Raw genomic sequence first — 52,182 nt, forward strand, 5'->3', positions numbered from 1 at the left:
TCGTGATACTATCCGATTAATCTTAATTAGGCTCTAAATCACACAAATTACCAATCTATTAGTCTAATCTAGGCAGAATCACTCTAATTAAACAAACATCCAACCAAATCCAAGCTAAATAGCTTGATTTCAGTTATGGACAGAGGCTTGGAGCCTCACGTTACCTTTGTTCCAAGAAATTTTCGGATCATCGAGCTCAAATTCGATAAAACTAGGGTCTAAGCTCTTAATTATCGTACTAATTATGAGAGCCTAGGCTTGATTTGGGAATTTTAGGTTAGTAGTTTGGCAGAGTCTCATCACATGAGAATAGCCAAAAACCCTTAATTTTGGAAATGACCCTCTATTTATAGGGGAAGTGGAGTCGGGGTCAATTTGCAAATATCGGCAGTAAATGGACGAAAATGCAATTAAATTTCGAATTTTTAAGAGATTTGGACGGGTTCAGCTATCTAAAGCTATTCGTTTGGACAATTGGCCCGCGGGCGTTGTTACTAACAACGCGGTGCGGTTAGTAACTGCGCCTCTGTTTAGGGATGCAAGATTTAACCGCGCCCCCATCCTAAAATTCCACCTCAATGGGTGCTTACTTGAATCAATTGAACTGAGCTGATTTGGTTGGGTAAGAATAACGTATATGCACTCAAATTTTCAAAAACATTATATTTACACCCTTTTTGGGATTTTTAAAGCACGTTTGAGATTTTTGGGCTTGGAAAGCATTTCACAATTAGAAATCACCCTGACATGAATATTTTCATTACATGAGAATATCGATTTTTCCGTTTCGAACTCCTGTAATATTGAATAAAATATATAAATCAAAGGGTTCTAATTAGAGAAAATTTTACCATGCCTTTTTACTTTAAAAATATGAGCAATTGGATTTTAAAAAAGTCTCTAGAGAGTAAGCATTACGTTTCAAAATCCATTTTACAGGCGCGTTCCTGGAGAAAGAGATATTGCCAATTAATTCATACAATTTTGCATAGGGTTAATGACCTAGAAAAACATGACATTTTCACTTTTTCCTAAATATAATACGACCTTTGGGAAATAGCACATAAATGCACGACTTCTACAGTTTTTATAACTATAGCACGACCTTTGGAGAGTAGCACAGAAAGACACGACATTTACACTTTTTGTTAAATATAGCACGACTTTTAAAAAATAACACAAAAAGACACGACTTTCAAGTTTGGCTGCGTCCTAGCCCGTTAAAAAAGAAGATAGTGCCTAAAGGCAGTGCCATTCTATTTTATTTTCTAAAGGCTATACTATATCTAGGAAAAAATGTAAAGGTTGTGCTTTTTTGTGCTACTCTTCAAAGGTTGTACTTTATTTTAAAAAAAAATGCAAAGGTTGTGCCTTTTATTCTATTTTCCAAATGTCGGGTTATATGTAGGGTTTTAGAGTCGTGCTTTTCTAAGTGATTAACCCTTTTGCAAATAGGCACGAATAGTCAAATTTAAGTACTTATCACTTGATGACTTATCTGTTTATTCTTGACATTCCATCTTCTCACAAGCGACCCTCAGGTGCTTGGTTGGTTCTCTGGTTTGATGCGCTCCCCGAATGATAATACTAGCCCCGTAGCTCGGGCCGGACCGAGGTGCTTACAAGGCCCAAATCTAGTCATTTAAATTTAGAGGTGCTACAATCGTCTACTACATGTGAAAAGATTAGGATCTAAAAAATATACATTGACAATTAAAATGAGAATACAAGATCTTGGGATACTATAAACACGAAGGAGTAATGAAATTGATGACAAGATTACTGTGATTGTAGGATTATTTATTAATTCTTTTAATTTTCATGATAAGGTTAATACATGGAATATAATTTATCAATTTTTTCCAGATACGCATTGTTATCAAAATCGGACAGGACCGGTCGGTTCGACCGGTCGGACCGAGAACCGGCATCATGTCCGGTCTGGTTCGCCTGAAAACCCAAAATGCACATTTGAACTGCCGGACCCATAGAATCGGCCTGTTTTGAGCAAAATTCCATTGAACCGGCCGGCTCTATGAGTTTTATGGGTTTACTATTTATTGCAAAAATTATTTGATTGTGTAAGGATTTGAACTCATGACCTTTTACTTCTTATACTAATAAACTACCAACCAAACAATCAGTACTTTCTTGTTTTTTTAACTCTACTTTTAAGTACTTATTAAAATTTAATATTTATTTTGAAATAAGAAATAGTAAATATATTTATATTTTCTTACGCTATTCTCATATATCTTTGAAATCATCATACTTCTATCTTAATTATCATAATTTTTTTAATAATATGAATATTTATTTTATTTTAATTAAACGTGTGGTCCGACCCATCGAACCCCCGGTTGGACCATAAACCCATGAACCCATACCCCTTCCGGTTCATCATCCTGTCCGGTTCTGATAACACTGCTGATACATAATAATTCATTTAACCTTTCATGTTTAAGATTATTTTATTTTATATAAAAACTAATACTAATTATTTTCTATATTTTTGGAGAAATTTTTTACCTTTTATATTAGTGTCATATATATACATATGTATACTTAAGCATTGTAATCCAAAAAATATAGAGAAAACTATCAATTTAATACATGAAATTTTATTTTGCCATCACTTTGGGACGCCAAGAATTTTGCCATCAAAATATACAAGAACTTCAATTTCATTTATCAAAATGGATTGGTGTTAAATGTGACTAACGAAAATCTTACGTGGTTTAACGGCATCAGAAAAATTAATAAAAAACAATAGACCAAAATGAAGTAGTATTGGGCCAATTTTAGGATTTTGTATTTTTAATTATTAAAATAAAAAGGAAAAGGAAAATAAAAAGAAGGAAAGCGGGGAGGTCAGGTAGGGCCCGAACGCCCCCTTTGCTGACCTCCTCACAAGCTAGGTCACCAGAGGCACCAGGAAGCCTCCGGCAACCTCCCCTCGGGGGCAGGTTGCCGACGAGGGGCCCCCACCCGAGTTCCCCCTGTAGTTCTATGAGAGGGAACAGGGGTAGCTCCGGTGGGGCTCCTCGGCCGGTGACTTTACCTAACGGCGAAATCGCCAGAGGCTACTAAGGCGAGGAAGTTGGAGGCTACAGTAGCCTCCAGTGGCCTCACCTTGCAGGTAGGTCGCCGGCGAGAGAGGTCCCACCGGAGTTCCCCTTTGTTCCCTCCCTCCTCCACCACCCCCCTCCCCCCACCTCTCTCTCTCTCTTCGTATTTTTTTTTCCAATAGAAAACGATGTTGTTTTGGACTATGCGACCCAAAACGACGTTGTATAAAAATAAATCAATTTTTCTTTTAAAATAAACTGATACGTTGTTGTTTTGAGCAATGTGAATCAAAATTGCATCGTATTGGTTTATTTGTTTTAAAATATTTATTTTTATTTATAAAAAAATGGAGAGCCAAGAGCCCCCACCGGAGCTTCTTGTCTGTTCACACACATAGCATGGTGGCAAGAACATAGGATGCCAGGGAGTAGACTTTGGATTCCAAGCACGCATAGGAGGGGGGTGCACGATGCACCCACTCGCTGGGGGACGCCGTTGGGCCTCGCAGTTCCGTCAAAAATTCAAAAAGTTAAAAAAGATTTAAAAAAGGAAATTCCTATTAAGGTTTCCCTTGGAAATATGAGAGATTTTCGAGGGAATGTTTGGAAATTTCCGATGGAATTTTCCCTCGAAAAAACTAAAGAAAAAATCTGTCAAAAAGTCTAGATTTTCGACGGAATACCAAGGGATTTTTTTCCCTCTGTAATCCCAAATTTTCTTGTAGTAATAGTTCATTTTCTTATATATCCTGGTGTGATATTTATTTCTCCTTTCACGAGAAACAAATGGAGGTGTGCTTGTTGATTTACAAGATTAGGATTTACATGTTTGTTAAACTGATGTGATGAAAGAATGAAATTGTACCCTACTATTTGTAGTACGGTATAAAGTAGTTCGAAATTCGAATGAGGATTATTTATTCTCAATTAATAGGTTAAGAACACCTTACGATAGCGGAGCCATTGATCCACATATTTTCCATTGCACCTTCGGTAAGCATGGGAGATGTGCCCCCTATATAGAGGCATTGAGGTGGTGTTGGATGTAGAGCCCTATCCTGATAGGATTTTGGAAAGCGGGATCCAATTTGAAGCGCAGGGTGCCTAAATTATCATCGTCGATGTTGATGACAGCGAAGTGGGTCTGACTTATAGACTATCTTCAACCATAGTCACTGATTTGGGTCTTGGAAATGGATCCTTTATTGTCACATAATCTCCACGTCACTCGGAGACACTCAACAAAAATAAAAACTCCCAACTTCACCATAATCTCTGTTTTTGAGTCTTCAAGTGGGGTCTCACAATTTGAATTTTTTTTAATAAAAAGAAAAAATGAGCAAAAGCAGCCGCATGGTGGGTGGGGCCTAGGGGCTGCCACGCGATAGCCACCCATTATCTCTCGTTTGAGAGAGCCCGTAGCGTGGGGCGTCTCTCCCCCGTTTCTCTAACTACGCCACGTGGCGTCAAAGATGCGGGTGGAGACTCGCGCTGTAGATAGTATTATGAGGAGTATCCAGCGGAGAATGAGCCACCACAAAAATAACCTTTGATGAACAGTTTCTGTTGAGATTTTCTTCTCATCTCGAAGGGTTCATGGACTCATCAAGCTACTTAGTGATGATGAATGATTATTCTAGACCCTTTTATTTTTGTAAAAATATAAATAAATAGCCTTTGAATGTTTAAGAAATTACATCCACGCCATTATGAATCCTTGAATTAGAATTTAAAAAAGATGAATAAAACTCGTTCTTTGTAATATTCTAAATATATCTTTCCCCTGGTATATCATCTTGTTGTTCTTTGGGCCTCTCCTGGAAGTGCTGATTAGAAGGCTCGAAAGTTTCCTCAAGCTGCCTCTGCTACTTGTATCGGACATGAACTAGGCCATGGTGGACCCGAGTTATCATGGCCTTACGACTTGGTAGTACCACGACAAGATTGATGTTTCCAATTAACAAGCGAAATAAATTTGGCGAGAGAGGATTCAAACTTTTGAGTCCTCGCATACAAGAGCAACGCATTAATTGTCACGCAAATTCTCATTTACTTGTTTGATTTTGGCATTTTTATTATTTATCAAAATATTCTATAAGTTTATTCTTTTATGTTTCCTTATCTCTCCTCCCATCATCCCTAATAGCCCTAAAGAGAACCAAAGAAAGGGATAAGGGAGCGAGGACAGGTCCCTATAATATAAGGAACCCGGACGGTCAAGAATAAGTTTCGCATTTAAGTATAAGTGGCGAAACTAGTAGCATATACTTCTATCGGTATGCACCTCTAATAAATCCAATTTGAGCCGGGTTGACCAACTAAAAAGTGAAAAACTCTTTCAGTATAAATTTTCCCTAGTATCGTACTTCTTGACATATCATTTATTTGCTTTTTCAATCCTCAGACAAATTGCATATTCACACAGGAATCTCGCAGAAGCTGTAGAGGTTGAGATCGATGACTTTGAACAATCAAATTGATAATATAAAATTATTTTTAGCAATCAAATTATAAAACTAATGGTATCGATCAGATTGCCGACACAAGTGTATGTATTATCTACAGAACTTGCCGGATCAGTTGAAAGAGTCCTTGAGCACTTTGGGTTTTTTTTTTTGATAAATAAGGTAGAAGGAGTGATATTAATGCAAAGTCGGTACATCGAGATAAGGATAACCCTTAAACATGCAAAAGGAAGGAAAATTAGATTTTTTGCCAAGCTGGCTTAAGTCGTGCGCTTGAGAGTTATCCGATCGAGGAGTCTAAGTACATTTTTAGTCCCAGAACTTAGCTAATAATATGACTATATTAGAAACAATGCTTTTAATTTTCCACGGCGAGCGATGCGGGAAGATGATAGCATCGACTAGCAATAGAGCATCAGACCTAATCCAAATCTTGCGCCATCCATGGTCAAGGGCCAATGAGATTGCCAGCAAGACTGCTTTGGCTTCAGTTTGCAGGGGAGAAGTCGTCTCTGTTTTGGCGACCATGAGTGAGAGATTGGCATGTTTGGCTTTTTCCTGGTACCAGCGAGACTGGCGCTCTCAGTAGTCCAGGCAGCATCAGTGTGAATGTATTTCCACTCATCAGAAAGGCAGATTGCTTCCTTCTTGCTCTGGCCAAAACCCGGATCGGAATCAAAGTGGGGTTGAGGCGCCTGATAAGTGCTGAATTCCACGAAGGCACGTTTGATATGGCGAAGACAATCGGATAGGTCTGCAATGTGACCTGCAAATAATACTTTATTCCTTAGCGACCAGAGATGATATAAAATGATAAAACCATATAGAGAGAAAGATAGACAATTAGACAAGAGCCGGGAAATGAAATCGGGCAGATTGACAATGAAATTGACAATGTCAGCAGGTGCCGTGCACGGGATTGCTTTAGAGCGGAAATCCCATGGTGATTCCCTCCAGGCCACACGATAAACGATGCATTCTCGGAATAGATGCGCAAAGTTATCGGAACTGGTTCGACAAAGTGGGCAAGTTGCATTGCTTTGAGAGAACTAGGGGAGGCATTCACTGACAAATCTCCATAAATGGATTTTTCAAGCAGTCATGGATCTTTAGGCTCCAAAGATTCTTTCAAATCATGTTCGGCGCAGTGTTAAATCTGTGATGTTAGTCTAAAAGGTAGAAGGATTTGACATTGTGTGAGCCTGAGGAGGTTGGAGTCCAGATGGCAAGATCTTCAGTCTCTTCTTGAGGAATATGGATTTTCAAGATATTTCTTACTGTGTCATGGTCGAAGAGATTTTGTAGCAGGGGAATGTTCCACCTTTTGGGGTGGAAGAGTATTAGGTCATGTACCTTGGTGTCCGGTTCGGCGTGAATACCTATACTCAGGGTAGGTTTAAAGAACGGGTTACTTGGAATCCATGGGTCCTGCCATACGAAGGTGGAAGCGCCATTTCCAATGGAGAATCACGTACCTGTCTGCAGTGTGTTTCTGCACCAATTAAGTCCTTTCCAAATGCTCAAAGTAGATGCCGCAGAGAATTGGAGGGGGGCAATGAAGTTTCCATATTTGGTCTTCATGACACGGGAGGCTACGCTATTAGAGTTGGAGGTGAGGGCCCAAGCTGTTTTGGAGAGTATGGCGCGATTAGAGTCTTCCGCCCTTCTGAAACCTAAACCCCCGAATGATTTAGGTTGATACAAAGAGGCCTAACTTTTTGGAGGGAAGGTATGTCCCACTTCCTTTGTGTTCCCCCACCAAAAGCAACTTGGAGCACGATCAATTTCACTGAGAGTTGATTTGGGGAGTTGGAATAAGGACATTGTGTAGATGGGGATAGAGGAGATTATAGAGTTCACTAATGTAGCCCTTCTCGCCCAAGATAGTGATTTTGCTTTCGAAGCTGAAAGTTTATTCTTGATTTTGTCGATAATGAATTGGAAAGAGTCTTTTCATTTTTTCTTCACCAGGAACGGATTGCCAAGGTAGCGAAAATCTTCTTTGAGCTTTCTCATTCCCGTTGCACTTTTGATATCTCTTCGGGATGTGGCCAACGTGTTCTTTGAGAAGTAGACTCCTGATTTTGATAAGTTAATTTCTTGCCCCGACCATGAGCAGAATTTGTCAAGAATACCCTTGATATTATTGGTGTCGGTGAGGGTTTCTCTTGAGAGAATAAACAAGTCATCAGCGAACATTAGGTGAGAGATTTTGGGGGCGCATCTACTGATTTGGATTCCCCTGATGGCTCCTTGCGCTTCAGCCTTGTAAAGAAGACGGGACAATATCTCCATGGAAATGATGAAAAGATAGGGAAAAATTGGATCACCTTGTCTTAGCCCTCTTTTAGGGGAGAAGTATCCGTGTGGCGAGCCATTTATGAGGACGGACATAGTGGAGGTGGAGATACACTAGTGTATCCAGGTGATGAATTTTTCGTGGAAACCAAATTGCCTGAGGGTTGTGAGAATGAAGCTCCACTCCAACTTGTCGAAAGCTTTCATGAAGTCGATTTTCATGGCAACCCAACCTCTTCTAGCTCTTGATGTCTAAATGATCTCTTGGGCGAGAAGGCCATTTTCATTTATCCATCTTCATTCTATAAAGGCGGAACATTGAATTTGAATAGCATATTAGATCACGATCTCATGTCTTTTCATCCTAGCCAAACTCTAGCCTGAGCTGAGCTAACCTGAGAAAGTACTATGGCTTCCGCGAGTTCACTCCCCCGAGCTCTATTTCAGATAAGTCGATGAAGATTTAGAAATAAAACACTAAAATTTGCCTCTAGTTTTCTTTTATTTTGTTCCCATAGCCGATGGCGACCACACTCCCAAACAAGTTCATCGACGACCTCTAAGATAGCCAACGAACCATTAACAATGATCGCGATCAACCTTGACCCGTTCAAGGGGTGGTGGGACTGTCGATGGCTATCCACCTATCGTCGGGCATCCTTGAGCACACCGGCCACCATAGTCATTTGAGTGTTGGCCAGCCATCGCGGCCTCACCCGTGGTCCCCCTTGCTTTATTAATAACTTTTTAATTCTATTTAAGATTTTCTTTCTTTATTTACTTTATAATGAGGGATACATATTTTGTATGACTAATTTCCACGGTTCACGTGAACAATATTTTCTATTGTAGTTGTTAATGTTGGTGTTATGTACTTAGATAATACTAAACATTTGAACTAAAACGCTAAAAAAATAACAAATTTCGTACTAACGGAGTTCAACAAGTAGACCGATTTAATACTCAGTATTTTTAGGTATTTAGACTGTACTAAAAACTTGAACTAAAATACTATAGAGTTGAAAACTTTCGATTTCACGTACTAATGAGGCACAACAAGTATATTGATTTAATACTCTTACTTGTTAAGATTGGTATTTCCATGTACTTAGACGGTACGAGCGTTTGAACTAAAAATAATAAAGAATAAAAAAATTTGGTACTTCACGTACTAACAAAGTACAAAAGATATACCGATTTAGTACTTTTAGTTGCCAAGGTTGGTATTTTATGTATCTAGACGGTAGTAAGCACTTGAACTAAAATATTACATAATTAGAAATTTTAGCTTGTGTTTGGTTTTTGAGTTGGATTAGTGATCCAACTCAATTTGATTTTGTGTAATGATTGCAAGTGTTGATAAATATATTAATGTGTGAAAATAAATATGTATGTATATATAGATGTGAAAAAAAATAGAAAATGTATTATTAAAAAATTGATTATAAAAATAATTAGGAAAAAGTATGAGTGAGAAATTATTACTAAATAGAAGAAAAAGACAAAAAAATAATAATTGTATTATTGAAATTGAGAAAAAAATATAGTTGAGTTGAGTAAAGTTAGGGTATTATTTAAAAAACAAAAGGAGCAATCACTTACGTAGTATTTTACTTAAAGCATTTAGTACTAGGGGTGATCGGTTCTGAGACCCTGTTTTTTTCACGATACCTGGACCCTACCTTGTTGGGGACAAAATTCTAAAATTTTGAAACCGGACCTTACCCTGTTGAATCCTGGAACTGCAAGCTACCCGGAACCTGTATTATATCACAGATTCGGGTATCATGTTGGAACCTGTAATTTTTTTTTGTTTCAATACTTAGTACTTTCTACAAGCGCTCCCTCTCTCTTCTCTCTTCCATGGCCGCGTCCTCTCTACCTCTTGCCCACTCCCTAAGTCATCATTCGAACTTCCTATTCACCCTCTTCCGACCTTCTGCCTCCTTCGACCTATTTCCCCGCTTGCTTCACTACTTTCCCATCTCTTCTTCAAACATCGAACCCTAGATCGTTGATGCTGCGATTTCACTTATGTATTCTTTTTAAATTTTTCAGGCAAAGTTTGTGATTCAAAGCACAGGGGCTCCGATCGAATCCCGCTATTGTCATTCGAGGCATATAAGGCTTTGATCGAAGACCCTATACTGCAAATCACAGCAACAAGGCTTTGATCACACCCTTGAGGGCTGCAATTTGAGGCACGTTAGACTTTGATTAAAGCCCATGTTGCCCATCTCCGAGAAGGAAAAAAGAAAAAGAATAGAAAGGGAGGAAGGGATGAGCCAGCAGTCAAGTCAAGCTGGCTTTGGCATGGCAGAGGAGAGGCCAATCAATGGCTGAAGAGGTGGAGGAGAGGGGAGGTCGGGTTCAAGCGGAGGTAAGGATACGGGGGAGGAGCGGATGCATTGGAGAAGGGAGAGTGGAGGGGATGGGGTCAATTTTGAAGAAAAAAATAATTGGGTCATTTTTATATTTCCTAAAATATAGAAATGGGAAGAATGGAGTGGGGTGGAGTTTTACTCCACTATAAAATGGAGCATCATTAACTTTACTTTTCTTTTCTTTTCCTTTTTAATTATTAACTATTAATCGGGTTCGAGTATCAGTTTCGGTTTCGGTTCTGGGTACTTTATATGTAGAAACCGGAACTGGAATCGATTTTTACCGGTTCCTTATTTTAATACACGGACTCTACTCTATTTTCAATACGAACTACCCGGATTCTACCTTAATGGGTAGGTTCTGATCGGTTCCGGATATATCTGATATCCGTGTACACTCCTATTATATACTTCACGTATTAACGAAATACATGTATACCGATTTAGTACTCTTATTTTTTAAGGTAGGTATGTCAATTTACTTAGACAATGTTGAGCGCTTGAACTAAAATTCGGAAGAATAAAAAGGTTTGGAACCAAATTTTTTTTAAATTTTTTTGGTGCACTTATTCTTTATTTGACATAAATTATCTATTGCTTTTGAATAATTAAATTCAAAGAATTTTTGAAAGAAAAAAAAAATATTTGCAGTTCACTTTCGGTGAGATAGGATTTGGCGTGGGCAGGGATAGGATACGGTGTAAGGGCGGTTGACACAAAGTCATCCTAGAAATTTCCTTAAAATTACTTTACTGGAAAGAAGTTTCTCAGAATTAAATAGTGATTATGGCGCATTAGGAGCGCAACCCGAGACACATAATTTTGACTAAAATTGCAATTTCGACTTTGAAAAGTGAACTAATTGAATATACAGTGAGGGCAGCACTTTCAATAGCTTTCGGCTTTACTGGAAAAATGTTTCTCATAGTGGGGTTGACATTGACTTTGAACAATTGAGTAGATGAGGAGCTCGCCTCTTAATTTTTCTTCTAGCCAAATTACCTGAGAGAGCTCTCATCTGAGAATTTTGGGCAGCATCTATGTATGGCTACTGAGTTTGAAGACTCTGTTTCCAATAAACGAAGCAGGGACAGTGCATCCAGCTCTGTTTTTCATAAGCGGTGGAGGCACGATGTCTCTGGGTCTTATTCTCCCAAAAGATGGACGTACGACGTCTTCCTGAGCTTCCGAGGTGAAGACACACGCTGGTCCTTCACCAGCCACCTCTTCCATTCCTTGGAGGAGAAAGGAGTCAATGCGTTCATAGATAACAGTCTTCCGAGAGGCGAAGACATATCATCACAGCTCATAGACACAATCAGGAGCTCCCGGATCTTGGTGGTGGTCCTCTCGAAAAACTATGCCAACTCAAGTTGGTGTCTCCAGGAACTATCTGAGATCATGGAGTGCAGGAATAAGTCCCTTGGGCAGATGGTCCTGCCTGTGTTTTACGATGTCGATCCTTCGGATGTTCGGAAGCAGACCGGTTGCTTTGGAGAAGCATTTGCTAAGTATGAAGAGGACAAAGATAAGGAGACCGTTGCTCGGTGGAGGGCTGCTCTCACTGAAGTTGGAAGTCTATCCGGCTGGGATCTGACAAACTCTGCCAGCGGGTAAGTCATCAATTCGATTGATTAGATCAGGAAATGTCTCTATATGTGTTAATTGTTCAATCATTTACTAGCCTAAAGAGTCAGTTAAGTATTATCCCATTTCTTTTTGATGTTATCATTAAAACATTGCAATGCAATTCACTGCTATATCATCTCTTTTCGTTGTCACTCCTCTATATTATATATACTGCGCATCGTAACTTTTGCTTGGATTGTTTTATTATCTTCAGCACGGAGGCGAAGATTGTGAAGAAGATTGCCCGTAGAATATGCAATGAACTTAATAACGCATATCTAGACGTTGCAAAAGACCCCATTGGCCTTAGACCTCGAATGATCCGTGTGAATGAACACGTAAATGACCCCTCTGATGATGTTCGCTTTATCGTGATTTGGGGGATGGGAGGTATCGGGAAGACGACTCTTGCTAAAGCAGTTTTCAATCAGTTCTTCCACTCTTTTGAAGCTAAATATTTTCTGGCCAACGTTAGAGAAAATTCGGAGCAGCCTAATGGTCTGGCCCATCTACAAGAGCAGCTTCTTCATGATATTATCAGGTTTCAGAAGATAGAAGTAGGAAATATTGACAGGGGAATCAATGTAATCAAGGAAAGACTGAAGAGGAGAAGGGTTTTGGTGGTTCTTATTAATGATTTTACTGTTTCTGCAGTGTTTCTGCAGAACTCATTATCACACTCACACAGGACAGAGAGAGGTGAAGGAAGAAAGGAAAACATATATTCAATATCTGCTAAAACAGAGTTTTTGAGTTCGGGAAAAAAAAAACATAGAAGGAGAGAGAGAACATAAACTGCTCTCAAACGTATAAATAAACTGCAAAACTGCTCCTGCACACATGTCTAACAATCCTTAAATATCTACAAAGTCCCTATAAACTGAGTAACTGCAACTTAAGGACTTGACTGAAAATTAATAAAACTGCTTAGCAAATAGAGAAACTACAGACGTTTAATAAAGACACACCAGCTCTGAGACAACATCCAACATACTCCTCCTTGGATCAGGTGCTGCAAACTCTAATCTTCTGCATGAAACATTTGATCTTATGTACAAGTTGGTCTACACCAGCTTTCCTTACAACTTGAAATGTTGACTTACTCATGCCTCTTCCAAAGCCTAAATTTAACAGATGTTCATCCATCTTACTGTACCAAGCTTTAGAAGTCTCTTTTAAATCATAAACTCTATTCTCCTGCTTTGGCACTTGAAAAACTTATGGTGAGCCCTCAAAATCAAACTTTGTATGGGGGTCTAAAATAGCCAACTCCTCCTTCATTGCAACCATCACTCTTTTATCAGCTTTGCATTCTTCTTCTCCTGCAACTTCTGAAAATGATACTGCATCTGCAATATTGCAACTTTGTTGCTTGTCTGCACCTTAGACTCCATCTTCAGTGGATCCAAAGAAAAAGACTTATTCTTCATTGGAATCTGAAATAACTTCCGACACTTTGAATCAGAAATCAAACATTTTTTCTCTTCAAACATCACCTTGTATCCTTTCTCTACAAGCTGACCAACACTAAGTAAGTTTTGGTCGATTTGAGGCACAAACAACACTTCAGTGATCAGCTTAGTACCACCAGGACCCTCAATCAATACATTTCCTTTCCCTTCAACAGCAATGAAATCACCATTCCCTATTCTCACTTTTGACTTTACTGATCTGTCTAACTTACAAAACAAGCTTTCATTGCCTATCATATGGTTAGTACTACCACTATCTATAAGCCAGCCATCCCTAGATGCATTTGAAGTAAAGCAGGAGACTACAAATAGATGTTCTACCTCATTTGCTGCTGTAGTCTGTGCTTCTCCAAAATGATGATACTGCTCCCTGCAAATCCTCTCTACATGCCCCATTTTGTGGCATTTTCTGCACTTTACATCAGGTCTCCTCTAGCATTTAAAATGAGGATGACCCTTCTTCCCACAGTGCTTACAAGGATCTGTATAAACATTGCCATCTCTAGCATCTGAACTTGTGCTCCCTTGGTTGTTTGCAAGATTGCCTTGCTTCACTTTGGCTTGCAATGCACCCTCTATTGGCTCTTCTCTCCTCATCATTCTCCTTTGTTCTGGTGCTTGTAAAGCACTTAGAACTTCAGCAAACTTCAGATCTGACAACTCCTTAGTATTCTCAAGAGAGGCAATTATTGCCTCATATCTCTCTGGCACTGAAACAAGTAGTTTTTGTACCAACCTGCTATCACTTAAATCAGTCCCTAACACCCTTATCTTGTTTGCTATCTCCACAAGCTTGTCTGCAAAATCTTTCACAGTCTCTCTCTCTTCCATCTGAAGCCTTTCAAATTCTCTCAACAAATTTAACACTTTCATACCTCTAATCTTCTCATCTCCTTCATATTCTTCCTTCAAGTAATCCCATATAGTTTTTGCTAACTCAAGCCTCATGACTATGGTGAAGATGGTGGGTGACACAGCAGCATAAAGACACGATTTTGCCTTTGCCTTCCTGGTCTTCTTCTCCTTGTGCAGCTTGATCTGAGCCATGGTTGGATTGTTAGGAAGGGGAGCCACCTCGTAGTCTTCTTCCGCTGCTTCCCACAAATCACAACCTTCCATAAAAGCTGTCATTTTCACAGCCCATGCTTGATAATTCTCCCCATCGAACACAGGTGGTGCCATGGCAGAGAATCCACTCGAACCTGCCTCCATCTTACCTTGAACTTCAATGGATGCAGCCAAAACACTCAATTAACCTCACAAGTCTCTCACCCACACGGGTTCCTTGAGATCAAGGAAGCTCTGATACCACTATTAATGATTTTACTGTTTCTGCAGTGTTTCTGCAGAACTCATTCTCACACTCACACAGGACAGAGAGAGGTGAAGGAAGAAAGGAAAACATATATTCAATATCTACTAAAACAGAGTTTTTGAGTACAGAAAAAAAAAACATAGAAGGAGAGAGAGAACATAAACTGCTCTCAAACGTATAAATAAACTGCAGAACTGCTCCTGCACACATGTTTAACAATCCTTAAATATCTACAAAGTCCCTATAAACTGAGTAACTGCAACTTAAGGACCTGACTGAAAATTAATAAAACTGCTTAGCAAATAGAGAAATTACAGACATTTAATAAAGACACAGCAGCTCTGAGACAACATCCAACAGTTCTTGATGATGTAGGCCATCGAGACCAGTTGAAGGCACTTGCAAGAGAGCGTGAATGGTTCGGCCCTGGCAGTAGAATCATCATAACAACTAGAGACCATGACTCGGTGAAGGAGATTAATGCGAATTGTATTTATAAGCTTCCCCCGCTAAATGATCATGAATCTGGACAACTATTTAAGCAATACGCCTTTCGAAATTGTGATCCTAGTGAAGAATTTTTTAAGCTAGCAAAAGATGTTGTAAGTTACTGTGAAGGCCTACCTTTGGCACTTGAAGTATTGGGTTCTTATTTGCTTGGACTAAGTGTGGAACATTGGAAGAGCGCACTTGACCAATTACGAAGAAATCCTCACAGAGACGTACAAAAGAAACTTGAAATAAGCTATCATGCCCTTGGGTGTACAGATGATAAGAAATTATTCCTCGACATTGCATGCTTCCTTGTTGGTTGGGATAAGAATCTTGTGGTCAAGGTATTAGAGGCTCGTGACTTATATGTTGGGCTAGGGCTTGATGTCCTCTCCAAGAGAAGCCTCGTCAAAATCGACGACTACAACAAACTGGAAATGCATGACATGATTCAGGACATGGGGAGGGAAATAGTTCGCAGAGAGTCTCCGCATGACCCGGGGAAACGGAGCAGATTATTCTCCCAGAATGACATCCTTGCCACACTTCGAACCCACTCTGTGAGTATGGAACCAACCTCGATGAGTAAACCCATGCATATAACACTTATTAGAAGAAGATTTATCGTTCGAAATTTAAGAATAATGTCAGATTTTGGAAGTTTTAGTGGTTGATTGCTGTGAATGTTAATGCTTTTGCTGAGTTTTATGTGTTGCTTGTAGATGTAGATTGAAAATATTATAAAGTTATATACAAGACAGGCTCAATATCTTTATCTATGTACATACTGGACAGATGGCTCGCGCAGGTAAAACATTTTTTTTTTTATAAATATTTATTCATTAGTCATATTACTGAAAATAACATTTTAAATGGTTTATATGGGAAAAAATCAGGAAGAATGATTTACAAAAATCAACTATCATGTTAAAAAATGTTATTTTGCCGTAAAAATCTATAAGCATATTCCCCTTGGAGTCCCTACGAACAGGTCCTTTTTCCTTTTTAAGTATTTCCCAAGTATAGGCAAGAAAATTTTTGGACCCCGGGTCTTGGGACGTGCAATGTCGGTGGTTCATGACAGTGTGAGAGGCGGTCACAGCCGGACTAATCTTTTCTCCCACAGACAATTCCTTTTCCTCCATTTCTTAATTCTCACCCTCCATTCCTCTATCTCTCTCTCTCTCTCTCTCTCTCTCTCTTAGTGAGATATTTTAACAAGTTTGATTGATCGTGCATTGCTTAGGCCTTTCTTTCTAATAAAACATAAATATTTATATATGTGTGTATATATATATATATTTAAGAAAAAAGACTTAAACTTCTGTCATCTATACGATATCTACACGACGATATCATATATTTGTGGCATCAGCACCTACGATGGGGTGAGTCCAGTCACACCAGTCTCACTTGCAATCGAGGCGAGTCAAATATATATATTGAGAATTTGGATAGTTAATACATATACATTTATATATTGGAATGTGCTTATCCACATAATATTTGTTGGGACCCATCAAGTAAACTTGTAACTACATTATAACTATATAGGAAATAAGACTGATTGCATCATGTGATCGATGTGACTATTAGAAAATACTGCTCCCATCAGAAAGAGAAATTGCGAGTTATATTGTGTAGGCAATTTTCTGTTTTATATATGGAGAGAGGAAGCAAGGAAAAAAAAAGTGAATTTTCAACTAGTCTTTTTTGACACACAATTAATTTTGTTGACATACATATATATATATATATATATATCTTTTTCTTGCTGAAATGTTACATATTTTTGTTAGTTATCGGTGTGTTCTTGTTAGGTTACGGAACAGGTTCAAGGACTCGTGTCTAATTGTCATTTGGAGTTGGCTAAGAAAGTGGATGCCAAAGCATTTGAAAGGATGAGGCTATTAAGATTGCTAAAGCTCAACTACCTACATCTTGATGGAGACTACGGACTCATTTCGAAAGAGCTACGATGGCTCTGTTGGCATGGATTTCCTTTAGACTTCATACCAGATGAACTCTACATGGAAAACCTGGCTGTTCTCGATATGCAACATAGCAAGCTTCGATCGACCTGGAAAACTAATTCCAAGGTAATTGGCCATTTTCCTTTTCAATCATTAGTACTGGTTTCCATTATAAATGTCGCGTGGAAAGCCTGACTTTACTTTATTTTTTCCGTTCTTTTTGCAGGAGATGCCTCGCTTGAAGGTGCTTAATCTTAGCTACTCTCATTTCCTGACCAACACTCCCGACTTCTCGGGTCTCTCGAAGCTCGAGGAGCTGATTATGATCGACTGCGAAGAGTTGATAGAAATTGATAGATCCATAGGTTGTCTGAAGGGACTTCTTTTGTTGAATTTGAAAGGCTGCAAGAAGCTTAAAAGTATACCGGACAGTATTTGCAAAGTGAGATCTCTACAACATCTGGACATTCGAGGCTGTTCAAACCTCATGAGGTTACCGGATGACTTTAGTATCTTGGGATGTCTGACAGAACTTCTAGCTGATGCAGCTCTTATGATGCAATCTCCTCAAACTTTCACCGACTTGAAGAACCTATCAAAGCTATTTTTATGCGGGATATCGAAGAGGGAAGCCCCCAAGGAGAATAATTGGTAGATTGCTTCTGTACGTGAACTAAGGTCATTGACCGATCTGATATTAGTGGACTGCAACATATCAGATGATGCTAATCTAGAGGGCATTGGGAACTTACAGTCCCTAAGAAGCTTCCACCTTTTTGGAAGTCATCTTCGCTCTCTCCCAGGTTCAATCATCTCTCTTTCTAATCTCCAGCATTTTAAGGTGGGTCGCTGTCCAAACCTGGAATCACTCCCAGATCTGCCCCAGAAGATAAAAACTGTAGTTGTAATTTGCTGTGAATCCTTCAAAAGAATCTCTCTGCCGAATACTCAAATTGAAACTGATATGTATTTCTGGGATTGTCCTAGACTGGCAGAGATTTCTCACTCCGGAGAGTTGAATCCTTTTTACTTGCTAAATTTTAAAGGTTGCAACGAACAGCTGTTAGCCAAGTTGAATGAGCTTATTCTAAAGGTTTGTCTCTCTCACTCTTGCTCTCTTTTTGTCGATGCACCCCGTATCATTTAGTGCATGGATTCTTTCAAGCCATTTAGTAGAAGAAAGTGTTTGAGAAGTGCATTTTAACCGATATAATCACTTCTTCACTATAACTAGAAAGCACAAATATCCTAGTAAGATGACTAGAAGACCGTTTTACAGCTGCAGTTTGAGACCTAATTGATTAATTATCTTCGGCCTCTTGAATCTAATAATTTCTGTATTACTCTATGCATATATAAAAACGTTACATGTAGTTTTTCTTTTTTGGCCATTCACACTCATGCTGTTAGAGCAAAAGAAAATTCTAGTGACTTTAACATGTAATGCGGTATTGGGTAAACTTTATCTGAAAACTCCTACCAACCCTCAGTTAAATGTGCACGTAACTGGCTGATCACATCCATATTCTATGTGCAGTCCTGGCGGGGGAGAGAGCTATTTGTATCTGGGAGCAACATTCCCGAGTGGTTTGAGTATCAGAGCACTGGCCCCTCAATATTTTTTCAGTTGCCTGCATGTCATAGTTGTAAGCTGAACAGAATCTTTGTCTCATACATTATATGCAACCAACATGCTAAGAAGTTAAATATTGGTCAAGTGAGACTGCTCAACCTAACAAGGGGAAAAAGCAAATGGTTGTTGTTAGGTTTTCTACGGAAATTTACAGATAATGTCAGCATATTTTCCATTGCACCTGAGGAAATCATGGAAGTCTATGAGGGAATTGAGGTGGTGCTGGATGTAGAGCCTCATCCTCATCTGAAGACCAGGGCAATCGGGATTCACTTGGAAGTAGAGAAGTGCCCAAGTTGTAGCGGTATTTATATTGATGATGTTGAAGCAGGTCCAAGTCATGGCGACTCTCATGACGAGTACCCACAGGAGACTGAGAATGAGCCCACCACAGAGATAATTGCTAGAGAGCAGTGGCTGTTAACATATTGCCCACTTAAAGAGTTGAGTGAGGTTTCAAACAATGTGTATTTTTATTACTGTTATTTATCATAGTCTTGTGCAACTCGATCGTGATTCTCTATATCTCCTCCCAATTTCTCTCCCCATCATCCCTGTTCACCTTCCAAGATCATTCTGTTGTTCTTGTAATTTTTTTGAATAATTGTATATTTATTAAATTTGATCAAAATTTTTTGTCAATATAATTTATTTAATTTTAAATTAAACACGGAGTACAATTTAACATAAGCACATGAATTTTCACCAATGGAGAATCCGGGTTCGCATTCGAGTTTTGATTTCTTGCTTTGGTGGAATTTTTATCAAAAGTTTGTATCATTTATTTTAAAGAGTGTCCGATGAAAATTCTAGTGGAAAATAACTTGCACTTTTCAAAATAAAAGCTTTCGTCGAAATTCTATCATAAATTAATTTGTATTGTTTTATATTCTCTTATACTCTCTCTAAATAAAGGTTTCCATTCCATGATAAATAAATTTGTATATGTTATAATAAATAATATGACAGAAAATCTATAGGAACATAATTTAGATTTTCCTATTTCTAAATAAAAGGTTCCGATGGAATTGATTTTATATATTTTTATTTTTAGAAAAATAATATTTTCTAAAGAAATTTTTTCGCTGAAGATTCCGAAGGAATTTGATTAGTGGGAGCAGGTTTACTGACGGCTGCATTTCTTAACGGATATAATTTGACAGACCATAATCTGTTGGAGAATTATGCCGACATGAATGTTTTCTTGTAGTGAGATCTAAGTCACCAATTGCCCATCTGTTCTTATCCATGGCATCATAAGATGGAGCATTGAGCAGAATGTCATTTGAACTGTCCAGTGCATGTAAGTATGGGAGCAGCGAGGAGACCAGGACGAAGAGAGCGACAAGCCAAAAGGAAAGTGCAAGAACACAGGCCTTAATTGCAGACCATGTCGGTGGTGGTTTGGGTCTATAGATCATCAGGTCCACAGCCTTTGGGGCTGTTAAGATATTTTATACCATAGTGAGGTGTAACTTGGATAAATTCTCTGCTGTGAACTGAAATTTTCGATGCATTTGGTTTTTAGCCGATAATTCATATGATGATCAGTTGCACATTAATTATTGCCTTGTTCAGTGATGCTAAGTTCATATGCTCGTAACTCGGTTTTGTTGTTGCCTGGATATTCCTTGCATTGGGATGGTTTAAATTTGTAGTCTTTTTCTATGATAAGCACAAAAAGCTGCGACTGAGAAGGCCATGTTTTCTACGAATAAGGAAATAGAGTCGGGTGGAAATGACAGTAGAGAATGATTTTGCACGTTTTGCCCCGTGATTCTCCACATTTCATTCTTTCACAACAGAGATGCACATTCTTGCCCATTATTGTCTATCGTAACCTTTTCATACGGCTTATGGTCTTGCTCAAACAAGGCACCATTGTCCTCCATCCAAGAAAACCAGCAGCTTCAAATTCAAGTGCAAGTGACTTTCGAGAAATGTTGAAAGTCCCTCTTTGAATTGTATTGCTGATCTTAATAATTTTCTTGATTTATGTTGTAGTGTGTAATTATCTTTTATTGTCACTGTAATTTTGTCCAGCTAGGTATTTGGTTCCCAGACCAAGCCTCTAATTAAAGCAACGCTCTTATGCCATAGAAAACCGGCGATTTCAGAAGCAATCAGCATCTCAAGCCTCGAGCACCTAAGACCGCTCTTCGTTGAAATGCCTAAAAATAAGCGATCTCAGTTTGCAATATTCAGGACAAATGAGCACAGAAATGGAGCTGTATCCACATAAAGATAGTTTGGATAGGTCCTTCAAGTTTGCGATGCTTAGAGAAGATTGCGTTATAGTTATTAGTATATATTATAAATATGGTTGCCTTTCCTAAAGTTTGTAGAATAGTATATATAGGAGCTCCATCTCTTGATGCTTGAACAGTCTCGAACATGGTTTTCAGAATCATGATTCGAATCGTAGAATCGTACGATTCTACGATTCTACGGAGGCATCCGATTCCGATTTCGATAGGTGAGTCGGAAAATGCATAATCGGAACTGAATCGGGCTTTGAATCGCGGAATCGTGGAATCGGGCCGATTCTGCGATTCCGGATCCAGCCCAGACAGGGGCAAAGCCCAGGCCTCATTCGGGCCGTCTGTGGGAGTCGGGCCGAACCCCAGCCCATTTCCCCCTGAGCCCAGCAGTTCCCCCTCCTCCCCCCCCTTCCTTTCCCCGTTCTTCTCTGGATCTTCTTCCTCCCCGAGTCGCGAAAACCCTAACCCTAACAGGCTAACCTCAGGCGATCGGCGATCCTCCGTGAAGATTCAGCCCAACCTCACATCTCCGGTTCCGAGTTTCTCTCCGACTTCCGAGCCATCTCCGGTTCCAAGTTTCAGTCTGACTTCGCTTCCGAATTTTCGAGTTTCAGTCCGAGACTCCGAACTTCACTCAGTCCGATTCGAATCCGAGGTTCCAAGTTTCTCTCCGGCGGTCCTTTGTGAAGATTCAGCCCAAGCTCCGACGACCTTCAAGCTGTTCTGGTTCCGACTTTCGCGATAGACTCGACTATCGAGTTTCAGAGTCTGAGGTTCCGAGCTTCAGTCGGAGCTTCAGTCCGAGCTTCAGTCCATTGCCCAAGCTTCGATCACAGAAAAGATAAAGCACCGAGCTTCAGTCCACTGCCCAAGCTTCGATCGCAGAAAAGATTGATTTGAATGAATAAGGATTGATTTTTTTTACTCGGAATGTATGCTACATATATATATATATATATATATATATATATATATATATATATGCTATTTTTTTAATTTTTTTTAATTATAGATAGAATCTTACGATTCACGATTCGAATCGCGATTCACGATTCTACGATCGCGATTCTGAAAACCTTGGTCTCGAATATCTAGAGCTTGTTATGATCTCACTTTGCAAATATTTGTAGGTGTGGGATCTTTGCATTGACAAAAGCAAGTCAAGAATAGAAACAACTTATACGTGTGTGATCACTTTCCTTTTGACAATTAAATATTGCTTGGCAAAAGTGCCTTATTTGTCCCTGTGCGATACTTATTGTGAAACCCAGGATTTTTTATACGCCCATATATATAGTCATATATGGTTAATTATATTTATATATTTATATTTATATATAGAGAGCAGCTAAGTTAAAATAAAAAAGGGTTTATTGATTTGGTTTGGGCTAAACCCACTAAGCCCATTAAGCCCACTTATTTTTCCTATCCTGAACCTTCTCCATTGCCCACTTCATTTCTTTGGGTTTTTATTTATTGATTTTTGGGGACTTTGGGAGTTCGACCTGGAAAGAGAGAGAGAGAGGAGCATGACACAGAGCTTTAGAGAGGAGGAAGAGAGGGACAGAGACCTTGAGATGGAGCTAAGGGAAGAGGGACATGGAGAGGGGCAGATCGGAGGTGAAAGGGCCGAACAGAGAGGGAGAGCTCCACCCGAGAGGAAACAGAGTAGGGAGGAAGAACGTGGGCTCGATTGAGAGCTCGGGCTGGGGTTTATGGAAGATGAAGAAGAAAGGAAGAACAGAGAGAGGAAGAGTGAGAAAGAGACAGAGGATGTGACGACAAGCTCGGAAGGGCAATGACTAATTAAAGGAGAATCGAGAGTGACGAATGGGACAGAGCAAGCGAAGGTACGACGGATGGAAGGGGGAGAGCATCGAATAGGGAAAAGCTTAGCATCTAACTAGGTCATGGGCTATGTTAGGTATGTTGCTGATTTTGCTTAGATGAGTTTCTTTCATTGATTATTTTATTCTTGATATGAAATTGGAGGAATGGGCCTTTCGAGTCGGGGATTGATGTTTATTTGAGGTGGAATTGCTAATGGTCTTGAGCCTTGTCGATTAGATCATGGAACTGCCCTGCTAGTAACTGATCTAATGTTTTCATTTCTTTTGAGTGGTGTTACGCTGTTGGTTGTTAGTTTAAGCCCTTTTGAATCGTGTTGCCTTACTTGGAGTTGGTTATGGCAGGAATTTTGCAAAGAATTGTTCGGTTACTTGAAATGTTCTTAATAAGGTTTTATTCATTAATTGGGGTTCGTACTTCCTAGCTGGTATGTGTGATATTAAAGGTGAATGATCTTAATTAAGGTTGGTTTCATGATAAGGAGGTTATGAGCATATTGAATCTAATATATGATTTTATGTTATCCATACTGATACATTATAATTTAATTTTCTAACGATATTAAATTTGATAGGAGCTAAGGAGACCGAGGCTATACGACCGAGGCTCTTCTTGTTGATTAAATTTTTGAGAGCACAGTGAGTACTTTATTCCACCATGGAATGAGGCTAAATTATAAATTAATTATATAAATGTTTATTTTAATTAAGATAGTAGAATAAAGATGATATGAGGATCTTGATTTTTTAATTGTTAAAGTTGAAGGTACATGAGTTTGGTTGATTCTGATATGATGCTAATGTTGTTTATTATTATAGTCATGGGACGATCAGGCTGCTGATCTGACGGAATATAAAATAGACGATTAGGCCATTGAACCGGCGGAATATAAAACGGACGTTAGACTCCTACTGCGGGAGAATAATAGGCGGTCCCTACTTATGAGATTTGATATCATGAGATTGTGGATGATACATGCGGGGTCATGGTACCGTCGAAATTCTGTCGCGAGGGAATGCGACCATATGCCTAGTATTTGTTGTATTGATATTGTTGTTGAGTTTAGATTATATTGAATTGATGAAGGATATCGACTTTCGAGGTTGGTGAGTAAATATATAATAAAAAATTTGTTTTATAACGAATATTGTAAGGCAAGTGATAGGTGATTGTTTGTGAATATTAATTGGATAAGTAAATAATTTTAGTATTTCATTTTATTGCGGAATTAGTACTCATTGAAATACAGCTCGCTCCCTGCATATTTCCTTTTTGCAGATGAGTTAGAGGCGCTAGTAGCGCAGGAGAGACATTTGACGTTAGGATTCTATGTATAATTGTTTATACTGACGTGATTAACAAAGAATGAAACTCTACCCTTCTATTTGTATTATCGGGTATAAAGCTGTTCTACGTGTGAGCCCCGGTTCATGTATGAGCAGGGTTCATGTGAATGGACTTATTGAGCTAATTGGTGATGATGAATAGCGCTCATTATGGACCCTTTATGTATGTAAATTATAAATATATAACCTTTGAATTTGGTGAGAGAGATTCCCAACGCTTTGAATAGTACAAGATGCCAACTTAGAATCAAGAGGATCTAGTGGTTTGATCGTCGTGGGACTTTGAAGCAATGATTCTACCATTCAAACGAACAGATGAACAAGCCTGCTGCTCAAGTTGCATTATTAAAAAACTAGTATGACAACTAATTAGAAATTGTTTATTAATTCCGATAGAGATTCCTAGGACAGTAGTCACGATCCTCTCAGACGATAAGCCTCACCTTAATCATGGGGAGCAGGCGTGCTCAAGTGACATTTGATGCTATTAATGTAACGATTAATTACTAATTGCTTATTCACACAGGGATTTCGCAGAAGCTGCTGGACGTTGAGATCGATGACTTTTAGACAATCAAATTGATAATACAAAATTACTTTTAGCAATCAAACTAGATGATGACTCACGCGATGTGCGGAATTGGAAAGAAAAACTAAATATTTTATTAATGTTTTAGTATATATTTTAAAAAGATTCCCTGCTTGAGGACAGCTACAGAGTAACTTAGCTATAACTGAAATAACGGTTTGTTCGGTGTAGGTTCTCAGTCAAGATGAAATGCCCGTACTCTGCAGTATCTTGTTTGGGGAGGGAGTAGTGAATGATGCTATGTCCATTGTTCTCTTCAATGCAGTGCAGTCGATTGACGTCAGTAATATCAATGGGCTCATCGCTCTGAAGTTGCTCGGAATCTTTCTCTACCTTTTTTCACTAGTACTGCTCTTGGAATCGCTGTAAGTTGAATTGCGTGTTTTCTTTCCACAAGTCTTCTAATTATTGCAATACGATATTCTAGGACATGGAATACGATATTTCATTGTTCGAGTGAAGTCCAGAATTATAAAAAAACGAAAATCACCAATCTCGTGTTAAAATTTCTAGATTAAAGAAGTTTCTGCTGATCTAATAACTCATATACAATCTGAGATTATTTTATGTGCTTGTTGCTGATGATCCCATTTTTCTGCCTCTGTGTGCGATTCTTCACCAAACTTTCTCAGGCCGGTCTTCTAAGTGCTTACATCATAAAGACACTCTCCTTTGGAAGGTAGGGAAGGAATATGCAGTACATTTCCTCGTCCTGCTCTCGACATGCATTACTTTATCATCTCTGATATTCACACTTCATCAAGTCCCTTACATTTTCTCGACTTTCTTGACAGACATTCAACAGATCGTGAAGTCGCTCTCATGATGCTGCTGGCATACTTGTCCTACATGTTGGCAGAGGTATTCAGAAGACAATCGAATTTCTATACATTTCGCTCGAAATTTGTTGTTCCAAATGGAATTAGATGGATCTTTTCAGAGCTTGGAGCAAAGAGGTTCAGACTCTGTGACTTGCTCTGGTCAAACAATCGATCTTGTAGGTAAATGATTGAGTTTTGTGCAGCTTTTTGATCTAAGTGGAATATTGACAATTTTCTTCTGCGGCATAGTAATGTCGCACTATACATGGCACAACGTAACTGAGAGTTCGCAGATCACAACCAAGTAAGAAACACATCTCACCAAGAAGATGTTCCTTTTAGTGAATGCTATAAGATATACTCATGACGATCTCTTCCCAAACTCCTCAATATGTATGAGAACTCCTTTGTCTGGCGGAACTTTGCAAAAGTTATGATGTCCGATCTGTTTAATGATTTACAGGCACATTCGTGACCATTTCTTTCATTTCTGAAACTTTCATATTCCTGTATGTCGGGATGGACGCTTTAGATATCAACAAGTGGAGAAATACAAAAGCGAGGTATCTTTTAACCTCTGTGTCTCCAATCTTAGAATTATATGCTACTAGCCAAGTAATTCGTTATTTTAACAACAAAAATTCTGTTTAATTGGGTTAGGTTGTGTTGTTCCACACAATTACCGATATATCTGCACTGTTCGCGAATCAATCTAAATTTATGCAGAGCACACGACTTAATAGTCCCTGTAACATTTCATTTGCTTTGATTCAGTGCGGCAACTTCAATTGCAATCAGTTCAACACTTTTAGGTTTAATGATGATCGGCAGAGCAGCCTTCGTGTTACCACTCGCAAATATATTGAATTTCATGAAAAGGAGCGATAGTGAAATGATCGTGTTCCGGCAGCAGGTAATTTTATCTGTTTGATTTCATTTTCAATTGCCTTATATTCATAGTGCATTTTCTAACTCGGTATGCCATTAAAAAAAAATCATCAGTTTATAATGTGGTGGGCAGGCTTAATGAGAGGGGCAGTTACCATTGCTTTGTCTTACGGTGAGGTAACTCGGATAATTTCTCCACTGTGCAGTGAAATTTTTTATGCATTCGGTTCTTAGCTGATAATTTGTACAATCTTTGACTGTTGCAGTTTGCCCGAACACAGAAGACATCGGCAAAGGACAGCGCACTGATGATCACTTGCACATTAATTGTTGTCTTGTTCAGTACAGTGGTAAGTTCATATGCTCGTATCTCGGTTCTGTTGTTGCCAGGATAATTGAGCTTTGCAGTCTTTTTCGATAAAGGCTTTTCTGGAGTTGATAGTCTGTTGCATTGGGGAAACTTCGAGAACTTCAAAGTCTCATTGAATTGTTTTCTATAAATTTTCTTCATTTATATTGCAGCGTGTAATTTATTCATAATTGTCATTGTTTATTTTGTTTTTCCAGGTATTTGGTTCCATAACCAAACCTCTGATTGAAGCAGTGCTGTTACGGCACAGAAAACCAGCGGTTTCAGATGCAACTGACATCCCGAGCCTAGAGGACCTGAGACTGCTCTTCGTTGAAACAGGGGATCAGGGCGACCAAGGTAACAATGAAATGCCTAAAAGGAGCAGTCTCAGTTTGCTGATAAGGTACCCAACTTGGACCGTCCATTACTTGTGGCGGAAGTTCGATGACAAGTTCATGAGACCAGTGTTTGGTGGGAGAGGTTTCGTCCCATTTGTCCCGGGATCACCAACCAGTACTGCTGATGAAGGGCCCGAGAGTCCCTGATTCTCAGGTTTGGCTATTCATTTTTCTCCCTCTTGTTATATATATTCATAAATCTTGATATTCATTTTGCAGCGGGTGTAGTATGCAGTTGAGCTAAATATCTGGTTGTATAGAGGGATATGAATCAAGGAAAAATTGGTAAAGTTCTTGTTTTCCGAAGCAATTCCCTGCTGATGATACATCCAATTGGGGTTGTGCTGGACAACCTGCTTGTAATTTGGAGAATGCTGGTTCTACTCTCGTATGTCCAGTCCACACCAGTCCAGTGATCCATTTTACGCCATTTTCTTTTGTGGAACACACGCAATCCTGTTATTAAGAATGACTCGACGCATATAACGTCCTAGTTAGGAGCCAGATACACGATAAAGTAATAAGGTAACTGATGTTCCTTGCACCGAATGCTATGTTAGGCAGGACATCAGCCGTTCAGCCTCGGTTATGAGTGGGGACAATGCTGACCATGGCCAAGCTGTGCACTTCAAGCTCTGTGAGCAATGTGGAGTTGCGAGAGCATACCACATGATCTCACAATAACCCGAAATCAGGTTGAGCTTGGACAGGGGAGACGGTGGACCTGCAAATATAGAGATAAAACTTTGGTTCATTTGACTGCAGACAGGGTCTGTATGGACAATCAAGTGGTCGGATAGCCTACCCAAGTGTGGCTGAATACAGAGCCAATCCAGAGCCAAGATCGCCAACCTCATCGATCCTCGATGATGGCCTTGGACTCACCGGTATTTGGCTAGTCTGTAGGTTGACAAATCCTCTAGGGAGTCATAGTTTAGGCTAGTTTGTTGAACTATTTACAGTCTACAATATTATAAGGATGATTGAGGCAAAAAACTGGCTTGTGGATGATACGAAACTTATCAGAGCACTTCCATTGTACCATATTATCAATTTGAATCCTGTCATTTTATGGCAATCACATAATTATTCCATTGGACAATATATATATATATATATATGGCTAACAGATATTCATATAAAAGAAAGTGAAGTTTTTATTTACGTACTCAACAATATTGTAATTTTTTATTTTCATTCACTAATAAAATTTGAGTCTATTTATATATTATATGTAAACCTTCGCTTGTCAAAGGATTTTAATTAGAGAAAATTTTACCGTGCATTTTTACGTGAAAAATATGATCAATTGGATTTAAAAGAAAGTCTCCAGCGGGTAAGCATCACGTTTCAAAATTTGATTTACAGGAACATCTTCGGAGAAAGAGATATTGCCAACCAACTCATACAATTTTGCACAGGATTAATCACCAAGAAAAATACAACCTTTACACTTTTTCTAAATATAACACGATATTTAGAAAATAACACATAAAGGCACAGCTTTTGTATTTTTTTAAATATAGCACGATCTTTAGAGTAGCACAGAAAGGCACGACCTTCACACTTTTTCTTAAATATAGCACAACTTTTAAAAAATAACACCGGAAGACACAACATTTAGGTTCAGCTGCGAATCTAGCATGATAAAAGGAAGATAGTGCCCAAATCTGGTCATATATATCTAGAGGTGCTACAATCGTCAACTTCATGTCAAAAGATTAAGATGTAAAAATTATACATTGACAATTAGAATGAGAATGCAAGATGTTGAGATACCATAAACACGAAGGAGTAATGAAATTGATGACAAGATTACTGTGATTATAGGATTCTTTATTAATTCTTTTAATTTCCATGATAAGGTTAATACGTGGATTATAATTTATCAATTTTTACTTGATAGGTGATAGTTCATCTAATCTTCCAAGTTTAAGATTATTTTATTTTATATAAAAACTGATATTAATTATTTTCTGTATTTTTGGAGAAAGTTTTTACCTTTTATATAAGGGTCATATATATATATATATATACATGTATACTTGAGCATTGTAATCCAAAAAATATGGAGAAAACTATCTATTTGATGCATGAAATTTTATTTTGCCATCACTTTTGGGACACCAAGAATTTTGCCATCAAAATATACATGAAGTTCAATTTCGTTTGTCAAAATGTTCTGATGTTAAATGTGATTAACGAAAATCTTATGTGGTTCAATGGCTTCAAAACAATTAATAAAAAAATCAACCACGACGTAATATTGGGCCAATTTTATGGTTTTATATTTTTTTAATTAAAATAATAACAAAAAGAACAAAAAAAGAAAAGAAAAGAAAAGGAAAGCGGGGAGCTCGGGTGACCTCTTGACAAGCGAGGACACTAGAGGCATCAGGAAGCCTTCGACGACCTCGCCATAGGGGAAGGTCGCAGGCAAGGGAACCCCACCTGAGTTCCCCCAGTAGTTCTAAGAGAGGGAATGGGGTTAGCTCAAGTGGGGCTCCTCGGCTAGCGACTTTACCTAACAGCAAGGTCATCGGAGGCTACTAAGGCAAGGAAGCTGGAGGCTACTGTAGCCTCCAACGACCTTGCCTTGGGGATAGTTCGCAGGCGGGAGAGGCCCCACCAGAGCTCCCCCTATTCCCTCCCCATCCCCCTCTCTTCTCTTCCTCTTTTTTTTTTTTTCAATAGAGAACAATGTTGTTTTGGACAATCCGATCCAAAACGACGTTGTATAAATATAAATCAAATTTTATTTTAAAATAAATCGATACGCCTTTGTTTTGAGCAATGCAAATCAAAATGACGTCGTAATGGTTTATTTATTTTAAAATATTTATTTTTATTTATAAAAAAAAATGGAGAGCCGAGAGCCCCCACTGGAGCTCCTTGTCTGTTCACACATAGAGCATGGTGGTAAGAACATGGGATGCCAGGGAGTAGACTTGGGTTCCAAGCTCGCATAGGAGGGGGGTGCACGGTGAGCCCAAACGTTGGGGGGTGCCGTTGGGTCTTGCGGTTCCATTGCAAATCAAAAAGTTAAAAAAGATTTAAAAAAGGAATTTTCGAATAAAGTTTCCCTTGGAAACCTGAGAGATTTTTGAGAGAATGTTTGGAAATTTCCAGTGAAATTTTTCCTAGAAAAAAAACTAAAGAAAAAATTTGTCAAAAAGTCTTCCCGACGGAATACCAAGGGATTTTTTCCCTTGGTAATCCCAATTTTTCCAGTAGTAATAGTTCCTTTTCTTATCTATCCTTGTGCGATTTCTCCTTTTACCTGAGAAACAAATGAAGGTGTGCTTGTTGATTTACAAGATTAGGATTTACATGTTTGTGAAACTGATATGATAAAAGAATGAAATTGTATCCTACTATATGTAGTAGGGTATAAAGTCGTTCGAAGTTCGAGCAAGGATTATTTATTCTCAATTAATAAGTTAAGAGCACCATATGATAACGGAACCATTGATTCACATATTTTCCGTTGCGGATCAATGGTTCCGATGTTGATGACAGCGAAGTGGGTCCACTTATGGCAACTCTTAAACTATCTTCAGCCATAGTCTCTGATTTGAATCTTTGAAGTGAGTCCCATTTTACCACATAATCATCACATTATTCGGAGACACTCTCAACCAAAAAAAAAAAACTCACAACTTTAGCCAAGTCTTTATTTTTTAGTCTCAAAAGTGGGTCCCAAAATTTGATTTTTTTTTTTAAAAAAAAGAGCAAAAGCTGTCACCTGACCGGTGGGGGCTAGGAGCTGCCACACGACAGCCGCCCATTGATCTTTTGTTTGAGAGAAGGCGCAGCGCGGGTCGTTTCTCTCCCGCCTCTCTGACGACGCCACATGGCGTCAAAGATGCGGGTGGAGACTTGCGCTGAGGAGTATCCAACAGAGAACGAGCCACCACAAAAATAACCATTGATGAATAGTGGCTGTTGAGATTTTCTTCTCATCTTGAAGGGTTCATGGACTCATCAAGCTAATTGGTGATGATGACTTATTATTATAGACCCTTTTATTTTTGTAAAAATATAAATAAATAGCCTTTGAATGTTTACGAAATTACACCCACGCCATTACGAATCCTTGAATTAGAATTTAGAAAAGATGAATAAAACTTGTTCTTTATAGTATTCTAGATACATCTTTCCCCGGGTATGTCATCTGGCTGTTCTTTGGGCCTATCCTGGAACTGACGATTAGAAGGCTCGAAAGTTTCCTCAAACGGCCTCTGCTACTCATATTAGACATGAACTAGGCCACGGTGGACCCGAGTTATCACGGCCTTACGACTTGGTAGTACCACTACAAGATTGATGTTTCCAATTAACAGGCGAAATAAATTTGGCGAGAGAGGATTCAAACTTTTGAGTCCTCGCATACAAGAGCAACATTTTAGCCATCACGCAAACACTCATTTACTTGTTTAATTTTGGCATTTTTATTATTTATCACAATATTCTATTAGTCTATTCTTTTATATCTCCTTATCTCTCCTCCCATCATCCCTAAAAGCCCTAAAGAGAACGAAAGAAAGGAATAAGGCAGCGAGGACAGGTCCCTATAATGTAAGGAACCCGGATTGTCAAGAATAAGTTTCACATTTAAGTGGCAAAGCTAGTAGCATATACTTCTATCGGTATGCACCCCTGCTAAATCCAGTTTGAGCCGGGTCGGCAACTAAGGAGTCGAAAACTCTCACTATATAAATTTTCTCTAGTATCGTACTTCTTGACATATCATTTATTTGCTTTTTTTTTCGGTCCTCGGGGGTTTCTATATTCTTTAAAGAAGAAAAAGGAAAAACAAAATCCTCGATTGTGTTGGATGTGCAATTGACAGGTTTATGTTGCTTTGTATATATATATTCTGGCTGTTTGCAGCCTTAAAATTAAGCTGGGGCACATAAGATTCCCCAAGGAGACTTTACGATGGAGTTGGCTGCAGAGTCCTATAGAATCCACCTGGAAATAATATATTGCTCACATCGTTGTTCAGACGCGTAGTATCCTTCACTCGGTCTTGCGCGTCAAGAAACCCAAGCTCAACTGATTCTACTATTCGATCTCTAAAGAGGTCAAGAGACTAAGCCTACAGCTCAAGTGACATTAAAAAACTAATATGACAGCTAATTAGAAATTGTTTATTATTCCAAGACAGATTCCTGAGACTGTAATATTAATGGGACGATTAACTACAAATTGCATGTTCACATCGATGACTTTGAACAATCAAATTGGTAATATAAAATTATTTTTTAGCAATCAAATTATAAAACTAACGTTATCAATCAGATTGCCGACACAAGTGTATGTAATATCTGCAAAAGTTGCCGGATCAGTTGAAAGAGTCCTTGAGCACTTTGGGGGTTAACATTGAATTTGAACAACATATTAAATCATGATCTCGTATCTCTTCATCCTCGCCAAACTCTAGCCTGAGCTGAGCTGACCTGAGAAAGTACTGTGGCTCCAGCGAGTTCACTCCCCCGAGCTCTATTTTTGATAAGTCGATGGAGATTTAGAAATAAAAAACGAGGCATGTTTGGATTGAGAGTTAAAAAACTTTAACTTTAACTCAACATACTACACAACAAAAACACACGTTTCCCAAGTCAAATTTATAATCTCATCTCATTTGTCCTTTTCCACAATCAAAATCAAAATTAAAATTAAAGTTACTTTAACTCTGAAACCAAACGCACCAAAAATTTGCTTCTGATAGTTATGATTAATTCAAAATAAAGAGACAGGAAAGCAAACATGATCAAGAGACATTATAATATTCACCCATGTGACGATTAATTACTCAATTAATTGTTTATTCAAACAGAAATTTCTCAGAAGTTGCTGGTGATTGACAATATGAAATCAAATTATTATAAAACTAGCGTTACCATTGTTTTATCTGGAAAAGAATTTGCATTATAAAAATAACTCATTCGTTCATCCACAGAGAAAAAAGAAAGAAAGAAAAAAGACTCATTCCATTATTACAATTGCTTTACTGGAAAAATGTTTATCGTAGCAATAGTGGGGTTGACATTGACTTTGAACAATAGAGTTGATGAGGAGCTCGCCTCTTAATTTCTTCTAGTCAAATTACCTGAGAGAGCTCTCTCTCAGAATTTTGGGCAGCATCTATGCATGTATGGCTACTGAGTTTGGAGATTCTGTTTCCAATAAACGAGGGAGGGACAATGCATCTTGCTCTGTTTTCCATAAGAAATGGAGGCACGATGTCTCTGGGTCTTATTCTCACAAGGGATTGACGTACGACGTCTTCCTGAGCTTCCGAGGTGAAGACACACGCCACCTCTTCCATTGCTTGGAGGAGAAAGGAGTCAATGCGTTCATAGATAACAGTCTTCTGAGAGGCGAAGACATATCATCACAGCTCATAGACACAATCAGGAGCTCCCGGATCTCGGTAGTGGTCCTCTCGAGAAACTATGCCAACTCAAGTTGGTGTCTTGAAGAACTCTCTGAGATCATGGAGTGTAGGAATAAGTCCATTGGGCAGATGGTCCTGCCTGTGTTTTACGATGTCGATCCTTCGGATGTTCGGAAGCAGACCAGTTGCTATGGAGAAGCATTTGCTAAGCATGAAGCGGTCAAAGATAAGGAGACCGTTGCTCGGTGGAGGGCTGCTCTCACTGAAGTCGCAAGTCTATTCGGCTGGGATCTGACAAACTATGCCAGCGGGTAAGTCTTCAATTAATTAGGTCAGGAAATGTATCTATTTGTGTTAATTGTTCAATCATTTACTAGCCTAAAGAATCAGTTAAGTATTATTCCATTTCATTTTGATGTTATCTTATCATTAAAACATTGCCATGCATCATTCACTGCTACATCATCTCTTTTCGTTGTTACTCATCTATATGAGATATGGTGCACATCGTAACTTTTGCTTGGATTGTTTTATTATCTTCAGCACAGAGGCAAAGATTGTGAAGAAGATTGCACATAGAATATGCAATGAACTTAATAATGCATATCTAGATGTTGCAAAAGACCCTGTCGGCCTTAGATCTCGAATGATCCATATTAATGACCACCTAAATGACCCCTCTGATTATGTTCTATTTATCGTGATTTGTGGGATGGGAGGCATTGGGAAGACAACTCTTGCTAAGGCGGTTTTCAATCAGTTCTTCCACAGTTTTGAAGCTAAATGTTTTCTGGCCAACATTAGAGAAAATTCGGAGCAGCCTAATGGTCTGGTCCATCTACAAGAGCAGCTTCTTCATGATATTCTCAGGTTTCAGAAGATAGAAGTAGTAAATATTGACAGGGGAATCAATGTTATCAAGGAAAGACTGAAGAGTAGAAGGGTTTTGGTGGTTCTTGATGATGTAAGCCATCGAGACCAGTTGAAGGCACTTGCAAGAGAGCGTGAATGGTTTGGTCCCGGCAGTAGAATCATCATAACAACTAGGGACCAAGACTCGGTGAAGGAGATTAATGCGAATTGTATTTATAAGCTTCCACTGCTAAATAATCATGAATCAGGACAACTATTTAAGCAATACGCCTTTCGAAATTGTGATCCTAGTGAAGAATTTTTTGAGCTAGCAAAAGCTGTTGTAAGTTACTGTGAGGGCCTACCTTTGGCACTTGAAGTATTGGGTTCTTATTTGCTTGAACTAAGTGTGGAAGATTGGAAGAGCGCACTTCACCAATTAGGAAGAAATCCTCACAGCGACATACAAATGAAACTTGAAATAAGCTATCATGCGCTTGGGAGTGAAGATGATAAGAAATTATTCCTCGACATCGCTTGCTTCTTTGTTGGTTGGGATAAGAATCTTGTGGTCAAGGTATTAGAGGCTTGTGACTTATGTGTTGGGCTGGGGCTTGATGTCCTCTCCAGGAGGAGCCTTGTCAAAATCACCAAGAAGAACAAACTGGAAATGCATGACATGATTCGGGACATGGGGAGGGAAATTGTTCGCAGAGAGTCTCCGCAAAACCCGGGGAAACGCAGCAGATTATTCTCCCTGAATGACATCCTTGCCACACTTCGAAACCACTCTGTGAGTATGGAACCAACCTCGATAAATAAACACATGCACATAACACTTATAAGAGGAAGATTTCTCGTTCGAAATTTGAGAATAATGTCAAATTTTGGAAGTTGTAGTGGTTGATTGCCCGTGAATGTTATCGCTTTTGCTCAGTTTTAAGTGCTGCTTGTAGATGTGAATGAAAATATTATAAAGTTATACACAAGACAGGCTCAATATCTTTATCTATGTATATCCTGGACAGAAGGCTTGTGCAGGTAAAAAGTTTTTTATAAATATTTATTCATTAGTCATATTACTGAGAATAACCGTTTAAATGGTGTCCATGAGAAAAAATCAGAAAGAATAATTTTCTTTTATCAACTATCATGTTAAAAAAATGTTATTTTCCCCTTTTTAGTATTTACCAAAGGACGAGGAATGTCGGTGGTCCATGGCAGTGTGAGAGGCGGTCACAACCATACTAATCTTTTGCTCCCACAGACAATTCCTTTTCCTCCATCTCTCAATTCTCACCGTCCATTCCTCCATCTCTCTTTCTCTTAGTGAGATCTTTTAACGAGTTTGATTGATCGTACATTGCTTAGGCCTTTCTCTCTAATAAAACATATATATAAATATATATATTTATTTATTTATTTAAGAAAAAGACTTAAACCTCTGTCATCTATACGATATCTACACAATCATATCATATATTTGTGGCGTCAGCACCTACGATGGGGTGAATCCAGTCACACCAGTCTCATTTGCAATTGAGGCAAGTCAAATATATATCTTTAGAATTTGGATAGTTATAATATATATATATATATATATATATTTGAATGTGTTTATCCACACAATATTTGTTGGGACGCATCATGTAAACTTGTAACTACATTACAACTATATAGGAAATAAGACTAATTGTGTCAGGTGATCGATGTGACTATTAGAACGTACTGCTTCCATCAGAAAGAGAAATTGCGAGTTATTGTGTAGGCAATTTTTTTGTTTTATACACGGAGCGAGGAAGTGAGGGAAAAGAAAAAATGAATTTTCAACTAGATTTATTTTGGTACACAATTAATTTTGTTGACATAGATATAATATATATATATATATATTTATATATATTTTTGCTGAAATGTTACATATTTTTGTTAGTTATCGGTGTGTGTTCTTCATAGGGTACGGAACAGGTTGAAGGACTTGTGTCTAATTATTATTTGGAGTTGGCTGAGAAATTGGATGCCAAAGCATTTGAAAGGATGAGGCTGTTAAGATTGCTAGAGCTCAACAACCTACATGTTGATGGAGACTTCGGACTCATTTCGAAAGAGCTAAGATGGCTCTGTTGGCATGGATTTCCTTTAGACTTCTTACCAGATGAACTCTACATGGAAAACCTGGTTGTTCTCGACATGCAATATAGCAAGCTTCGATCGACCTGGAAAACTAATTCCAAGGTAATCGGCCTTTTTCCTTTTCAATCATTAGTACTGTTTTCAATTGTAAATGTCGCGTGGATAGCCTGACTTTTAGTTTATTTTTTCCATTCATTTCGCAGGAGATGCCTCGCTTGAGGGTGCTTAATCTTAGCTATTCTCATTTCCTGACCAAGACTCCTGACTTCTCCGGTCTCTCGAAGCTCGAGGAGCTGATTATGGAGGACTGCAAAGAGTTGAAAGAAATAGATAGATCCATAGGTTGTCTCAAGGGACTTCTTTTGATGAATTTGAAAGACTGTGAGAAGCTTAAAAGTATACCGGACAGTATTTGCAAAGTGAGAACGCTACAAATTCTGGACATTCGAGGCTGTTCAAACCTCATGAGGTTACCAGATGACTTTGGTAACTTGGAATCTCTGACAGAACTTCTAGCTGATGGAGCTCCTATAATGCAATCTCCTCTAAGTTTCGCTAACTTGAAGAACCTATCAAAGCTATCTTTATGGGGGTATAGTAGACAGAGATCCAGCTCCATTTCTGCGCTCGTATGGTCGTGGATATCGAGGAGGGAAGCCCCCAAGGAGAATAATTGCCTGATTGCTTCAGTATGTGGACTAAGGTCATTGACCGAACTGAGATTAATAAACTGCAACATATTAGATGATGCTAATCTAGACGGCATTGGGAGCTTACAGAACCTAATACAGTTCGAAATTAGTGGAAGTCATATCCGCTGCCTCCCTGGCTCAATCAGCTCTCTTTCAAATCTCCAAATATTTACGGTGAATTACTGCCCAAAGCTGGAATCACTCCCAGATCTGCCCCAGAAGATAATAGCTGTACGTGCAATTGGCTGTCAATCCTTAGAAAGAATCTCTCTGCCCAATTCTCCAGTTGAAACTGGTATGTGTTTCTGGGATTGTCCCAGACTGGCAGAGATTTCTCACTCCGGAGTGTTGAATCCTTTTTTCCTGCTTAGTTTTAAAGGGTGCAACAAACAGCTGTCAGCCAAGTTGAATGAGCTTATTCTAAAGGTTTGTCTCTCTCTCACTCTTGCTCTCTTTTCGTCGACGCACCCCGTATCATTCAGTGCATGGATTCTTTCAAGCCATTTAGTAGGAGAAAGTGTTTGAGAAGTGAATTTTTAACCGATTTAATCACTTCTTCACTATAATGACAAGAAGCAAAGGAGGAGATAAATAGAAAGCACAAATATCCTAGTAATATGACTAAATGACCATTTTACAGCTGCAGTTTGAGACCTAATTGATTAATTAACTTCAGCTTCTTAAATCTAATAATTTATGTATTACTCTATGCATATATAAAAACGATCCATGTAGTTTTTCTTTTTTGGCCATTCACGCTCATGCGGTTAGAGCAAAAGAAAATTCTAGTGATTGTAATGTGCAATGCGGTATTGGGTAAGCTTTATTTTGGAAAACTCCTACCAACTCTCAGTTAAATGTGCACGTAACTGGCTGATCACATCCATATTCTATGTGCAGTCCTGGCGGGGGAGAGAGCTATTTGTATCTGGGAGCAACATTCCCGAGTGGTTTGAGTATCAGAGCACTGGCCCCTCAATATTTTTTCAATTGCCTGCATGTCATAGTTGTAAGCTGAACAGAATCTTTGTCTCATACATTATATGCAACCACCATGCTACCAATTCAATGATTGGTCATTCGAGACTGTTCAACACAACAAGGGGAAAAAGCAAATGGTCGTGCTTAGGTTATTTACCCCCATTTACAAATCATATCAGCATATTTTCCATTTCACCTGAGGAAATCATGGAAGTCTATGAGGGAATTGAGGTGGTGTTGGATGTAGAGCCTCATCCTCATCTAATAACCAGGGCAATCGGGATTCACTTGGAAGTAGAGAAGTGCCCAAGTTGCAGCGGTATCTATATTGATGATGTTGAAGCGGGTCCAAGTCATGGCAACTCTCATGACAAGTACCCTCATGAGACTGAGACCAAGCCCACCACAGAGATAACTGCTGTAGAGCAATGGCTGTTAAGATATTGCCCTGTTTGAGTGGCGGCCTGTCCAATCCTTATGCCCAGTTAAAGAGGTGAGTGAGGTTTCAAATAATTGGTATTTTTGTTACTATTATTTATCATAGTCTTATGCAAGTCGATCGAGATTCTCTCTCTCTCCTCCTTATTCTGTCCCCATCATCCCTCTTCTCTTGATCTCTTGATTTCCAAGATCATTCTGTTGTTCTCTTAATTTTTTGAATCATTGTATATTTATTATATTTGATCAATTTTTTTTGTCAATATAATTTATTTAATTTTAAATTAAACACGGAGTACAGGATTTAATATTATTTGATCAATTTTTTTTGTCAATATAATTTATTTAATTTTAAATTAAACACGGAGTACAGGATTTAATATAAGTAAATAAATTTTCACCAATGGAGAATCTGGTTCTCAATCTAGTTTTGATTTCTTGCTTTGGTGGAATTTTAATCAAAAGTTTGTATCATTTATTTTAAAGAGCGTCTGATGAAAATTCTGTTGGAAAATAACTTGCACTTTTCAAAATAAAAGCTTTCGTCGAAATTCTGTAATAAATTAATTTGTATTGTTTTTTGGTAATTATTTTGTATTGTTTTATATTCTCTTATACTCTCTCTAAATAAAGGTTTCCAATCCAAGAAATAAATATGTATGTGTTATAATAAATAAAATGACAGAAAATCTATAGAAATGTAATTTAGATTTTCCTATTTCTAAATGAAAGGTTCCGATGAAATTGATTTTATATATTTTTATTTTTAGAAAAATAATATTTTCTAAAGAAACTTTTTCGCTGAATATTCCGAAGGAATTTGATTAGTGGTGCAAGGTTTTACTTACGGCTGCATTTCTCAACATATATAATTTGACAGAGCATAATCCGTTGGAGAATTATGCCAATATGAATGTTTTCTAGTAGTGAGACCTAAATCACCAATTGCCCATAAGTTCTTGTCCATCGTATCATCAGATGGAGCATTGAGCAGAACGTCATTTGAACTGTCGATTGCATGTAAGTATGGAAGCAGCGAGGAGACCAGGACAGAGAGAGCGACAAGCCAGAAGGAAAGTGCAGGAACACAGGCCTTAATTGCAGGCCAAGTCGGTGGTGGTTCAGTTGGGTTTATAGATCATCAGGTCTACAGCCTTTAGGACTGTTAAGATATTTTATACCATAGTGAGGGGGTAACTCTAATAAATTCTCTGTTGTGAACTAAAATTTTTGATGCATTTGGTTCTTAGTTGATAATTCATATGATGCTATACCGCTGCAGTTTGCCAAAACACAGAAGATATCAACTAGAAGATGGTGCAATGATGATCACTTGCAGATTGATTGTTGTCATGTTCAGTGATGCTAAGTTCATATGCTCGTAACTCGGTCTTGTTGTTGCCTGCATATTCCTTCCATTGGAATGGCTTAAATTTGCAGTATTTTTCTGTGATAAGCACAAAAAGGTCTTTTCAGGAGTCAATGGTCTTATTCTCCATACCTAAGCTGCGACTGAGAAGGCCATGTTTTCTACGAATAAGGAAATAGTATCAGGTGGAATCACTGAGGAGAATGATTTTGTAAGTTTTGCAACAGAGAAGCACATTCCTGCCCATTGTTATCTATTGTAACCTTTTCATACGGCTTATGGACCTGCTTAATCAAGGCACCATTGTCCTCTATCCAAGAAAACCAGCAGCTTCAAATTCAAGTAACATTTGGAAACATCGAGAAATATTGAAAGTCCCTCTTTGAATTGTATTGCTGATCTTAATAATCTTCTTGATTTATGTTGTAGTGGGTAATTATCTTTTACTGTCACTGTAATTTTGTCCGGCAAGGTATTTGGCTCCCTAACCAAGCCTCTAATTGAAGCAACGCTCTTACACCATATAAAACCGGCGATTTTAGAAGCAATCGGCATCTCAAGCCTCGAGCACCTAAGACTTGCTCTTCATTGAAATGCCTAAAAATGAGCGGTCTCAGCTTGCAATATCCAAGACAAATGAGCACAGAAATGGAGCTGGATCTTGGTCTTTTGGATCCACATAAAGATAGCTTTGATAGGTCCTTCAAGTTTGCGATGCTTAGAGAAGATTGCATTATAGTTATTAGTGAATATTATAAATATGGTTGCCTTTCCTAAAATTTGTCGAATAGTATATATAGGAGCACTATCTGTTGATGTTTGAAGACAAAAGTAAGTCAGCAAGAGAAATAGATTGTACGCGTGTGATCGCTTTCTTTTTTACAATTAAATATTGCTGGGCAAAAGTGCCTTATTTTGTCCTCGTGTGATACTTCTTGTGAAACCCAGGATTTTTTATACACCCATATATATAGTCATATACGGTTATATTATATTTATATAATTATATTTATATATAGAGAATAGCTAATTTTAAAAATAATGGGTTTATTGATCTGTTTTGGGCTAAACCCACTATGCCCATTAAGCCCACCCATTTTTCTTGTCCTGAACCTCCTCCCCGGCTCTCTTCATTTCTTTGGGTTTTTATTTATTGATTTTTGGGGACTTTGGGAAGAAGAGTATGACAGAGAGCTTTAGAGAGGAGGAAAAGAGGGACAGAGAGCTTGAGATGGAGCTTAGGGAAGAGGGACATGGAGGGAGGCAGATCGGAGGTGAAAGAGCCAAACAGAGAGGGAAAGCTCTGCCCGAGAGGAATCAGAGTAGAGAGAAAGAACGTGAGCTCTGCCCGGAGGGCTTGGGTTTATGGAAGAGGAAGAAGAAAGGAAGAACCAGGAGGGAGAACAGAGAGAGGAAGAGTGAGAAAGAGACAGAGGGTGTGACGACGAGCTCGGAAGGGCAATGACTCGAGGGAGAACTGGGGAGACTAATTAAAGGAGAATCGAGAGTGACGAATGGGACAGAGCAAGCGAAGGTCCGGCGGATGGAAGTGGGAGAGCATCGAATAGGAAAAGCTTAGCTTACATTGAACTAGGTTATGGGCTATGTTAGGTAGGTTGTTGATTTTGCTTATATGAGTTCATTGATTATGTTATTCTTGATATGAAATTGGAGGAATGGGTCTTTCGAGTTGGGGATTGATGTTTATTTGAGGTGGAATTGCTGATGCCCTTGAGCCTTGTCGAGATATTTGATTTTCCTTTGCTGCTACTGCTTGATTGTTTTGTAGATATTCTATTAAGTTAAAATCTCGAGTTGGGTTCATGATGTAATCAAGAAAGTTATCATTTGCTTAGATATATTGATATTGATATTAATTTTATTTTCAATTAGATCATGGAACTGTCCTGCTAGTAACTGATCTAAAGTTTTCATTTCTTTTGAGTGGTGTTACGCTGTTGGTTGTTAGTTTAAGCCCTTTTGAATCGTGTTGCCTTATTTGGAGTTGGTTATGGCAGGAATTTTGCAAAGAATTGTTCTGTTACTTGAACTGTTCTTAATAAGGTTTTATTCTTTAATTGGGATTCGTACTTCCTAGCTGTTACGTGTGATATTAAGGTGAATGATCTTAATTAAGGTTGGTTTCATGACAAGGAGGTTATGAGCAAATTGAATCTAATATATGATTATATGTTATGTATACTTATATATTATAATTTAATTTTCTAACGCTATTATATTTGATAGGAGCTAAGGAGACCGGTCTACACAACCCGAGGCTCTTCTCGTTGAATTAATTTTTGGGAGCACAGTGAGTACTTCATTCCACTATGAAATCAGGCTAAATTATAAATTAATTTTATAAATGTTTATTTGGATTAAGATAGCGGAATAAAATAATATAATGATCTTGATGCTTTAATTGTTAAAGATGAAGGTAAATGAGTTCGGGGGATTTAAGATATAATATTAACGTTGTTTGTTATCCAGTGGAATATAAAAAGAACGATCGGGCTGCTAATCTGGCAGAATATAAAATGGATATTAGGCTCCTACTGTTGGAGAATAATAGGTAGCCTCCGCTTATGAGATTTGATATCAGGAGATTGTGGATGATGTATGCGGGGTCACGATACCGTCAAAACTCTGTTACGAAAGAATGCGACCCTATGGCTAGTATTTGTTGTATTGAAATTATTGTTGAATTTAGATTATATTGAATTGATGAAGGATATTGAGATTCGAAGTTGATGATTAAATATATAATAAAAAAATTGTTTTATAATGAGTATTGTAAGACAAGTGATATGTGATTGTTTGTGAATATTAATTGGATAAGTAAATAATTTTAATACTTCATTTTATCGTGGAATTAGTACTCACTGAGATGCAGCTCACCCCCTGCATATTTCCTTTTTACAGATGAGTTAGTGGTGCTAATAGTGCGAGACTTTTGACGTCGGGGATCAGCTTGAAGAATTTTGCAGCTAGATCTACTCAGCATATAGGTAGTAAGTTTATGTAGAATCCTAAAAATACTTCGCGATCGGAAAACTTTTGTTTAGTTTGTCTATGGGTGTTGTGAGGATTATGTTAGATGTTTTTGAGATTGATAGTGAAACCGTAGAAATTGGGAGAAAGAAAATCGTATGGGGATCACCCGCAGACTTCACTTTATATACTTTAAGGAGTTATTTACACAAAGAATAGAAACTAAAGACTATTTACACTTAAGTCCCTAATCTATTGAGTTCTATATATTTAACACACCCCCTCAAGCTGAAGCATATATATTGTGAATACCCAGCTTGTTACAAATATAATCTACTCGAGGACATCTAAGAGCCTTAGTAAAAATATATGCTAATTGATCATTTGAACTAACAAAGGCCGTCACAAGATCCTGAGATTGCAACTTCTCTCTAACAAAATAACAGTCAACCTCGATATGTTTCGTCCTCTCATGAAAAACCGAGTTCGATGCAATGTGTAGTGTGGCTTGATTATCACAAAATAACTTCATAGGTCCGAGTTGTTCTACTCCTAACTCTCCAAGCAATTGCTTCACCCACAACAGTTCACGGGTGGTTAAAGTCATCGCCCTATATTCAGCTTTGGCACTCGATCGGGCAACAACATTTTGCTTCTTCCTCTTCCAGGAAATGACATTACCCCCAAACAATACACAGTAACATGTTATGGATCTTCTGTCTAATTTTGAACTGGCCCAATCTGCATCATTATATCCAACGACTTCATTATGACCTCGATCTTGATATAGCAGTCCTCTACCAGGAGTTCCCTTAAAATACTTCATAATTCGAATTACAGCATTCCAATGAGTTTCAGTTGGTAAATCTAGGAACTGACTGACAACACTCACTGCAAAAGATATGTCTGGTCTAGTAACTGTGAGATAGTTCAGCTCACCAACCAGCCTGCGATATCGCCCAACATCTAAAAAGGGTTCTCCTTCTCCTGGTGCTAACCTAACATTAGGATCCATCGGTGTATCAACGGGCTTACAGTCAAGCAATTCCGTTTCTTCTAAGATGTCTAACACATACTTCATTTGTGATATGTATATACCACGCTCAGACTGAGCAACCTCAATCCCAAGAAAGTACCTCAAGGCTCCCAAATCTTTAGTTTGGAACTGTGAGTGCAAATAAGTCTTCAATTGAGAAATGCCAACTACATCATCCCCGTAATTACAATATCATCAACATATCCAACCAAGAGAATGTGTCTTCCTCCATAATGTCTGAAGAACATCGAATGATCAAATTGACTTCTCACTAGACCAAACTTAAGAACAGCTGAACTGAAGCGACCGAACCATGCCCGAGGAGATTGCTTCAACCCATACAAAGATTTACGGAGTTTACATACCTTGCCGAAGTACCCCCCCTAAGCAACAAACCCAGGCGGTTGCTCCATATAAACCTCCTCTTCTAAGTCTCCATGTAGAAAAGCGTTCTTGATGTCCAACTGATGGAGCGACCAATGATTAATGGCCGCCAATGACAACAATAAACGCACATAAGCTACCTTGGCTACAGGAGAAAATGTATCTCTATAGTCTAGTCTAGGAATCTGTGTATAGCCCTTGGCAACTAGACGGGCTTTCAATCGGTCAACACGACCATTTGGGGACGTCTTCACTGTATACACCCATCGACAACCCACAACAGTCTTTCCAGGTGGCAAAGATACAAGTTCCCAAGTGCCATTGGCATCCAAAGCAAACATCTCATCTATCATTGCTTCCCGCCAACCAAGATGTGACAATGCCTCCTTAACGGATTTAAGAATAGAGACAGAATCCAAAGAAGAAAGAAAGGCAGTATAGGAAGGAGACAGGCGACTATAACTAACAAAGTTATATAGAGGATAAGGATTAGTAGTGAAACGGGTACCTTTCCTATGGGTAATAGGCAAATTTGGCTCTGGGGAAGACATCAATGGTAGATCCGAGGCTGGAGGTGCGACTGGAACAGGGATAGAGTCCTCTGGTCTCTCAGAAGAGGTTACCTAGACTCTTTCTACCGGTTGTGATTCAATATGAGGTACCTTTCTCCTCCGCTGATAAGTAATCAGCTCACGTGGTTCAATTGGCCGGGAAGTGGATGGTGTCTCAGGTGTCTCTGGAGGAGAAGTGGATGTGGTTGGAACACTAAACGGAACCATTACATATGGAGAAGGGAGAGGCAATGATTCAAAAAGTGACTTAGATTGATTGGGAGACGCTGAGAAAAAGGGAGTGGACTCAAAGAAGGTGACATCAGCGACCACAAAATATCGACGTTGTTCTGGAGAGTAACATCTATACCCTTTTTGCCCACGGGGATATCCCAAGAATACACACTTTAAAGAGCGATGAGACAACTTTGATGAACCTTGAAGCAATTGATGGACGAAACAGAGACACCCAAAGATACGTGGAGGCAATGAATAAATTGCATCACGAGGAAACAAGACTGAAAAGGAATTTGACCATGAAGGACACTAGAAGGCATTCTGTTGATCAAATGTAAAATACTCATTGGGCTTATAAGTGACTGGACCATCTTTAACCCAAAAGCTCGAGGTGATAGATTGTGAAACTCAATCTCATAAACCTATTCAATTTCTCTTAACTTTTCCATGCAGGATTTTGAATCTCAATAATATTTTATCCTGGTAACAAGCATCCACCTCATGCCTCTAATAAATGGAAAAATTCCACAACCAAAAACACACTTATAGTATATTCGGAAATTTTCTAGCAATAATATTCCAAAATCAAAGGACTATCTCTAGGAGTACTAGACTCACGGGCCTTCCTTATAACCAAAAATGACTATCTCTAGTATGTTTTTTTGCACTTATTGTGTAAAGGGAAGAATTTTGTAATTCTCAATTCTCCGCCTGCAGCGGTTGCACTTTGTTGATGGATCGAAGTTGTCGTCATTGTTTCTTTCTGAAGTTGTCTATATATATATATAAATCGTCCTAATATCGCAAAAGTAGGAGATCGATGAATTACCAATTAAATCGTTCCATGAAGTGGACTGTGAGCAGAAGCAACAACCAATTAAATCCATTAGCCGATGGCGAACACAAGTTATATGTATTGAGGTGGTCAAGTCGAGGATGGAATGCACAACAGGTGATGTAGCTGGAGCACCCCAACCGGTGTGATCGCCCAAGGACTTCCACTTCTATGTTCAATCTAATATACTGGCTCATTGAGAAAGGGGGGATAGGTAAGGTGCAGTAGAACACTTCCTCACCCTGTATTAAGAGGTTTTGATTTTCATTTGTGGAACTTTCCATGCTGTTTGATTCCTCTGTTTCTATTCCTTTATTAGGTCCATCGGCCACCATTGTAATTGGAAGAAGATAGGGATGAAATCCTAGCAGCCATAACCTCAATTTAATTTTTTATCTCATTTTTTCCCATTTTCCCGTATATGGAATGGAAATGTGATAGAGACACACAAGATGCAATTATTTTATATGAAAGATAGAAAATTATTCACTTTAGGCCCAGTTGAGATCGTTGTGGTCTGAGACAAGTCCTGCAATAGCTCATACATCGTGCATCGATGATAACCCTTGATTACCTATGGGCATCGTCCTGTCCAACAAAAAGTGCAAACTAATTTTATTTTAGTGTGATCATCCAGTAAATAGGGCATGACAAATTTATGCAATGAAGCAAAGCAAGACACTCCACATGAAGATACAATTTAGATGAACAATACGTAATTTCATGGCTCAATGGAAGGATGAAAGGACACACAAGTATATATGCTCCAATTTATTGCTTGAGAACTCATTCTAGGTTCTCGCTTCTAGACAGAACCCATACATAGACGAAAAAGATCCGCACATCAATCCTACAGGGATGCCGTTCGCGATTAATTATATGTAAAAGCGTACTACCTCATTGTACAGTCTCCCAGTATCACTTGGTCACCAACACTCATATAATAGACAATTCGCTCCTCGTCCCTGGCGGACATGATGCAAGTGATGCAATCAGAGTACGAAAGTTCCCGGTTGCATGTAGCGTGCCCATAAGCTACCGAGCTCGAAAAGGGTGACTTAGTGTAGTAGTCGTAGCCTGGGCTATTTGCAGTTTCCTTGACCATATCATCGAGAACTTAGGTCAGGCTATCTGCAAATGGGTCACCATTCTTGTACAAGTCGCTATTACACCTCCAGTCAGTCATGATTGTATCCGGCTTGGCATTCGCGGGCTCAATTCCTAAGTTCGAAGTTAGTAGTACCATGGCAAAGGCAAATGCTTTGAGGGTGACCATAATTGTTTGCTATATAATTAGTCTCTATTGTCGCTCTCACACTAATTTTCATTGTTTCGTGTTGTATTTATAGAGTTTTCGGCTTCTTAGTCATCCCTTATTGATATCTCCGGATGCCAAACTGCATGAAAATCAGATTTTGTAATTTTCAATTCTGTGTCTGCAGCCATACACTTTTATTCGTGAATTGCAGCCTTAGACTTTGTGGATAGATCGAGGTTGTCCTGGTTGATTCTTTCTTTAAGTTGTCTATATATAAATATCCTAATTGCGCATTTCACGTGTTATGATTGTCTGTGTCGTTAAATCTTTATACTAGACTCATTTCTCCTAAAATCCGTCCAAACGCATAATCCATGTATGTTATATGAAAGATTGGCATGCAAAGTTGAACAATCTATTGCTCCGTTTTTTCAAAGTCGTGATTTAAGATTTTAACTTTAACTTTAACTCAAAACACTACACAACAAAACACACATTCAAAAGTCAAATTGATATATTATTAAAATACAATTCCATTAATTAATTATCTCTACCTTCCATTCATTTTATATTTCAAAAGTCAAACTGGTGGGCCCCATATATTTTTGTCTTCTTCTACAATCACAATCACAATCACAAATTCGTGACTTTAACTCCGAAAACAAACGCATTGTATATATCTGTTGACATCAGAATTTGGTAAATTTTTAAGTTATAAATGTTCGAGAAATTGGCATCTATAGTTTCTTCTAATTGTTTCTTTCTTAAGTTGTCTTTCTATATATATAAACCAATTGAATACATGTGTGTTGCACGGGACTGTACAAATAATCTCTTAATTATTTCAGTCGAGAAAAATGTTATAAATATATATATGAATCGAAATCTCTTTAAAGAAAAGTGAGACATACATTAAAAGAATATAATTGAATAAAAATATGTGAGCAAATATATCAATAAAAAAAATTCCCATACAAATGAGTGAAAAGATGAATTGAATAAAAATATGCGAGCAAATATGTCAACCATGGAAAATAATAATTTCTCCAAGCAAAAAATCTTAATAAAGTAAGCGAAGAGAAACCTAGTGAATCCTTATTTAAACGACCAAATTGACATAGATCGATCGGTGTTGGTAGTGGATGAGCATGCAACACAATATACATATAAAGTTCGCAAGGACCCCAGCATGTCTTTGCAAACGAAAACATAATGATAAATGTTATGTATAAACGACATCTATATATATAGCTCCAATATATAATGTAATTTTATATGGGCAATAGATAGCTTCAACTATACATGTACACATCCCTATAATATATCAAACAACTATATATGTGATATATAGCTAGCAAAATAAAAATTACAATGCATATTTCATCGCATCAAAACATATATATATTCTTATAATGCAAGACTGTGTGTTATTTATAGATTCTAATATATATTTCATATGTATCAAATATATATAAGAAAGGTGGTTGGCCTGTTATGTATACTATCAAAAAAATATTATTAATATATTGTAGTTGTCGTTTTGTTGTTCTATTTGTACAATTAATAAAAACTACTTTTATTGCCTTCCTCATAAGGTTAATAATGAAATATTTTTCTCTTAATAAAAAGGCGGTAATTTGGCCGGTTATATATACTATCAAAAGAATGTTAATATAAAAAATTAGTTGCATTTTATTGTTCCATCGTATCAAAAGCATATACTTATTTCTACAACGTAATTTTTTATGTTATTTGAAACTATCAATACATATATTCTACTATATATTTAATTGAATATCAAATATTTCACTATATATAATATTTACATAATTAAAACAATGATGTGACTTCGCGAGATGAACCGACGTGCCTTTATAAGAGACTGTAATTTGATGATATGGCTTCTCACATTTCAACTTCGAGAGGTGGTTGTACAAAAGACAGACCAATCATTGGCTTATATATATATATATTGATAACATATATAATCTATATGTATTTTCATACAATTTAAATAGCATATATATAGAGATGCATACATATGCAAACCCCATATATATTATTCATATAAATGCCAACGGCATATATAAATTATATGCTATATATATATATATATATGCAAACATCACATATAAAGATGGCACACAAAGGCTATAAACGGCATATATATATATATATATATGTAAACGGCATATATATATATGAAAACGTCAATATAAAGTTATATATATAATCTTGCAATGCATATATATACATGTAACTCTATTAAGCTCTATGCATATAATTTATATATTTTACTGCATAATTAATGATAAAAGAATATAAAAGTTTCATATTTTTGATGATGTGATTGTGTGATAATTCGACTCGTGTATTATTTTATATATATAATGATAGTCCTCATTGTGCATTTGATTTGTTATGATTGTCTGTTTCGTTGAATGATCTGTTGCACAAGACTAATTTCTCCTAAAATCCGTCCAAACGCATAATCCATCTACGTTAAATGAAGGATTGGCCGTTCAAGGTTAAACAATCCATATATCTATTGACACCAAAATTTGATAAATTCTAAAATTATATATGTTCATCGTATGTACGGTGATATTATAAGCGCGTCTATGATGCCGGAATATAATAATAGGCCAACATTGATTCACAGCCTTGAAGGTATTGGGATCATTTTCGAGACATGTTATCTATTATAATATCCTTATGCTCTTTTATTTTCTTCTTCTACCTATGAAATTTCATTCTTCAAATTCGAGTTGGGACGTCCTTTTATTTCATGCAAAGCATTCAAGTCCTATAGGAGTTCTCTGCTCCTAACAATTATCTCGAAGGCCAATTTCCTAGGCGCTCGGATTTCAAATTTGAAACTCAATAAAGGTGGTTGGATTACTTTCGTTCAAAGATCGACCAAATACCGACGTGTGCCCTGAACACTGATTCAATAATATCTTTACATATACAAGAATATTACATATTCAATAATATCCAAATCTTTGTGTTTTATAAAGGTTTATAAATTAAATCATATGTTACGTTGATGTTGTTTATATGTTGTACGTCATACCCCCGACGGCCATAATTTACAATAAGTAGAAATATATTATATCATATATATGACTGATGGTAACTAAGGTGGCATTTGGTGATGGAGTGGAACTCCACTCCACTTCAAATATTTATGTATATATTCAACTGGGGTTGTAATAATAGTTAGAAAATATATGTGTGAGAATTTATTATTAAATTAATGAAGAAGATAAAAAAGTAATACATGTATTGTTAATCATCACCATGATCTCTTTCTTTTCCATAAGCAAGAGATCGACAAGAGAAAAATCTTTATTTTATGGTTAATTAATTGTCTTCCTTAACCAACATGGGTTGGTTTAAACGATTCGATACTTGTTCCTCAATGGCTCGAGTTCAAACCTTATAAATGAACAAAATTTACGTTGGGAGAGTTTCCTCAACCACCTCAGAAAGAGGACAATGAGATTAACATAAAACATTCATTGATGATATTGCTCAACTTTATCTATTAAAACATGGGACTATCAATTTAGATTGGTTCAAGTAGTCCAATACTTGGTTTCTTTAAATAAGATTTTAGATTCAAGTCTTGTGAATGAGAAAATCCATGACTTGGAGAGATTTACCCCTTAAGTGACCAACTTGACTTAAACCTAAATTAGCCGTGGTTATAAAACTTTCAAATATCGAGTGGTGCATAATGAAAAAAAGGAAATCAATCCGGGACTAATTCGATGGTCATTAACTATGATCTTTTGCCGAAAATGGAACGATTGATTAATAAAGAGGAAAATATCTAGGTACACAATAAGTAGAAATGGGTAAGTCAAAAATAAGAATAATATCTTTCCTAAACTACGAAGATTCTTCAATATCTCCAATAGTCTGCTCGCAAACTACGCGTCCTACGGCGAAGAAGAAGTGCAGAGTCAAGGATCGACGTTGGAGCTGCCGTCTGTTTCCGCCCCGTTGGGAGCTCTGTTGCGAGGAGCTCTACCGCGTTGCCTCGAGCTCAGGTTGAAGGTCGATTGTTAATAAAGACTTGAATTCGGTGTCAGGTTTCTCGAGTTGTTGGGATTCCTTGCTTGAATGGGTTTGCCATGTCCGACGAATCGGTCGCACTCAGATTGCCCCATCGCCGATCTTCCCCTTGTTGCTGCTGCTCAGCATAAGCATCAGTAAAACGCCACGAACTCTAAGGGTCTAGCAAGGTTCAATTCTTCTCCCCCCAGCAAGTTCCGGGAGATCAATTGCCGAACTTTTCATGCTGCGGACGGGATCCTTCAAATCCCTCTCCAGGCTTCGAGTATCCCGCTTACCAAATAGACTCGTCCCTCGTGAACTCTGCCATTCCACTGTCCGCTGAAGGTCCTCGAAACCTGCCGGAGGAGGCCCGATCCCCCTCAATGCTCTGATTTCTGTTTTCTGATGAAGGGTTCTTCATGGGAGTCTCTCTTTTCTGAGCGGTGGGAATACTCGAATCAGCCGATCTCCTGAAATCTCTTTTTTTTTTTGAATTGAACAAGAGAGAAAGAAAGAGTAAAAGGGAGAGAAGAAAAGACTAGAAAAGGGGGAAGTAAAAGAGAAACGGAAGAAAGGGGAAAAAAATAAAAAGCATGAAGCAATAAATAATGACACGCCGGATGATATCGTCCATTTCTTGACGAAAGAGAGACGGAATGGCTTATCAGTGTGCCTTATAATGGTGAAGGGTTCATGAGATGTAAAAAAAAAAAAAATTCAAGGTT

At 38.1% G+C, this 52,182-nt stretch overlaps 2 protein-coding genes, 2 long non-coding RNA genes and 1 pseudogene across 5 annotated transcripts; all 5 read left to right on the plus strand.

Moving 5' to 3' along the window:
- Positions 1–11,112: 11,112 nt before the first annotated feature.
- Positions 11,113–17,882, plus strand: LOC116214370 (TMV resistance protein N-like). The gene is made up of 6 exons (XM_031549785.1): positions 11,113–11,828; positions 12,059–12,428; positions 14,931–15,769; positions 15,919–15,931; positions 16,944–17,222; positions 17,323–17,882. Exons 1-6 carry the CDS (start codon positions 11,260–11,262, stop codon positions 17,749–17,751), a joined length of 2,499 nt encoding a protein of 832 aa, XP_031405645.1. The 5' UTR covers positions 11,113–11,259; the 3' UTR covers positions 17,752–17,882.
- Positions 17,883–22,464: 4,582 nt separating this feature from the next.
- Positions 22,465–24,938, plus strand: LOC116214693. The gene is made up of 3 exons (XR_004158314.1): positions 22,465–22,914; positions 23,413–23,476; positions 23,657–24,938. It is a non-coding gene; the product is annotated as an uncharacterized LOC116214693 (long non-coding RNA).
- A 6-nt stretch (positions 24,939–24,944) lies between these two features.
- Positions 24,945–28,310, plus strand: LOC116214690 (annotated as a pseudogene).
- A 4,885-nt stretch (positions 28,311–33,195) lies between these two features.
- LOC116214686 (disease resistance protein TAO1-like) lies at positions 33,196–40,084 on the plus strand. Of its 2 annotated transcripts, none has more exons than XM_031550108.1 (6): positions 33,196–33,946; positions 34,179–35,280; positions 36,444–36,722; positions 36,824–37,738; positions 38,213–38,786; positions 39,710–40,084. In XM_031550108.1, exons 1-5 carry the CDS (start codon positions 33,393–33,395, stop codon positions 38,747–38,749), a joined length of 3,387 nt encoding a protein of 1,128 aa, XP_031405968.1. In that variant the 5' UTR covers positions 33,196–33,392; the 3' UTR covers positions 38,750–38,786; positions 39,710–40,084. The 2 variants fall into 2 exon arrangements, with proteins under 2 accessions (XP_031405968.1, XP_031405969.1); XM_031550109.1 differs by having other exon boundaries at positions 33,198–33,946; positions 35,118–35,280.
- Positions 40,085–41,234: 1,150 nt separating this feature from the next.
- LOC116213108 lies at positions 41,235–43,304 on the plus strand. Its single transcript, XR_004158000.1, has 3 exons — positions 41,235–41,711; positions 42,348–42,411; positions 43,023–43,304. It is a non-coding gene; the product is annotated as an uncharacterized LOC116213108 (long non-coding RNA).
- Positions 43,305–52,182: the final 8,878 nt, after the last annotated feature.

The sequence above is a fragment of the Punica granatum genome, chromosome 7 (genome assembly GCF_007655135.1).
Source record: "Punica granatum isolate Tunisia-2019 chromosome 7, ASM765513v2, whole genome shotgun sequence".
In the NCBI taxonomy this organism is placed as follows: Eukaryota; Viridiplantae; Streptophyta; class Magnoliopsida; order Myrtales; family Lythraceae; genus Punica; species Punica granatum.

Coding starts and splice junctions, on each gene's coding strand:
- LOC116214370 (XM_031549785.1), top strand. CDS start 11,260: ATGGCTACTGAGTTTGAAGACTCTGTTTCCAATAAACGAAGCAGGGAC. Junction 12,429..14,930: donor ATATTGACAGGGGAATCAAT/GTAATCAAGGAA, acceptor AAAACTGCTTAG/CAAATAGAGAAATTACAGAC. Junction 17,223..17,322: donor CCTGGAAAACTAATTCCAAG/GTAATTGGCCAT, acceptor TTCTTTTTGCAG/GAGATGCCTCGCTTGAAGGT.
- LOC116214686 (XM_031550108.1), top strand. CDS start 33,393: ATGGCTACTGAGTTTGGAGATTCTGTTTCCAATAAACGAGGGAGGGAC. Junction 35,281..36,443: donor CCACACTTCGAAACCACTCT/GTGAGTATGGAA, acceptor TGTTCTTCATAG/GGTACGGAACAGGTTGAAGG. Junction 36,723..36,823: donor CCTGGAAAACTAATTCCAAG/GTAATCGGCCTT, acceptor TTCATTTCGCAG/GAGATGCCTCGCTTGAGGGT.